The sequence below is a fragment of the Papio anubis genome, chromosome 2, assembly GCF_008728515.1.
Source record: "Papio anubis isolate 15944 chromosome 2, Panubis1.0, whole genome shotgun sequence".
Lineage (NCBI taxonomy): Eukaryota > Metazoa > Chordata > Mammalia > Primates > Cercopithecidae > Papio > Papio anubis.
Window position 1 is genome coordinate 143,188,925 of NC_044977.1, and position 72,089 is coordinate 143,261,013.

The window sequence follows — 72,089 nt, forward strand, 5'->3', positions numbered from 1 at the left end:
TGAATGTCCTGGCTCTTGCCATCTCATAAGGAGACATATGGAAGTGGGGTAGCACTTGTGACCCGTTATTAAGATAGGGACCAATAAGTTTTGGGATGTAGACGGTATCACTCCTGCTGGGTAGCCAATGGATGATGCGCTGGCCCCTACAAAAGGGAAATTCTTATCAATCATAAGCGGGAAGAAACACTTGTAAATCTTAGCTATAGATCACTGTATTGTGGTCCCTTGATTAGAGAGGAGTGGGCAGGGATATAGCTGGACATAAGACGCAGGTAGAATCAAGGACTCAAGTATCTCCAGGGCTCTCTTGCCTTTTCTGTTTACTTCACTCTGCATGCAGACTAGCTTCTTCCACATGGTGAGAGATGTGGCTGGTTTTGGTATCAACCTTACATCTCAGGAATGCCAACACTGGGGCCAACTCTTCATTAGCGTCTGTTTGAAAAATCCTCATGAAAAGCTATGATTGGTCCACTTCAAGCCTGGACCAATTAACTGTGGCCTGGGGATGGAGTTAGGTAGGAAAATGGTTCATTCTGAGGTGGTGCTGTCCCTGAGTGGGGCAGAACATTCATGTGATGAGGGGAAAATGGACACTGTTCAGATGGTTCCATGGGTGTTCACTACACAAGTAGAGAAGACTGGATATAGTTACAGATGTCATATGTTAACTGACTCAGTTAAAATTTTGAATTTGGAAAATTTGACTCTCTGATCATTAGCTCCAATATACAGTCATACAGCCTGAACTCTACAAAATCCATATGGTTAGGGCTTGGCCCGTACCATTCCATCTACTGTTTATGGCTTCTTCCCACCCTAATATTTGGGTTCCCTCTTCCTCTGGTTAGTCTGAGTCTAGTGGATCCAACATGGTCCTGGGGCCCTGAACATCTGTGTCAGCTCTCCTGTGAGGTCTGAACCCTGGCCTTGTGGGCAGTGTGTGGCTGCTTCCAGCCTCCTGTCCACTCAGTCTCTCTGTATCTCTCTTGCTCTTGATTTACTTTCTTTACCCTCAGAGATCTCACTTTTCATACCAAGTATCTGAAATTCCTTGAAACTTGTTTTCTTCACTCACTACTTTTGTGACCTGCTTCAACCTATTTTGTCTTCTTGGGCTTCCTAGAATGGCACATATTGTTGGAAAAAAATGCACCAGTATACAGAGTTATGAAACTGAAAAATCTGTGGTATCAAAACTCTGAGAGCCTTTCCATGATTTGCAATCAAGCTGCTTCTCACTTGGCTCTCCTTCATACTGCTCACAGCAACTGAGCAACACGTTTATCCTACATGCTAAGCTGCTATATGTTACACAACACTTGTTAACCAGCACAGAGCAGGGAAACAATACAACACTTATTAAATCCATGAATGAGTGAATTATTAACTAAATAAAAGTCTTCAGGCTGGGTGCGGTGGCTCACACCTGTAATCCTAGCACTTTGGGAGGCTGAGGCAGATGGATCACCTGAGGTCAGGAATTCGAGACCAGCCTGGCCAACATGATGAAACGCTGACTCTACTAAAAATACAAAAAGTTAGCTGGGCATGGTGACGGGCACCTGTAGCTACTCGGGAGGCTGAAGCAGGAGAATTACTTGAACCCAGGAGGTGGAGGTTGCAGTGAGCCTAGATCATGCCATTGCACTCCAGTCTGGGCAACAAGAGTGAAACTCCATCTCAAAAGTAAAATAAAACAAAACAAAACAAAACAAAATAAAATAAAATAAAGTAAAATAAAATAAAATAGAATAGCCCTCATTCACCAAGCCAACTCACCGTACTTGAAAAATGATGTCACTGAAGTCCAAAAAGATGAATTTCCACAGTGAGAAAGAGCCAGCATTAAAAATCTGACTAGACTTTTTTTCCCCCAAAAGCTTAGAATGAGGTAAACTTTAATATTACGTATATTGAAATTTACACCTCAGAAATGGGTGTAAATGGGTGTATATTGAAATAAATATTTCAATATAAATGTAGCTTTTGCATTCTGTTGGGCACCTAGATCTCTATGGTAAATATTCTTTTCTGTATGTATTTTTTAAATGCACCAAAAATAAGGAGTCTACCTAACTTGTAAATATGTTCATGAAGAATACATAATGGCATCCTATCCTAACATTTTGGTCAGTAGGGTCTCAACTCCAATATTAGGTTGATTTCACTGAAAACGGAAGAATAATCATCAAGGTTAGTAACATCTATTTCACAAGTAAGATGGGATAAAATCCCAATATAATTTGATGAAATTAAAATGAAAATGAGGCATGGAACATGTTATTAACACCATTAATAAATACATGATATAGGGGATATCTAAATACAATTATTTATCAGAAATTTTGTCAACTATAAACTATGAAATAGTTCAGCAAGTTTAAGATGATTACAATCACTTGGATTAAAATGACTATTGAGCAGGGCACGGTGGCTTACACCTGTAATCCCAGCATTTTGGGAGGCTGAGGCGGGCAGATCACCTGAAGTCAGGAGTTTGAGAGCAGCCTGACCAACCTAGTAAAACCCCATCTCTACTAAAAATACAAAAATTTGCCAGGCGTGGTGGTACGTGTCTGTAATCCCAGTTGCTTGGGAGGCTGAGGCAGGAGAATTGCTTGAACCTGGGAGCTGGAGGTTACAGTGGGCTGAGATCATGCTACTGCACTCCAGCCTGGGCAACAGAGCGAGACTCTCTCAAAAGACAAAACAAAACAAAACAAAAAACAAACAACAAAAACAAACACACAAAAAAATCCTCAACTATTGAAAAAGAAAGAAAGAAAAAAAAGAACAGTTATAAAGCTGACCTGGAGGGATTTCCTATAGGATGTTTATGCTATAATTTAGGATAAGGTAAAATTTATTTTTTTGAGGTGATCGTTTGTGAAAATAGTAAAGGACCTTTGGGATGAGTGGCTGGCATTACATTAATGAAATTAAAAATAATATAAATTATATAAGGCATATGGAACCATATTTATTCACAAAAACTTTATATTTAGGAATGTGAGAGTAATATAGTCTGCTTTGTGAAAATTCTGCGCAGTGGCCAAGGCCTCTCTCTGAGGCGACACCCCCTTGCCCACAGCAACCATCAATTATTTTATGCATAACTCCAACCATTTGGCCACAGTTTATTGAGCCATTCAGTCTGCCCTGTATGAACTTCAGGAACATTGACATCCTTTAAATAGAAGAATGAAGCAACTGTCCAATGGGAGCAGAAATGTTAAAGTACACTTTTCAGGCACAATTGCATCCTGGCCCTTGCATACGGCAACTGGATCCTTATAGTAAATCTCTCTTTTCTGTTAAATTTAAGCTGGGTGTGGTGGCTCATGCCTGTAATTCCAGCACTTTAGGAGGCCAAGGTGGGAGGAACACTTGAGGCCAGGAGTTTTGAGACCAGCTTGGGGAGTATAGTGAGACTTCCATCTCTACAAAAAAAATCAAAAATATTAGCCAAAAGTGGTGGAGCAGGCCTGTAGTCCCAGCTATTCAGGAGGCTGAGGTGGGAGGATTGCCTGAATCTAGCAGTGGGAGGTCGCAGTGAGCCGAGATCACACCACTGCACTCCAGCCTGGGGGACAGAGTGAGACCCTGTCTCAAAAAAAAAAAAAAAAATTTAGAAAATACCCCATGCTGACAACAGGTAGTTAGAATATTAAAAAATGTTCATATGTGTATTTTAGTTGCACCACTTCTAGGAGTATGGGAAATTTCTCAGATTCACATACTTGAATGCTCATCTCAGTGTAATTTATAACACTGAAAAATCAGAAAAAAGCTCAATTTTCCAATTTGGTGACTAGTTAACTGTATCAGGGTATGTCCATATTTTGTAGTATTATACAAATATTAAAATGTTTTAGAAAAATATTCAATTGGGTAAGAAACTACTATGCCATGACATTAAGGGAAAAATCTGTATACAAAGTACTATACACATCATGACTTCAATATCAGGATTGACACATGTATGTGTGTATAATGAATGAAAAAAGTAGAAAAAAAAGTTCCCAAATGTTAAAATAATGATTTTTGACTGGGGAAGCTAAACATGACTTTTATTTTTATGTTATTCTATATCTTCTAAATTTCCTGCAATGATAATGTATACAACTAGAAAAATTCTGTTATTAAATTACTAGTAAAATAATGTATTGTTGTAGCATTATAGCAAGAGTTAAATTTTTTTCTTTGTTATGTGAAAAGCTGAAAAATTCAAAACGATGTGTTTATTCCATGTCATGCAGTAGAACAAAATGTTTTTATCTTTTCAATGGCAGGATAAAAAATCTATAACCAATAGTATTAAACTATCAGTTGTATCAAAATTTAAACAAAAATATATTCATATCATTCAAGGTAGTCTTATGTTAAAATAAATTAGTATCTATTTTAAGTAATGAAGATAAATACATTGCAATAAAATTATTTTATTTTAAAGTAAATATAACTTTGCCAAATTTTAATCAATTAACAGCAGTTCAGATATAGATATACATATACATATATGTGTAGAATATATACTTTTTTAAAACAAGAAGGCATACTTTATGATATATAATCTTTTTACCACAAACTATATACACTTCTCAGATATTAAATCAAACTAATATACTAGGAAGACACTACTACTTGGGACCCGCGCAGCACCTTTACAAGTAGTTTAACTTTTATATGTGACTTTAGTAACACCATTATACAAATAAGCCATCTGACGGGCATTGTTTTGGCAGTGTAAACCTATAAGACACAGGTTGAATTTCACAAAAAGATCTGAAACTTGACAACTACTGCTTAGCAAATCTTTGTACAAAATGTGCAGTAATAGGTGCAAGTGTGGCACAGTTGCTAATAGCTAAAAACAGGCACAAAAGCTTTACTGCCCTTTGGAAATTGGACAGAACAATCTTGAACTCTCATTTCCTGTTGCTCCTCTAACAATATAATATGTTCTAAATACCTTTATGTGGAAATAAAAAAATAACAGGACAAAAGCAGACTAGGGAGATTGCATTTCTGTCAGTAAAATTTCTCAAATCAACACATTCAATGAGTTTCTGACATTGTTCTTCGAGCAGCCGTCATCTGTCTAATGCAAAATGTGGCTTTGCTGTGTCTTGTTGCAAAGGGAAAGAAAAGCTTTTGTTCAGAGCTTTAGAAAAGTCAGTTCAGTCCACATAATCCATTTTCTCCTTCAGTTCTGAAAAGCAGCTAATGCTCATTTGGTAGTGAAGTGCTGCTGAGGAATGTTCTCTTGCTCCTTCTATCACAAAATTACTTTATGGACAGGTTTCGAACATGTCACTCAACCTCAAAACATGGTGCAGGCTTCTTGGTGGATGAGCTTGCATTATCTGAGGGGCGGTAGGAAAGCGTGCTCATTTTTGTTGAAAGGTTTGAGTGGGATTTGGCTTTTGGGGGAATGTATTTTAGAAGCTGGAGAAAATATTTTTTAAATTTTTTCCCCAGAAAGCCATAAAAAAGAGGATTCAGGCAATTGTTAAAATAAGCTATACAAATGGTGATGGGCATGGCTGTGTCCACAATATCTGAAATTCTACAGTCACATATGATGCCTAGTTGAATCAATACATCCAGAAAGGTGAATATTTGGTGGGGAATCCAGGAAAAGAAAAAGAAAAGCACAATTGCCATAATTATCTTAAAAATATCATCATTTCTTGGTTTGTTCTTCTGAATTTCATAAGCCTTCTTTAGGGCCTTCCAAATAAGAGTATAACTTGTAAGAATGATCAGAAAAGGAAACAGGAAACCCAGTATATTTTTGGTCAGGCCCAGTCCTATCGGAAGGGTTGAATTTTGGGACTCATAATGGAAAGCACAAACTGTAATATTGGTGTTCTCAATGAAAAATACATTTCGATGGATTATAGCTGGCAAACTGGCCAAGCCTGCCAGCAGCCAAATGACGATGCAGGTGACTTTGGCTACAAGCATTGTGCGTCGAAGGCGGGACTTCATTGGGTGAACAATAGCCAGGTATCGATCAATGCTGAGACACGTGAGTAGGAACACACTAGCATACAGGTTGAAACTGACGCTGGCTGAAGCAATCTTACATAGGTAATTGCCAAAGGGCCAGCGGTATTCCATAGCTGTGTAGACAGCCCATAGTGGCAAAGTCAGTAAAAAGCATAAGTCAGCCAGTGCTAAATTCAAAAGAAAAACACTGGCCACAGTCTTCAGCTTCATGTAAAAGTAAATGACTATCACCACCAAGCTGTTTCCAAATATTCCCACCACAAAGATGATACTGTATAAAGTAGGAATCATGACAAATATGTAATTATGCCTTCCAGCTTTGGGACAATCGTCTTGGATTCTTTTAATACCGTCTTCGGTAGAAGAGTTGAGAATCATTTTGATCTCCTGGGTCGAATTTGTCACAAACACTATATCAAATGCACCTGGGGAAAATAAAAATAAAAAGTTAAAAATAATTCTTGTTGTAAACAAACAAATGAACATTCATGTCTCAGTCATAAACGTAGTAACTCAACTTTTGTCTTAGGAAAAAATACTAGATCATATTTCCTAAGGAAACTCTGTGAACTGATAAAGCCTAAGAATGCACATTTAAATTTTAGAACATAATTGCTTTTGTAGAAAATGGTAAATACCATCCAGAGAAGTGAAATTGGAGTTCTATGTGAATAAACCTATCCTTTTCCTTTTTTTATAAGTAAATCTTAGTTTCCAAATTGATTAAAAACATAACCTACATCTTAGAAAATACTACTGAATTAAATTAGTTTTTCAGAAAGACTTGAAAGTTTTTCCTGAGGTAAGCAGGACCCATTCTTTTATCATTAACCTCAGAAGTGTGACACATTCATATCGTATTCTTTAAATCATTTCTTTCCTCTCACAATCTTTACTTAGGTATAAAGATTATAAGTATTCTCCCTTAAGTGGTCAGAATAGTTGCCTTTAGGTGACTGACAAATTGGTCACTGTGGCAATTGATTTAAGAGGGGTAGGAGGTAGGGCTCAACTTTGAGGAACAGGATTTTTTCCATTGTTTTCCAGGCCTCTGCAGTCAGTAACTATGTATTCTTTAACTTCCAACTCAGTCTAGCAAAAGTGCATGAATCTTCTAACCTTCATATCTGCCAGCCATTTCTGAAGTTAACCCTGTGGTTAACCATTTGTGTAACAAAGATGTCAAATGAATAGGTTTGGCCAGGATTATCAAGAAAGCATGTCTTTACTGAGGGCTTGAGAAAGCAGCAGGTTTTCTGGAATTCTGGGAAGAATCAGATGCTCAGGAATGAACTGCACGACGCCATGCAAATATTTGCTCTGATTTTCTACATCATCAACAGTCAAGCTATTCATTTATGTGATTTAGAAAATCAACACATTCTGCCCTGGATAAGAGTCCCTCAGGAAGTCCCAGGAAGGAGGCTGAAAGTTCAGTGAGAGTGACGTCACTAAATGTAGTACAGCCACACTCTGAGGTGAAGGTTAGCATTGGGCACAGGCCAGGACAGCTAGGTGAGCAGTGGTGCTGGGCACACAGATCCTATTGCTCTACCAGGAGCAGGTCCCCAGATGAACATGGCTGAGCATTCTCTTGTAACAGCATGCCCTGGGGAAAAAGAGCAGCAGAAATAGGACACCACTGCCATGCCAAGCATGGTTTGCTTGGCATTCAGGAGAGCTGAACACATGTTTTTAAAGTAGTGTTCACTTTGGTGCAAAGGGATGCTGTGCAGGGGATACAACTCCAGTAGTCAGCTTTTAAGACAGAACATATGTGTGGGAGTTCTTAAGTGGCCTCTTCGCCTTCGCTGAGTAAGTGAAGTTGTTCTCCCTATGTAAGTTTTTGGTTGCATGTCCTCATTATTGTTCCTTTTTGGTATCCAGCTTATATAATGTACATCTTTTTCTTCTTTGACTCATGGGGACATTGGTACCCACAAACAGGTGCTATCTACCCTAAATGTCACATCTTTGGTAAAGCCTTCCCAACTTTTCTGAGCCCTTTGACACTTTGGATGTAGGCTTGACACTTTTTTTTTTTTTTTTTTTTTTTTTTTGAGACAGAGTCTCACTCTATTGCCCAGGCTGGAGTGCAGAGGTGTGATCTTGGCTCACTGTGACCTCTGCCTCCCAGGTTCAAGTGATTCTTATGCCTCAGCTTCCCTAGTAGCTGGGACTACCAGTGCATCCCACTATGCCCAGTTAATTTTTGTATTTTTAGTAGAGATGGGGTTTTGCCATGTTGGCCAGACTGCTCTTGAACTCCTGACCTCAGGTGATCCACCCGCCTCGGCCTCCCAAAATGCTAGAATTACAGGCATGATCCACCGCACCCGTCCTTGACACTTTATTGTAATCATCTGTTGACATATCTGTCTTCTCCACTGGTCTGTCAGTTGCTTGTGCGGAGAGCCTGTTTAAAATTTACTAGTGTTTACTTGTTTCCTTGTTTACTGGTGTAGGCCCTGACACATTCCAGGAGGCAGATGATAAATGTCTCATGAATGAGTGACTGAATGGACAAATGAATGGGTGAGCAGCATAGAACTTACAGCTAGGAATGCAGCGTATCGAGACTAATTTCTGTGAAATCACGTGTTGCTCCTTGAAGAGTTTCACAGAGAATACTCAGTGTCAACCTGGGCCTTACCTTGGGAAAAAAACAGAAACAAAAACAAAACAAAATAAACAGGTAGAAAATTCCTTGGTGCTTTTAGAAACTTGTGGTTTAGAAAACAGAAGATGAAAGAAGAAATAATGTAACAGAAACTAGGGCTAGGCTTTTAGGGAGGTATGACTAGTTCTTCCTCACCCAGAGGATTTCCCTATAGCTTGTAGATTTTCTAGTTCATCTTATTATTGTTTCGGAACTTATGCCAACTTAGAAGTATACATTCATTTATATAAACACATATTCTTTATTAAAAATTAATTAGTCATTAAAGGGTTATGGCTAGCAGTCATTTGTGCCTTAATGTGGATTAATTTACCTATTTGCTATCCTTTTAACCATCTAGTAGAGATCAGCTGGATTTTGCTTAGAAAAAGAATTAGTAATGTAAAGGTTAAGGAACCTCGAAGGTTGAAAAGGGCCTGGGTGAACTCCATAACTGAAAATGAGGGCAGAGGTAAATATTTGGTTCAGCTTGGGAATAAGGGCAGTAAAAAATAGAAGGGAGTACATTTTATGCTGTAGAAGCCCTTGGGTGCCCTGTGCTGTGAGAACAGGGAGGAAATTTTCTTCTCTTTCTTCTGTCTCCTCTTGACTCTACTTTGACAGCACACAACTCATGTGGGTTCCATTAATCCGATGTTTGGAGTGAGTAGAATTTTATTAACTAGTCTCAAACTATAACTAGTATTCATAATACAATTTCTGTGGGAAAAAGTCTGCCTTTGTGAGGATCAATTTATAAGCATAGTTCTGTACTCCAACTCCTTCACAAGCTATCAACCTTTTTTTCAGTTACCATCGATTCATATTGACTGGTATTTAATATATAAAAGGTTGCTTTGAACAGCTAGGGGATCATCCCTGGAAACTTCGGTGAGTTATTATTACCTTAATGAGAATTCACTTGAAAGAATCTGGACATAGCATGGAATATACCAATTAGAAGAACATTTTACATAAATGTTTGTATAATTACCAGGACTCCCTACCCAATAAGGAAACACATTTTTTTCATACTCGAGGCTAGAGGAAAAAGGGAGAAGAATTTCAGGCGATAGAAACAGTGGAAGGAAGCACAAGGAAGAAGCAAGGCAAACAGCACATTCAGTGGGTATTCATCAACTCATCATATATTCACTGAACACCTACTATGTGTGGGTGTCCAGGATGCAAGGGGAATAAAGTCACAGTTCTCCTCTAGGAGTCTAGCCGGGGGGACAGGAGCCTTAAAGGCAGTATTATCTTTAGTGTGTTGAATGTTATATCAGAGGCATGTGGAATACTCTGTGTTTATCACTGACACAGATTGGTGGGGAGTGTGGGGTTTGGGGGAAGGATGGTGAGAGGGCAGTGGGAGTGGGGAGAGGGATCAGGAGATGGCACCTGGAAACCAGCCAAGGTGGAGTAGAGATGGTGTCATTGCTGGAACTTTCCCCTCCTTACTAATGCCTGCAGCATCATCTATGGGAAACAGCTCTCATAAATTAATAGATATTGCACAACCCTCTTGGGGGTGTGGGATCTGGATGTGCACTGGGTATTTCTAGATGGGAGGGTGACACAGGTCATTTCCCAGTCTGCATTTCTGCTACTGATAAGCTTCCCTCGAGAAATTTGTTTCTAAGGAAAGAAATAAAGATGGGACTTTTGTGATTGGCAGTTACTTTAGACTGATGATAAATAACTGGGAAACAGTGGGGCTCTTTTTTCTTTGAAGCTGAACAGATGCTGGTTTGGTGGGAAGTCGAAGGAGAGAGAGATGTGATTGACTAGAAAAACCAAATTTGTGAGATCTAGAAAGCAGCTATGTTTCAGTCACATCCTGCTTCTTTTCCCAGAAGAGTTATAGGCAGGTAGAACACTGATTAAAAACAAAGGAGGATCCACCTCTTCCTATTTTTCCTATGTTTGGTCTTACTATGCCTTTTATCCAAGCTCTGTGGCTTGCATGGATTCCATAGCACCATTTCCCCTTAGGGAAAGGAAGATGAATTTGGGGTTGGAAGACTTGAAATGGAATCTTCCTTTGCCATGTACACATCTGTGTGGCTCTGGGTAAGTCATCCAATTTCTCTGAAAATGACCCTCAGTTTTTTTTTTTTTCATCTGTAGGAAACAAGAACAGTGATATTTATTGCACATGATCTTTGTAGGAATAAAGTGACATAATGTGAAAGCACTTGGTATATCTTTCAAATAGTGCTTAATGAATATGTTTTACTCGAATCTTTACTATTATTTTTTGAATGCAAGGCAAACATTGACTCAGAACAGCCATGGGTCAAGAAAGCATGAGAGTAAAGAAAAATGTTTATCATAGGTAAGTTCCTTCCGTTGCCATTAAAAGTCTAAAAATTCCAGGCTGCTGTTCTTTTGAAGTATGAGTAAAATATAATCTTAAGCAGCTGAATAAATTTGCCGTGAGTCAGGTGGGAACCTAAGTCTGTGGCAAACATAGGTGTTGGCTCATTGTGGCCAAACCACATTTATTTAACAATTGCTTTTGTAAGAGTTACCTTACATCCTTCGACAGCTTTCCTGGTTCTTAAAGCATAAGAACGAAGATTTTCTTTCCTTTTTTTATTGTAAGAATGCTTTCCCAAGACTTTTGATTAGAATATTAATACCTTCTTAAGCTTTTAGGCAAGCCAAAACCAATCTAATTAAATTGTTCATTACAAGCTCTTTTTAAAACTAGTTTGCAATCTAAAGAAAAAAAAATTCCTCATAGTGTCCTATGATAATAAAGAGAGAACTAAAAGACCAAGTAATTATATTTTGGAATAATCTTCTATCAAAGTATCTCTCTCAAGCATCAAAAAGAGTAGGCCAATGTTTGTAAGCCATTTGCTTACAGTGCTGGACAGCTCAGTAAACCATCCTGTTCAATAAACCATTGTCTTTATTGTTCCTATTTTGTAATTCAGACGTAGAAAACAACTGTTTCTGCTCTTATATCGCTTCCCCTGCCCCCAGCCACAGGAAATAACTGTTAGGTATTCACTTGTGAATTCATTGACTCATAGAAATTGGCACTAATATTTTTAGGGTTTTTACTCGTTTCTTTTTCAGATCTGCTTGTTCTTATTTCTTAGCCCTCTGTTCCTATTTTATGAAGTCTACTTCTTCTTTTATTTTCCTTAACATTTTCAATATCTGTCTGTTAAGAGCCCCTACCCAATTGCTTTACTATTTATAGTTCCTCCGGTATAAATTCTATTTATTGCACCTATGGACACTGTTTCTTGATAATGGACTTCCGCTTAGGTTTTGTAATCTTTGACTGTGTTCATTTTTGGTGGGAATTAACTTGCTTGGGAAGACTGAGTGTTGGGATGATGGTGGCCTATGAAACTTCAGCTTGGGGGTACAGCACTCCCTTGATCTGGAAGAGTTTATAATGCTCATTTCTGAGCTTAGTTTTCAACCTTATATATATATATATTTGCAGATACTATACATTTGTAGTATTTAGTAGCTTAGTATCTATACCACTCTCAAATTCTGTCTGGTCTTCAGAAGTTTTCTAGTCTTTCATCATGAATAGGCAGTGATTTTTCAGTTCCTGGCTTTAATCGGGAAACACAGCTTAAATTGCTTTCAGTACATGTGCCTGGTGGTCCTGACTTTCACACTGCCAAAGTCACTGGAACTTTATGTCAGCTGTGTATCTAGTGTTAGTCCTGATCTGGCCCAATGTGGTCTTAACTTTTATTCAGAGCTGTGATCTGGTATTTTGTATTTAAGGCAGGAAGGGCAGTTTCCATGCCTGCTTCATCCATTTCATCTCTACTGAGGTTGCCCTACATGTTATTTGAAGGTGATAATTTCCAAATAAGTTGCTTAAACCTAATAGCTTTGGATTATAGTCATGGCTTTTGATGAAGTATTTGAGCCTTTACAGGTTATATTTACCTCCATGCGGGAATCCTGGCAGCCACGAAGAGGGAAGCATGGCAGACCACCTGGCACCATGGGGCAAGAGACAAGTATTGCTTTTAAGTCAGATGCATAGGAGAATGCCATGCTCTTGGTTGGTAATCCTAGCCTAACTTCATGTTAAATGATTTATTTGGAGATGATTTTGTCCACCCCTGCAATTTCTGAGTGAATAGTTCTCAATGCAAAATATTTTATTAAAATTACTAATATCATTCTAATTAAGTATTTAAGATCCAATCTCCTCAAACTTAATAAATGACTCTCTGATATGTGTACACAGTAAATAGTGACTTCTGGTCCTCTTCCCAAGTCATTATCATCCACTGTTGTCTGACCTCACAAGAAATAAAAACAAGGCAAGCTGCTTTATTAATTCTGCATGTACCAATTGTGACTAACTGTAGAGACAGTGGTTAAATGTTCCATCATTTCCAACCAGCCCTCCCCTTTGTTTCATCCAAAATAACTAAGAACCCAAAGAACCCAGTTTTATGAAAGGAAATTCAGAAACTTTATAATTTATAATAAAATTTATATTCAGGATATGAATTAAAATGAGAGTAAAATGTTAATCCCACATTTTAGCTTCTTGGGAATTATTCAAGACTACCGTCTGATAATGAAACTCTAAACTACAATTAAACTTCTCTAAATTCTAAAAGTTCCTACTTACTATAAATTAAACAACTCAGTTGTGATGAATGTCCCAATCCCTCCCACCCACATCACTATCCCAAATTCTTAGCTGTTTTTGTTGTTTTTATTTTATTCCAAAAAGTAAAGAGAAACAGGTACCAATGAAAGATACACGATCAAGTCTAATTCACATGCTTTAAACATCTTTCTTTGACATGTTGGTGTTAGTAGAAAATACTCTCATGTTAAATATGAAAGGCCATGAATGGCTTTCCAGGGTGTCTGGAGAGAGGAGACTCCAGAGACTAGGAGAAAAGGAAAATAAAACCTAACTTGGAAGAAGGCCTGTAAGTAAATGAACCCCTGTCCTCTTACACTTCTAAATTCTTCAAACTTATAGACTCAGAATTTTCTCACAAGAATTATCGCCACATTTCAATGGATTAGTATCTCAGCCATCATGGGGAGGAAACATCATTTTTAATAATATGGCTCTTGGAGACTACTCACAAGCTTTTCTTTTCAACAGAGAAAAGGGCAGCACCAATGTGGGCTTAGTCAATAACAGTTGCTTCATCCAACTTCTGAACAAAACCACAGATTTTGTATATGAAGCCACCTCACTTTTATTTCTCTGAAACTTCAATTCAGCAGCAGCAACTGTTTTTCTCATTTCAAATTCCATTTTAAGGGGTGTGAGGAAAGTTATTGGGCAGGAAAAGAGGTACTAATTAATTTGCACCCTTAAGAAATTATGATAATATTAGAGAATTTATATGTATTATGAGTTTTATGTTAGGGTTATTGGCCACATGACAATTCATTTTAGATTAAAGCTTTTAACATGATACAAGCCACATAACATAAATTTTAAATGAAGCTAGAATATCGATATACTGTACGTTTCTCCAAATTGCTCAATGTTCTGATTGCAGAAGAAATATTCTTTAATGATAGTCTGCAAATTGGTGGAAAATGTGGGAGCAGACTGAGGTTCTAATTTTAGCTTTCCCACTCACTAGCTGGGTGACCCTGAAGCTGTCATTTAGCTTCGCTAGACCCCTGTATCCTCAGGGAGTTGGTTATACTCTTAAAAAAAATTTCTGAAGCATGAACTTTTATAATCCTTCCTTTGAACAGGTATGCATCTTTTGAAGAGAAGGGCAAAATTGCTTGACAAGTAGAATAACAACAATTTCAAGAATTATAACAAGGCAGTTGATTAATGCTGTCATATATTGTTAAATCAGCTATCTATATAGATATTTTTAATCCCACTCTGATTTAATAATATTCTATATTAAACACCAGAACTTTTTGTATTAAAACAACAAGGTGAAAAAAATTTACTGTTTACTCAAGATGAATAAAGAAACTCAACATAAGATGATCATAGTCACAGGTTTTTTTTTTCTTTCTTTTAAAAAATTAACTATTACTCAAAGAAATATTTTCCAGGCACATTTGGATAGCTGGTTGTGGTCCTAGACTAATGAGGTCAATGTTAAGAGTTTGGGCCCTATCTGGACTAGTTTGTTTCATTCCATTTATGGCCAAAAGCTGTAAGCCTTTCAGACATCCCTTGTGTTATTTATTGACACTACCAGGTCAAACAATACAGTTTGGAACGTGGCTGAAAATCAAAACTAAAAGCTTGCCATGAAGTTAGAGAGTTAAGATTACATGGTCCTGTGAAGAGGGGAGCACAATGTGACACTGTTAAAATACCATAGAAAATCAACCTATTCTCAAATTCTTTGTAAGAAAATACAACTTTTTAAAGTTTAGCAATTAGTTAATGTGGTCTAATTGCCTAGATAAAAACACAGAGGTGAGGGCAGAGTATTATAAGAGAACTTCAAGAGAAGGTTTCAACATTCTGGAGAGTTAAAGGGCCTCTGTTCTAAGAAAACTAAAGCTGTAAGGGTCATGTTTATTTGATTTTATCACATAGTTTCCTTTTCTTCAAACACAGTTTTGTATGCATTATAGTTCTTTACTTTTTATTTATTTATTTATTTTTTAACATAAAAATGCTGTAAAAATTGAGGAATAGCAGAACAGCCTGGAAAAGAAAGCACTGGACTGCTGTCCTGGCAAAGAGTCTGCTCTGCCATAACTGGTAACACAATCTAATATTTCACTTTGTTTTCCTTTAAATAGTGCAAGATATTTAGAATGGGAATACCAACACCTGTTCTCACCTCTATTTCATGGACTGCTAAAAAAAAAAAGTAAGTTCTTTGGAAGACATAAAAGCATTTTTAAAATGTAATTGTTCTATAATACAAGGGTAAGTAAAACAAATTAAATAAAGCTCAGACTTTCAAAATATTACTAAATTTTTTTATTCGGAAGTTCAGCAGAAATATTTTTCATTATTATAATAATGCTTTTATTTGAAGAATTATAACAAGGCACTTGATTAACCCTGAAAGAAAAGTAAAATAGTAGATATTGGATTGCTTCTACATTTAATACTTGTGGCAGCAAATGTTTGGGTACAAACTGACCCCTTAGGGCAAATCTGATCAACGTATATATTTTCTTTAGTCCTCAGAGTATTACAGCTTTTGGGACTTGAATTTTCTGTAGTTCACTAATACTCCCCTATTTTATGGTTCTGTACTTCAGTGCTGTCCAAAAGACACAGAAAGTGAGACACATATATAATTGTAATTTTTCTATTAAAAACATTTAAAATGTAAAAAGAAACAGGTAAAATTAATTTTGATAAAATATGTAATCCAATATATCCAAACTATTGTCATTTCAACATGTAATCCATATAAAATTATTAAGATATTTCACAGTTTTTGTACTATGTCTTCAAAGCCCAGGGTATAATGTATGCTTCCAGGACACCTCAGTTACACTAGCCACGTTTCAAGTGCTCATCACTCTGGGGCTGGCTGCTGTATTGGAAGCACGGTGTAGGTGCTTTTACTCACAGAAGTCCCCTGGTTGGCCCCCTAGCAATGGTTCTGAAAGTGTGGTCCCTGAAACAACAACATCAGCATCACCCAGGAATTTGTTAGAGATGCAAATCTCTGGCCCCACCACAGACCTACTGAATGAGAAACTCTGTGGGTGGGGTTCAGCAAGCTGTGTTTAATGAGCCCTCCAGGTAATTCTGATACACACTAATATTTGAAAAGCACTGCCCTGTAGGCAACTTCATTTGCAACGCTGGCTTAAATGCTGATAATCCTGATTAACAGGCAAAACCAAATCCAACAAACAACAAAAGAACTCTCAGCTAAAATGTTTTCATTTAACGTTTATGAAGCATCAAAAACTGAATATGAGAAACTTACTCATTAAACTGCATATTTCTATTACACATTCAGGACTGGCATAAAGTGTGTCCAGCAGGATGTCATCTAGTAAAATCCCCTTTGCACCTGCTCACAGATATCTGAAATTCCTATAATTCAGGTAGGGTGGAATACCCACCTTCATACCTTCTCAGGCAGAACTAAGATCTACCTGAGATGAAACACAATGGCTCAGGTGAGAACCAGAGTTAAGACAGTGGGAAGAGCATAGTGATGGGAGCCAAAAGTTCTCAATCAAGCACATGATTTACCTCCTATGACCTGTGGAGCCTTTGGCCTGTCACTTGACTTGTGATTCACTTTCTTCATCTGGAAAATGATGATGACAATAATAATGTTCAGGATGAGCATGATGAAGTAGCAAGCATGTGTCCAGTTTGGCGCAAAACGCTGCTGGAAACACCGAATGAGATCATGGGTCTGGAGGTGCTCTGAGACTCTAGAACTTTGGGACTTTTGTTGGTGTTACTAGGTTCACACTGTGGTGTAAATGACTAATTTAATTTTTTTTTCCCTGTGAGTAAATTTGGATAAGAGAAATTGGGAAACTGCACGTGGTGCTAGAAGTGGAAGAAACTAAAGTAGGAGCAAGGGGTGGAAAGCCTCAGAGAGGGGAGGCTGAAAGGCACTGCTGAGAGGCTGCTTGGACCAGACTGTTTTGCCAGCTCTGAGAATTCCTTTTGAGTATGACATAATTTTTAAACATAAATTACAGTGATATTACATCACTGTAATAAAAAATACTTAGACCGTTCTATCTACTATTATCTACCACTCCATTTCTTTTCTATGTTAGGCTACTTGCGTTTTCTAACTAAATAGCCTGTGATAAGAGACACGGATGCCAGGCCAATAAAAGGTAAACAACACTTTGCCAACTGAAAAATAAGATGAGCTACTGGTGACTGCTGCTTCCTGTGAAAACTTCATTAGCAATAAATGAGTTACCAGATGTCACACATCAGATTTGAAATTAAAATATATTCCCAGTAGTTGTGTGCTGTCTGAGCAGAAGCTAAAAATGAACTCTTTCCAAGAGAATTACATAAAATAATGCACCAGTTTTTGCCTTCTGATTGTTTGTTCCTCCTCTAAATGTAAAATAAAATGCACCTCCTGGGTTGTGAAGTGGAAATATAGCATTTCTGCATAGAAGGCTATGTAGGGAAGTGGCACATTACTCATATAGCAGTAACTCCTTAAGGACAGGAGAATTTTTTTAACATCCTGTGCCATACCAAGACCATCATCTCCTCTTGTTTTTAACTTTGCCATTGCAAATTCTCCTTTTCTTACCTTCACATTCAGCATGTGACTTCTGCTTTTATTACCAGCAACAAAACTGTTCGAGTCAGAAACTGTCAAACATGTTGACTCCACTCGTCCCGAATGCTGCTACAACCCTGTTAATGCTTTTCTTTCTTCAGGAGATACTAAAACTCTCCTCTGGTTCTTCCAGCTAGCTAAGCTGAGACTCTCCTTGTTCTCAAAGTTACAAGTCTGCCATCCAAAAGTAATTGTGGTTAGGGAAGGAACCCCACAGCAGGAAATAGAAGAATACAATTTCATTTGAGCCAGCAGAAATTTCAGATAAGCCAGTGTGATAGAAATATCTAACACTCTCTAGTTTTTATAAACAAATAATTTTGGCTGAACTTCTTCAGCCCAGTTCCTCTGCAGTTCCAAAATTTTTGCGGTTACTAGTTCCAGCTGAAGATCATGGTCACTTGAAATCATTTGTTTATTTTTTTCTCCTCGGTTAATTTTGGTTCTTATCTCCTGCCAGATAGGTGAAGCTTATAAATCAAATTAAGAGGGTAAAGGTGAATTATCATTCTCAATCCACCTCTTGGAGAAATATTTACATGGAACTTCTCTATACGTAGAAATTCCCTGAAGCATCTAACAGTTTATTTCTGGATCATTAACTACTCATCAGATGCTGGGGATGTGGAAGCTGCTGGCCTTTGCCTTTCACAAGGAAGATGGAACATTTTTGAGATGATTTCTATCAATGGGGAAAATGTCAATTCAATCTTTTCAGCTTCATAACTTTAGCACAAAATGACATACAAGTGTTTAAGTTTTTTAATGTACCATTATTTTATACTTCTTTTTGTTTCTGCTGATTAATAGAAAGGACTTATAATAGTGGCTTAATATTAGCAATAGTAACACTGATCACTTATTATTAATTGGATGCTTACTATATGCCAATTGTTGCATTAATTGCTTTCATTTCTACGAGAGATTTACGAGGGAAGGCATCATTATTCCCATTTCTCAGGTGAAGAAACAGGAATAGAGAGCAGGTCCTTACATTTTTGACATTCTGTAAGTAATGGTTTAAGGCTGTATTATTATTATTTTTATTTTTTGGTATGGTCATCTCTTCACACTCCAGTCTAGTGCATCTCAATCAGAGTGATTTTGTACTCCAGGGATATTTGGCAATGACTGGAGACATTTTTGATTTTCCCAGTGTGGGAGAGGGAGGTGTGGGGGTATTACTAGCATCTAGCAGGCAGACAAGTGATACTGCTAACCATTTTACAATGCATGAGACAGGCTCCCACACCAAAGAATTATCTAATCCAAAATGTCAATAGTGTTGCTACTGAAAAACCCTGCTCTGGTCCCTACTTTTTGTTTTAACCTTTGATAATTTGTATCTCTCACCTTTTATGGAATACATTAACTGTATACAGAATTTTATTGAAGGCTTTTATTTCATGCATTGTATCTTCCCAGGAAAACTACAGATCCCTCACAAAAGATAACATCCTATTGGGTAACCAAAGTCTAAAGCTGTGTTGGGTGCTTAGTGAGAGCTCTCAAACAGGGAGTTTACTAAATATCTTCTGTGTTAGATCATTCTAGAAATTACCCTCTGTAAGCATTTTTCATAACTTCAGGATTCTGCACAGATAGAGCCAACGAGGGAATTTGAGCTCAGATTCATCATTAGAGTTTCAGGAGATTGATGGATATTGTGGTGGCCCCAAGGTCCACACTGAAGGGAGGAAGCCACCTAGTCCAGAAGTCAAACCCTGCCCTCTTGTGGTATCACTGCCATAGACACTTCAGGGAATCTGGCGGAGGGTCAAAGGGCATTGATCTGTATCCTTCCGGTCTGAACTGACTGCAATATTTAAGTGTAAATTCAGCTGTACATTCACATTAGGCCTGTTCTTCTTTGTGGAACAGTACATTAAATATAACATGTAATCAAGGCTTTCATTAGAAACCAAGTAGAGAGCAGCGAGAAAGACAGAGGACAAACATACCATACCTAGTTACAAACGTTACTTTCTGGAAGTTTGACAATCAGAGAGTTTCACTTACTTAGCTTGATTCTCTGTTACTTGCCTTCTCTACAAAACTGCTTTTCTGACTAATAAAGGCATGGAGTAGTTTTTGTAAGCAAGGAGAAACAATTCAGCGAAACAGCTTTGTAAGGAGCAACATTAATAGACATCTATGCCCAAAATTTGATGCCTGTGGTATTTTCCCTACAAATGTCTTATAGGCTAGTTCAAGGAGAAAAGTACCATAAAGTTTGAAAGACCAGCTAAATCAGTGGAAATTATACTCTCCCCATTTCCCATTAAGAACTCTATTCTCTTGCTATGAAAACACTACTGTTCTTTCTTATCTCAGAGTGCAGGCTTTTCTGTATACTGATGCCAAATGGGTAACATTTTAGTGAGACATTTGAAGTTGTGATATGCAACTCGGTGGGGGACAAACAAGGTCATTTAAAAGGTCTCTTCATTGAGAACATCAGAGTTTTCAAAAGATGCACACAGCCTTTCCTGGATAATTGGGGGTAAATGAAGAAAAAGCCCATAAACTACAAAAATTAAAAAAACATTCAGACGGAAACACTCAGAATTAAGAGTGAAAAAATATTATGAATGCTGATGCTAAATCTTAATACACAAAACCAAAGGCAATGAGTAAAAGAGCAAAGTAACTTAAGAAGTTGATGAACATAAATCAGTTGACTGCAGGCCAGGCACTCTGGCTCATGCCTGTAATCTCAACACTTTCAGAGGCCAACATGGGCAGATCTCAAGGTCAGGAGCTCGAGACCAGCCTGGCCAGCATGGTTAAACCCCGTCTCTACTAAAAATACAAAAATTAGCCAGGCATGGTGGCGTGCACTTGTAATCCCAGCTACTCGGGAGGCTGATGTAGGAGAATCGCTTGAACCCAGGAGGTGGAAGTTGCAGTGAGTTGAGATCACACCACTGCACTCCAGCCTGGGCAACAGAGCGAGACTCCGTCTAAAAAAAAAAAAAAAAAAAAAAAAATCAGTTGACTGCAGGATTTAGGATTTAGCAAGGGAAAAAATAAACTTAGAACTAGAATTTGGGGATTCTTCTTTGCTTCTCTAGAAATTGAGGTCTTGGACAAATCATTAAATCTTCATTGAACTTTGATCTGACAAATGGAAATGATATTAATACTATGAAGCCTCTACCTTGCCCTTGGAAGAGTGTTTTAAGATTATGTGTACAAAATAATTTCTTCAAAAGACAGTATATTATACCCATTCGGTAAGAATACACTAGATACAATAAAAAACAAGTGTACTAAATAGCTGAAGTGCAAAGCTAATTTATAGACCAAGAGATATATATTCAGCACCTAGAATCTTAAAAAGGACATTAATTTAATTAATGTTAGCAGAGTCTATTATCTGGCTGGCCTCACAGGAAACAAACCAACGTTTGCAGTCTCACAGGTCAGGGTTAAGGACCTGTCTCTGGCCGGGTGTGGTGGCTCACGCCCGTAATCCCAGCACTTTGGGAGGCCAAGACGGGTGGATCACTTGAGGTCAAGAGTTTGAGGCCAGTCTGGCCAACATGGTGAAACCCTGTCTCTACTAAAAATACAAAAATTAGCTGGGCATGGTGGCGGATGTCTGTAATCCCAGCTACTTGGGAGGCTGAGGCAGGAGAATTGCTTGAACCTGGTAGGAGGTGAAGGTTGCAGTGAGCCAAGATCACGCCACTGCACTCCAGCCTGGGCAACAGAATGAGATTCTGTCACAAAAACAATACAAAACAAAAAGAACCTGTCTCCATCTCTAAACTAACTTGTAACTGTCCAATTTTCTCACCTTCTTTAAGCCTTAGTCTCCTCATCTTTAAAATGGGATAAAAACAGACTCTATGCTGTTAACATAAGGTTTAAATAAAAGTTGGGTGGGGGAATTGCCATATATTACATAATAAATATTGTTACTATCATTATAAGTATTTTCAATATATATTCATATGTCCTCATACATATACTAAGTAAATTGCTTCATAAAATTTTACTTTACAGATGCAATTTGTTGCATTATTATATATGGCCAAGAAATTGATTAGAATGAGGTTGGAAGCCCTAATAATACAATAATATATAATGATATAATTTGTTATTAATCCCATAAAGCAATTTAAAGAATTACTTTTGGGGAAGAAGTGAAAGAATAAATACATAAAGTACAGATGACTTTAAGTTAACTTTATGATGGAGGAAGAAAACATATCACACTATAGACCTTTGGTTGGTGAATCAAATCTCAACTAATTAAATGACAGAAACTTTTTTCAAAATGCAGGATTCAGAGAAAAATTTTGTTGCCTACAGCTCCCCTAGTATTCATATAAGTCTCTTCTGTGAATTATCTGACTTAACATGTGGTAATTGTTGTTTTTTAATAGGATTTCATGAGTTTACTTTCTAATAATTATACAACACTATGTTGTTTCTGGTAATAACATTTTTGGTATTACTTCATTACTATATAAAATAATGGAAAAACAAATTAGGCTAAGTGTTTTTTGTACTCAGTATAGAGCAGGCAGATTTGTGAAGTTCATTAGGACTTTGTGAGAATAACATAATATGCTAATAATTTTGGATATTTTGATATGAAAAATATTCCAATTCAGAGAAAATACATTTTTGGAATCAGTCTATTCCAGTAGCTATAGATGTATAAATAAGTCAATGATCAGCTTAGAACCATTCCCTAAATAAATTACATGGTGTCTTTATATCTTATCAGAAACCAGTGTGTTCTCTTTACATAAAAAGTCATTCTTCAACTTGCGGACTTTTGGTTTAGGTTTGGAGGGTAGCTTTATCTCCTGTGAGTCAGGAAGTCACAAAAATGTCTGCTATAGAAAGAAATTTATGGGTCGAATTTATTGATTTTCTTCTTCAGAGAAATACAAGACTATATATGTATGCCCTTTGTCCGGTAAATATACACAATTACTATATTATCAAAGATGTTTTGGTTGTCAGGTTATCCAAGTAAAGTCTATTTTAACCTAAAATGTGGTTGAACTACTATTCTCTACAGTCTTTTGTTTTCCTTGTAAGTCAGAGATTCATAGCATTGTATTGTTGTTATGGTCTCTAGACATTATACATTCCAGGGTTCACATATTCAAATACATATATAGGCTGGGAGAAATAGGTGAAGTGGACATGGTGGTGAATGGAGGGCCCTCCCCCTTTCTTGGAGGGGGACCAAGGGGTCACTTCTCGGCTATAGTCAATTGTGCCAATTGTAATGAGGTGGGGGAAAACAGCTAACTTTAAAATATAAACTTAAAATTTCAAATTTCAGGTGAAATATCCTATTTTAAAATGTTTTCTCTCTCTCTCCATATATATACCCAACACTGTGGAACCTAACAGAACTCTTCTGCAGATTAGATTTAGTTAAAAAGGCTGCCAATTTTGAAACTTAGGATCCAGGCCAACCATCTCATTTTAGAACTAAGAAGAGACTCCAAGCCCCAGAAAGCTGGTGCAGATCCTCGTTCCAATGTTTTAACTAGACTGAAGACTTGAAGTATGTCTCTGTTTATTAGACATTCCCCCTTCCATTCTACATTTAGCAATTCATGGCTGAATAGTTGGAGGTTATGGGAAAACACAGAGATGTGATGAGACGAGGCTACTGTCTACCTTGATCTCACACAGCCAGCCTGCACAGTCTGCACTGCGTGAGATGAACCTAACCCAGTCTGAGAAAGCTTTCAGAACGGCAGCCTGAACTTCACCCCCACCCCTCATTGTTCTTGCTAGCAACTTATTTTTCCCTTTTCATTTTTCTAGCCTGTGAAGCATACTGTTACGTCTCTTAGAGCTGTTGCTGCTCTAAAGTGCTCCAAAGTGATGTCTCTAGGTGAGTGAATGCAGAACAGAGTCCATGATTTGGTTCTTCCTGCATACTCTTTTGACATTTACTTGACAAATATTATCTAGTGTTCAAAAGGTCATCAGTAGTGAAAGGAACTGAAGCTATTTCACAGAGCCACACTCATTCAACGGCCCTGGCTATATGACTGGTAAGGAGTTTACATTTTAAAATATTTCAAATAAATACTGAAAATATTTATTTTTAAATAGTTCTTGTGAAGTGTTTCTGAAGTGAACACTGCTACAAGTATGAAATTATCTGTACATTTATGTTTTAAGGCTACATTTGTATTTTCGATACTAATGTATTTTCTAAATACATTCACTGCAGATTTGGGAACACACACACACACACACACACACAAAGTGCATGAAGAGAACATATTGCTACACTGACTGAGGGAGTTACACAGGATTAATCCTGGATGAATATGGAGTGTTTCTGATTAATAGTAACACTTGGCTAGCGCATTCATTGTTTGGGATTCTATCCCGAATAAAACTTTCTGGACAAGCAAGTTGATTTTTCAGATTTATTGAAAAATAGTTTAATTCTCATGAGCATATTTCAAACTCTGTACAAGGACAACATGGACATGTATACTTTGCTTAATTGCTTGGCTGGTTGGAAGAACATAGTTCATGATTTCATACACAGCTCCTTAGATATGAAGCGTTGGGAGCTGCAAAAAGGCTGACTTCCTTATTAACTGTATTTCATGTGAAGAGATAACATGTCATGATTTTTAACTAGAGTTTTGGGGTGAGCCAGAAAACAGAGATGGAGAATGGTGGTCTGATGAGGCAAACTCTTGTAACTGACTCAGAAGGTGCCATGTTGAGGACTGCTGATGGCTTGATGGCTACCTCGTGAGGAGGTTCAGTCTAGAGTGGAGTATCAGTGCATGAAGGGAGTGGAATCTGCTCCAGGCCAGCAGGGACCAGAGTGAGATGAGAGAGGGGCTACAGAGTGGCACCCTCCCACCACTTCTTAGAATGAAGGACTTTTTCTGAGAGTTCAGCATTAAGAAAGTATTAAGCATGAAGTATTCTGCTGCTGGGAGGAAACTCAGTGTCCAGGGAAGAATGTTGTGGGGGATGTGAAACAAATGTAGTCTTAGCATCTGAAGTCCCAGTTTAAGTTTTCATCTCAGACATTGTAGTTTTCATCTCTAGAAGTTCAATTTCAGTCTTTTTTAAAATAATATCTCCCATGTCTTTAATATGTTCAAACTTCCATCAAGCATTTTGAACATATGAAATAGTCATAATAACCATTTAATGTCATAGTGTAATAATCCTATCATCTGTGTCATTACTGACTGGGTCTGTTTCTATTCATTTTTTTTCTTTTTATGGGTTGTACTTTCTAGGTTCTTTGCATGCCTGGTGATTTTATAATGGATGCTAAACAGTGTGAATTTTACTTTGTTGGATATTGGATGCTTTTGTATTCCTACAAAAATTCTCCATCTGTTTTCTGAAAAGCAGTTGAGTTACTTGCAAATAATTTAATTCTTGTGAGTCTGACTTTTATGGTTTCTTAGGTGGGACCAGAGCAGCAATTAGTCTAGGGCTAAATTTTTCCCATTCCTGAGGCAAGAACCTAATGAGTATGCTACCCTGATGCTCCATGAATTATGAGACTTTCCACTGTGGCTGGTGGAAATAGGAACTATTTTCTAGCTCTTGATGACCTCTGGGGCTTGTTCTCTCTAATATGTTTGGGTGATTATTTACCCACATGCACTGAAGCACAAGGGGTACCCGTTGCAGATCTCTGGGTTCTCTGTGCAGCTCTAAACTCTCTGGTACTCTGAACTCTAGCCTCCTTGGCTTCTCTGGACTCCCAGCTCCATTTCCTCAACTCAGGAAGGACCCCGAGTTCCACCTGGGTGTACCATCCCTGTATCATGCCTGCAAACTCCCTCCAGGCAGTGGGCTGGGACAGTCCCAGGTCATTTGTTTCCTATCCTCCAGCGATCACTGCCCTTTGTTATCGGATGTCCACTCTCTTGAAAACCAGTTTCATATGTATGTCCAGTTTTTAAAATTGTTTTAGATGGGGAGGTAAATCTAGTCCCCGTTATTCCATCTTGGCTGGAAGCAGGAAGTCTCTGGGTTTGAGTTTTGCTACTACATCTTACATGCTACTTGATTTTGGAAGAACTACTCAGCCTCATCCTCTCTGCCCATTTATGAAGTGGGGATAATACTGCAACAATTAATCGATGGAGTCATATAGGGGAAAACATGTTATAATCTAGATGATTAGGCAAAGGAACACTCATACACTGAGAGTGGGCTTTTACCAAAAGAACTGAAGCTGAATGAACCTACTCTCTCCTGGGCAAGATCACCTGAGCCCTTTTTTCTTGACCACACACACAGGGATAACTACCTTCTTTGTTGCCCTCTAGCCAATTAATGACCTTGCCCTTTTACCTTTCTGAACCTGCTGGCAAAGACCTTATAGGACAAATAGACAACTCACCTCCTCCCAGAACCCATGAGGCAAAAAACAAGCTTATCTGAAATGTTTTGCCAAAGCTATACCTACACAGGATTATAGTACCACCAACAAATTCTGTGTGATTTATAGTAATCAAAAGCTCATTTTTTCTTATTTACACCTTAATTTAAAATAATCATTTTCACTAAACTGTGAAGTAGAATGAATAAAACTATTAATTGAGAACATCTGCCCACAATTATAAATATATGGAATTCACTTAGTGATAATCAGTACATTAACATTTGAAAAGAAAATGATTTTTTAATGCAAAGATATCTTTCTTCTGACATATTAAAATTCCAACATACTAAAGTGGTAACGTGAGTAAAAAAATAATAAAATCCTATGGCTTTTTTATTGCATGTTTATTTAGGCCAAACCAGTATGAGGCAGCTAGATTAATTACTTTTATATTGTTAAGTACTGTACATAGTTAATTATTTCATCTAAGTTGTGGCTGAGCCAAACCTGTGAATTACTATTCATGCAGGGCAACGATGATAATTTATGTACTCCCTCTATGCTACAGCTTGTTAACATATTATTTTTGATTTGAAACTAGATGTTAAAAGTTTGCAAGAGCCTTTTAAAGACTACCCCATGACATAAGTTCTAAAATTACGGATTTGAAAAATAAGGTTGACCACATGCTATGATGGGAAGTTATTTAGATGATAGAATTTTAATAGATTTGGTATGAAAAATACATTCTCCCATGTTTTCCTCTGATCTGTTGACACTTATGCTTTGAGCCTGTGTGTGTGTGTGTGTATGTGTGTGTGTGTGTTATTCTGCTTGATTTTATGATGTGGTTGTTTTTTGGGCCCTTAGCTTCCTACACATCTACCACATGCACAAAACCTCTTTTAACCCACTCTCCCAATATGGCTAATCAGATATTTAATTGTAGCTACAAGTGCCCAATAGCTTCAAGCAGTTAGAGAGATGCTCACAACTATCAAGAACTTTTCAAGATAAAGAGATGACACTGCATCTATATTTAAAATGTGAGATCAACTTCTCAAAACTTCAATAACAGATTGCCAGAGATACTTGTGCATAGTGAAGTGAAAGAGAACTTTATATCTTTTACAGATCCAAATATTAAAAATTTAAGAGATGTCATTAAAGTAAAAGGGCAAACAAAGAAGAAATGAGTAAAAACAAAAAATGTAACTAAAAAATAAAGAGAGCTGTCATGGAACCGGCTTGCTGCTCCGGGTTGCCCTGGATGGGCAGCGTTAGCATCAAGTGGGAGTTTACGAACAAGATAACCTCAGGCCTCACCCCAGACCGGGACAGAATCTGCATTTTAAGCAAATTCCTCAGGTGACTTGGGTGTTCATTAGGGTTTGAGAAGCACTAGTCTAGAGGCACATGGAGTTTCCCTCTCATATAGACTAAAGAGCCATCCAATCGCTGAGCCCACTGAAGTGTGGCTGCCCATGGACAGAACCTGAGAACAGGACAGGCAAGTTGAGGTGGCTGGAGATTCTGTTTTCATGGGGAGCCCCTGGAGTATAAAGGAAGCAAAGCTCCAGTGAGGCAAAACTGTGTACAAAAATATATGTTTCACACAATACAGAGATCTAGCAGCTCTGTTCACAGTATCTTTTAGAGAAAAATAATATAGATCCAGACTTCTTGCTGTGACTTTGGCCAGAGTTTTTTTTTTATTATTTAGAGGAATTGAGGAACATCTAAAAGGATAGGAAGCATGCCACCTTCCCTTGAAGCGCATTCTGGCTTTTTTTTTTTCTATGAAATATGTGAATTTTGTCATCTGAATAATTTTAACTAAATTTTCCCCTTAAAATGCAGGCACTTTCTGTACAATTTCCTTTTCTTGCAGAGGCTTTCAAACTGTTCAACCACTAGAGGTCTGTATTACCTATTTTAAAAAACCATTACTAGCTGGCTGAGACTTTCAGCTTTCAACTTCAATACCTAATTGCATGTTTTAAGATTTAAAATCTCAAGACATAACACCAGGGAATAAAAAATCACAACACTTTAAGAAATGAAGGAGAAAACCGAATAGGAGCCCTTCCATTTGGAACAAGACTGAGTCTCCCCTGTTATTTCTAGTAGACAGCTGAGCACACCTTCATACTCTCAAACACGGAAATCAATGGCCAATCACAAATCATGGGAACAAAATTTATTTTCTTCAAAATGCCTACACAAAACAGTTTTTATCTCAATATATTTAAAACCCGTGTTTTAACTTCAAATTTTAAAGCATTTATTTTCCTATTGGAACAAAAGGAAAAATTAAAGTGGTTGAATTCCCATTTGGTTTACTTAAAACACCAATTTTACTGCTTTTATGAGGATTTTAAAATAAAATTTCATTTAATTAGTCATACTATATAGGTTTAAAAACTCATGTCCTTTCAGTCTTATTTTATAAGGCTCTGTTGCAATTTTATAAACTAATACATGAGACTGAGCTTGCCCGGTTAAAGTTATAATAGAGGTGACACTTGCTGGTGGCCTCAACTGCAAGTTGGATACCCCAGGTTTTCACTGCGTTCCACGTTCACCTGGAGATTTTCACTAGAGTAGTCCATTTGGGTCTATCCTCTGCCAGTAGCAGCCCAGGCTCTGAGGCTTCCAGAAACTTGAACATGAGGTGTCCCATTTACAGGGTCATCCTGATTAGAAATGACGAAACCTTTCCCTAGCATATGGGCAGGCCTCCTAAAGAACTCTACACTCATATATTCACATATTTAAGTAGAATGGTTGAAAATATTAGACATAAAAGCTGTAATTTACTGAGTATTGCATAGAGGTTTGGGATTCTGATGCTAGATTTTCATAGATTCTAATTACGCCCGCATTTCACTAAGTGGTTACATTTGTTGCCAGGCAAGGTGTAATACTAGGAAGCTCACTTCTTTTAAAAGGAATTATTGCATAATGTTCCTGCCCTGTAACGCCTCTAAAAGCATAAGGACGTTTAGTGTGGCTTTCCTCTCAGTCTGTCACTTTATTAAAACACAACAATTTCCAAGTGTTATTTGGCAGATCAGCTGGGTTCATTTCAAAGGCTAATATTTAACAGAGGGGAAAATAACTCATCCCAATCCTTTTAAAAATTGTTTTCTATGTATTTGCAGGCAAATTGCCTAGTGTTTTATATAGATCTCAAAGCTAGGATTCAAGAATAATTTTAGTAATGTCTTGCACTGCTTGTCTACATAATCAAAATGATCAATTCTACAGCAGAAGGAAACTAATTCACGGCACAATAATTTGTACTACAGACCACCGTATTTAAAGTAGTTAAGTTTTTCTTCATTTCCTGTTACATTTCTGCTGATGGCTGGTGGCATATGAATTAACAATTTTCCTCACTGAAATGTGACAGAAAAATATCTGCTTTATTCTGTCCTGAACATTCCTCTCAGAGCTGCTGACTCTTCTACTATAATTCAAAATGATGTTAGCTTATACTTGTACCCAGTATCAGTATAAACCTATAATTAAATACTAGCCCTGTGCTCATTTATATTTTTTTTAAAATGCTGCAATTGTAGCAGTTAATTAAGATCTTAGCCTCTGGTGAATTTGGTGGGTTATTTCTGGGAGAAAATGGTTGGAACCAAGGTGTCAGAATTACTCCCAAATTTGAGTTGCTGGCCCTGGCATTGGTTAGCCATTTGGGAAATTTAGGCTCAGTTTCTGTAAAGAAAATGGAGTCAATAAGATAATTTAGCCTATTTTTTTTTGTTGGATTAAATAAGAAAATGCAGATGGAGTGATTGACACAGTGCCTGACACCAGTAAGTGTCCAATGAATAGAAATTCACTACTATTTTCTCTGATCCTTTCTGTCTTCCTTTATAAAATGGCAACACAATATAAAGGCAACAATTCCAGTTATGTCTGAGTGTTGTGAGCAATAGATAAGAAAGGCCACATGTGTGAAACAGTACCAGGCACCAGTTGCTCTCCCAACAGTTTCCCCAAAGTTTTTTGCCCTTAAAACTAGATCACATGTTGGGAGAATCTCAAAGATGATTCATTCTTGGATTTGAGATTTATTTTTATTTTTATTTTTTGAATAAGGAGACTGTGCCATTGAGATTAATTCGTCTCTCTCTCTCTCTCTTTTTTTTTTTTTCCTCATCTGAATGATGGCTTAACTCTGTGACTCTACCAGACAAAATACTGCATTGAAATAAGAGTCCACCAGGGACAGAAACCATTTTCAGAGCAGTTAAAAAAAATAAGGTTAAGAAACTATTCAAATTCAGAGAACTCGAAGAAAAAAACATAATCTTGCTTAAAATGCAATTTTCAAACCTTTGATTATTCCACTCCTTGTGACTTAGAGATGTTTGTTTTCTCTAAAATGCTGTATAATATCTCTTTTCAGGAGAGAAATCAGTGGCAGAAGGATTTGAAGGAAGTTGTGATGAACTAGGGTTTTTTTTTTTTTTTTTAATTAGGAATGAAAACTTCTTGTTTAAGGTTATGTATTGCATATTCTCAAAATGTTCTAGATCCTTCCATGGCTGGTTTTATGGGATGTTAGTAATATAAAAGGTACTGGGAAATAAATTCCTGTATAGTTATAAATAACTGTATTTGTACTAGTTATAAATAAATAACTGTCTTTGTACTATTAACCAGCCTTGGGACCTGAAATTTAACCAGCCTTAGGACCTAAATTCTACTAGATCTTGTTCTCTTTGGATTATATTTCAATTTAAAGAGCCCCACATCTCCGTCAACTCAACACAACCCCATTTCTAGGAGCCTCCTTTTTAGTTCTGTGAGACCAGGGCTTCTAAGAGAGAAGTAAGGTTCCCTTGTGGGATAGGGGAGACTAGGAAAGGGAGTATGGCTGAGGGGCTCTGCTGAGGAGGACAAGGGCACTGGTGGAGTGCTCTGAAAAGGGCCTTGCTGAGGACCACCTTACTCCTTCCCTAATGTTGCTTAGACCTGCAGATCCCTGAACACAATTCAGCTTAATTTGCGAAAAAGGCATTTTGACAGGATACAGTTTGGGGGTAAGTGCCACTGTTGCATAGTGTTTAAGTATGCAGCTGTGATCTGGGTTAACAAAATTCTGGATTTCCATCAGGGTACTAGTTGTTTGAAAGTTATCCAAGTCACAAACTCGCTAACCGTCAGAGAAATATGAAGATTAAATTAAATTAATTAATACAGTCACAGGTTCTCACTAAATGAAAACTATTTTAACTATTTTTAGCACAAAGCACATGTATATATGAATACAAGGGTAAACTAACTTTCTTATGGTCCAATTTTTCTGATATTAAAATACTTTCTAATGATAGTGTTTAATTACCAATTTACTTAGATTTATAACAATTTGAAATACGCTTGCTAAAATCTTATTTGACTAAAACAGTGACAATAAGCAAGAATAATGGCATTTATTTTTATCAGACATTGCATTACTTTCCAAGTCCTTTAGGACACAGAACTTCCCAGCATCGAGCTACTATTGTTTTTCTCAAATAAAGGAAGCTGCATTTTTTTCCTCATTCTACTCATGATTATTTCTTATTTCTTACTCTGGGGGATGTCTCTAATGGAGGCTGGTGAGGCAGCTACCCATCTGGGGGAGGCATGACATCACAGATGCTTGTCTTTTCCTTGACTCCCATCTGTTGGAAATAGTAACTAAGTCCTCTGCCTAAGCTGGTAGGAGAGGAGCTGTAGAAAATCAAATTAGCAGGAGAGAAACTATTAGTCTTCATTTTCTTGTTTCCAACCTGTGAACACAGATTGTTAAATACGCCTATTCCCTAATCCTCATTAGGAAATCTTAAAGAATAGCAGGACATGAAAAAAGCATGGGGATTATGAGAAAATGTTACCACTGAAAAATAACACAAAGTGAGAATAGTTTTCTCTCATTCAGATTATTTGTACATTTTTAGAGTTAGCCTATTTGAAATTTTCCATTAAGTAATTTTATTCCTACTTACATGTGGATGGATGACACACACACAATTCCAAATACATAATTTTATTTAGAATTTTCTTATTAGACTTGAAGATAAAATAATTTAAATGGAAAAATAAGTACATGACATTTTGCATTCAGTGGTATCCCTAGGACTTGTTTGAATACATTGCTGTATTTATCTAAAAGGGCAAAGCTTTTATTAAAAATAATCTAGTGGCAATGTTGTACAGCTCTAACTCTCTACTAAATGAAAAGCTGTATTTTCAGGCCCAGAGGCACAGGATTACAGGTCAGTGATAGGCAATGCGTATTTGAAGTATACCAAAAGCACCAAATAAGGTAGTTGAGTGTCCAGAAGGAAGTGATATAAAATGCAGGTGTCTAATTACTGGAGTCATTGCCACAGTACCAGTCATTGATGACTAAATTATGCACTTGGTTTCTTGCGAAAATCTGCAGTTTTGGGAATATTTCACTACATTTCAGAGCATTTTAAGTATTTAAATCATTTAGCTTTTAAAATTCCACCCATTTCTCCTGTGCTGGCATCCATTCTAAATATGGCTCTAGTTCCTGTCAGTTCATACTCGTCAATACTTGATTTCACTTTTGTTATCCACTCTTCTCTGTGGTTTCTGAAGACCCTGGCATACTCGCTGTGCCTTGACTATGCCAGCATGTTGCTGCCTCAGGGAATTTGCATTTGCTGTACCCTCTGTCTGGAGCGATCTTCTCCCAGATGTCCACATAGCTTCCTTCTTCCTAAAGAGAATTTCCCTAAACACTCTTTTAAACCTGAAGCCTCCCTTCCACTTTCTTTCCATTTACCATGCCATCCAACATATTATAAATTTTACTTGATTGTTGTCATCTTTATGCACCGGAATGTAAGTTCTATGAGGCCAAGCATTTTTGTCTACCTTGCTCACGACTTTGTGCTCAATGCTGAGAACAGTGTCTGGCATGTAGATGTCCAAAAACGCATATTGACTGAAACACAATAGAATCTGCTGCAAACTGCAGCCCTAAGTAGGAATACCTAGTGTTTAATATCCTCTCTCAAAAGTATTCCTATCATCATGACATTTCTTTGATATTCCTATTCTAGTGGCAAAGGGAAGAAACTTTAAGGTACCTCACAACTGTTCAACATCTAACTTCTAGGTCATGATAGTTGCAAACTAAAGTGTCATTGGGATTTTGGCAGCTAAATAACTGTGTGAAACACCCAGTATAAGGCATTAAAGAGTGCTAGAATCTGTGACAAATAGGAAGGTTTATATTTTGCTCTACGTAAAACCATTCAGATTTGAAAGAGAAATTTAAAACATAGCCCTGTCTGAACAAAACTTGTCTACCTGTGGTTTCAAAGCCCTTTTTGGCTGCCAGTTGTGGCCAATATGACCACAAGGACATTTTCTAAGTCATATTGGGTTTTTTCCTACCTCCTTTCAAGTATATTCTCAGGTTTGGGTATGTGACTGACTCCATATCAGGACAAGAATACTCAGTTGATCAAATCTAATTACATTTGCTTCCCAACTAAATTGTATATCACCTTCCCCTCTTGTGAGCGGAATGGTTCCTCTCGGGTCCTTGGCATCTGATTATTGCAAACCTAATTGATTTGCGACATTTCATTAATAAAGTTAACTAAAACTAATTATACATATTGAGTAAAAGTTTCCTGTGAAATGAATTTTTCTATTTAGCTTAAGGGTTCTTAATTGTTAGACTGAACTGCTGAGGAAGACTGCAGAATTACTTTCTCTTGGGAGACATATATATATTCCCCCCCTCCAACCAATATGGATTGATGGATGGTGATACCATAGAAACCAAAAAAGAAAAAGAAATGATTAAATATGAAAGTTAAAGATACTGAAGCATTGTCCTAAGAAAATAAAACTGCAAAATAGGTCACATAGATCTATTTAAGATGCTAAATTAGGTCTGTTGTATTTGTTACATTATCTTAAGGAGTTTAAAATTCAAATTTTCAAATTTACTCACATTTATCGTTTTATTCACAGTGTAGATTTTTCCTTCAGTTAATTAGTGAATATTGTATTTCTCACTCTTTCAGAGAATATGTTTTGTCTAATTCATCCACCTATTTAAATCTAAATTCTAGCAGAAGTCCAGGGGGAGCCTCCTACTACCTCAGTTGCCTCAAACTCAGCTGATAGACTGTGAGCCAGTATTTTTCACAGGACCATTTCCAGTGTTCCCTCTTTGTTTAGTCATGTATAGATAAACATTCTGTAAGTGAAAGGAAGACTCGCATTCATTAATGGTTCAGTGTTGAATAAAATATGGCTGACCCATTACTGCTATACAATAATTTTGCACATCACATGAGATGCTCTTATGATTAATGATCTGAATTTGCATTGCTTTCACTTTCCCAAAGCAGACTGGATTTCTTGCTTTGCATTGTTAAGGAAGATACTTAGCTGTTTTATCTTCCCACTCTGTTCACTGACCAGGCTGGAGGGACCAGGAGGCAGCAAACTGCCCATCTTATTTTTCCTCTTCGATCTGGGAGTATTACTGAGGCGCAAAGGTGCAAGCTCTAGATCAAAAGACAGCTCTTACCCCTGACTGGTTTCATCTACAGTGGCTCTGTTTTTTTATGGTGTCTATACTGTGTGCAGAAGTATTTTGGCCTTGGCTAGAGGTGGGGAGGAAGAATGCTGCTTTGGATTGGATTTTGGACTTGCAATACCACATTGTTCCTGTTGTCCCAGTTCTCTGGGTGAGTTGAACATTTGTTTAGACTCAGGAAAGGCATTAAGGCCCGGTTTCAGATAAATAATTATTTTCCACTGGGTCTGCACTGTATTATTACATTTCTGAGATATACTAGATCTTTCTGGAATTTAAAAAATGACTCATACATTTAAATCTTAAAAGTCTTAAAAGGAATGACTAATTGAAGGGAAAAGACAACAGCACTCTTGATTCCAGCTAAAAGCTTTTCCTGTCAGCAAAACAGGGCCTCTAAATTTAAAAGCTATTTCTTTAAGTTCTTCCAATTGTTAAAAATATTAACATTGATTGGGTGCAGTGCAGTGGTTCATGCCTGTAATCTTAGCACTTCGGGAGGCTGAGGCAGGAGGATCACTTGAGGCTGGGGGTTCATGAGCAACCTAGACAATGTAGCAAGATCCCATCTCTGCCAAAAATTAAAAAAATAATTAGCTGGGCATGATGCATGTGCCTGTAGTCCTAGATACCTGGGAAGATGAGATAGGAGGATGGCTTGAGCCCAGGAGTTTAAGCCTGCAGTGAGCTATGATCACGTCACTGCACTCCAGCCTAGAGGACAAAGTGAAACTTTGTCTCAAAAAAATCTGTCTGTCTGTCTATCATCTATCTATCTATCTATCTATCTATCTATCTATCTATCTATCTGTCTATATCTATCTAAATCTAATTTAAATTATTATTTTCTATAGAGTTATGTGCTAAGCACATCTGGCTATATTATTTAAGCAAAGAAAGAATGTTACTGAGAATTGTGTGAATAGTAGGTTATTTGGAGTAAACATGTTTCATAAAGCAAGCTTCATTTCTGTTTATTGGAAAAAAAAAAAAACCCAGACACAAATGAGTAGCATTTATCTTGCTTTCGTTTTCTGTTAGTAAGATTCTGAGATTAATATTTAAAAATTCCAAACTGGTTCCAAACTTATCTTATTTATGCTTTCATTGAAAAATGATACTATTAAATGTGTAAAGGAAATATCAGCTGGATATGCATATCCCTTTTTCACAGCTAGTTATATAGCTATTTCAAACCCTTGATGCTTTGATGACTCAAAGACAAATTTGTTTTTAATTTTTTGCCTTGTGTAACACATGATCATTAGTCCAGGAACTAAACGTAATTGAACTGCTAGGTATAAGTGACTGGAAAGTAATTGAGACTCACATTTTATTAATGTTATCACATTAGTGACAAATAGTGACTAAGAACTTTAAGAATATAGCAGGATCATTATATTGATGAAAAATGAAAAACTACTGTTATCTGTGACTGTGTTAGTCTATTCTTGTGTTGCTATAAAGGAATACCTGAAATTGGGTAATTTATAAAGAAAAGAGCTTTAACTGACTCCTGGTTCTGCAGGCTTACAAGGAAGCATGGTGTTAGCTTCTGCTTCTAGTGAGGCCACAGGATGCTTACAATCATGGGGAAGGTGATAGGGAACCAGCATGTCACAGAGCGAGAGCAGGAGCAAGAGACAGAGGGGGAGGCATCACAGTTTCAGAGCGAGAACTCATTCATTAACATGGGGAGGGCACCAAGCCATTCATGAGAGATCCACCCGCAGGATCCAAACACCTCCCACCAGGCCCCACTCCAACACAGGGGATCACATTTCAACATGAGATTTGGAGGGGACAAATATCCAAACCTTATCAGTGACATACAATTTAATTAAAAATAAAGGCTTCTAATATGTATATTTTTATTAAAAAATAAAATAAGAAGTATTCTAGCTCTTATTGTGTTTGACTTTCCAACTGCTTAAAAAATCAATTAATTATGTCTATGCGATGGAGAAATGTTTATCATTATTAGAAAACTCAAGAAAATCTTACAGAATTTTACAGAAGGTAATGAGTAAGGAAGAAAGTATTGGCCTTTAAAAATGATCCTACATCTTTTTTACTTTTGCTTACTTGGAGCTGTCAGCAATGTCAGTAACCAAGCCAATAGCCATACATTTTAGTTCTTAATATAACTGTGGGTACTTCTTTTCATAATTTTAAGAAATCAATAACTGCAACTTTAGAAAAGCACATGAAACATTTAATCCTATATATATTTTAATATGCAAACAAACAGGAAAAACAAAAAGTGGTCTGTGAGAGCTGTATATTAGATAATCTAATACCGAGGAAATCGGAATTTCAAAAGTATTAAAAATTTCCCAAATAAGTTTAAAAGAGCAGAAAACTTTCTCACCAAGTGGCCATGAAAGTCTGCTGCATTATTAATAAATGTGTTTACAGCAGTACTGTCCAGTAGTACTTCCTATGATAGAAATGTTCTAAATCTGTGCTGTCCACTAACCACACGTGTCTACTGAGCACTTGAGATGGGGGTAATGCAACAGAGGGGCTGAATTTTTAGTTTTATTTAATTTTAATAAATTTATATTTAAATATAAATAGCCACATATAGTAAATGGCTACCATATTGGATGATGCAGGTCTATAAATTTTAAGCCATTGAATATGGTTCTTTATTTATTCGTTTAAATGTACTAATCAGGTTTTTCCCATTTGTCATGAGTAGATTTCAGCATACATTTTTTGGTCCTGTAAAACAAGCTCTGAAGTGCTGTTTACACATCACTGGTGTAAATCAATAAGAGATCAGAGTTCTGTAGTTTTAAGTTGGTAAAAGTTTTAAAGGGAGACTGCAAAGTTCAGAAGGTCCTTTTGCGAACACTTTTTGTATTTCAGTATACTGCCCATGGATTGAGATAGGGCCTTGGAGATTATTTCACAGGAAAACCAGGGAAAGGTTGATAATTAATATTAGAACTGGTATAACATCAGTTCTTTGATGAACAAAAAATAGCTTCTTAGAATTAAGTATGTTTTGCTTATTAATCTGAAACTTAACGGTTTGAAAAAGTTTAAAATTTCACAGAATGTTTTCTTCCATGTTTTGTTATTCCTAAGTAAAACATCATAGTTATTTGGGAAGCTTTGCTACCAATGCGTGAATGTTAGAAACCAAAGACTTCCCAAACACAGTAGAAGGAAGGCTGATTCCAAGAATCATTTCCAGTAAGAATCCCCTGGGTAAGTGTCCTGCTTTTCCTGCCATTGGGCTGATGGGGTATCATGGACAAAACTCCTTATGTTCAATACTTTTAGGATGTAAAATAAAGTATACTGTCTTTGTGTCATCCTAGTATATGTATCTTAATACACTCTTTCCAGAGTGGATTTTTTGCGGAAAATCTGCACAGTCCAGATTCCCAAGCTTCACTAGACCTGAAAAAAACAAAATTAGAAAAAACCTCCCAAAACAAAACATCCCTAAAGATATCCATTGACAGAACTCTGTAAAGCATTACTATTTTTATCTCCAAGATTAAAGGCATTCTAAATAGTTTTCTAACACCACCACTGTGGAGTACCTTCCAGAAAATGATTCCTACTTGCTCATCTATTACAGCAAAGAAGCAGCATCACCTCTAATATTTATCTACCCACTCAGCACCTACGTATCTATCCTCTACTTTGATAAAATGGGAGCACAACATATTCAGAATAGGACAAGCTACTCTTCATTTTCCCTGGAGGGGACTAGGAGAAGCCGAGGGCTTGTTCTTTGAACTGAGTTTTTGTAAGGCGGGTGGGGGGAAGTCTTATTAGTTAGGTAAATCCCAGACTCTTGTTATGAAAAGTATCACACAGGTCCAGGTAACAAGAGTTAGATAGACAAAGCAGTCCTGGCTAACCCTGCTGTGCTCCACACCAGGTTGCAAGAGAGTTTAATGCCCTGCCGTGTGACTCATGCTTGTAAAGAGGCTGAGAGGGCACCTCCATCTCCAATTTCATATTGTCTTTTTTCCTATATCTCATCATTGGAGGAAGGTAGAAGTTTGTGAGAATGAAATTCTGAGACATTTGGGTTTTCTGAAGGTGACAAGGTCAACGGTTAAGGTTTATGGTCTTAAGACTTCTGAAAGTGAGCACTGGGGTATCAAAGAACCGAAATGGCCCAGGAAGTAGCTGACAAGAGAGTACAGTCATTTCCCTCCTGGTCCTCTCAAGCCCTACACAGGAAGAACACTGCTCAAAGCAATCACCTGTGGCCACGTGGAGTCCTTGCCAAAGGACTTTCTCGCATGATTCATTATCAGTACATGAATGGAAATAACTTAGTAATTCTGATGTTATTTATGTTTAAAACCATATAAATACATATGTTCTTAATATGTATATTGGAGGGGATGTGGTAAGACTGGGATTTCATTATTTTCTGCTTCCTCTACTTCTTTCACAAGATAATGGTGTGTGTGGGTTCTTGTACTCTCCCCACTGCTAACACATTAGAGAAAACTGCTGACAGGCCCACTGCTGTAGATGTAAGGCATTTACCTGGTGCTGACTTTCTGGGATGGCATCAGTGAGTTATTCAGATAAAAACCCAGCCATTTTAGATCAATTTGTCAAATATCAACCTAAAAAGAAAAAAATGATTAAAGCATTTCACTGAATAGAGTCAAGTTTTTATTTTTTAATTTACAGAGTAAGCTTCAACACTGCATCTTAAGAATGTTTTTGAAGGGAATGAAACCATCTGGTTCACATCAAGAACATATTTTTCCTTATATAGAGCTAGATTGCATTAAGTGGTGGGCACAGGATCTCATCATCTTCCTGCCTGTGGTCAACATCTTCCCCAATGCCCTTGTAGATATACATTAGGCAAAGAGAAAAAGAATGTTTTAGGGTAAAATAGTGCAGTCTCATTCCTAGCCATTTCTTTCTATAGACATGGCTACTAAATGTAAGAATATGAAAATAGATTGGATTTTTACTTGTGAATCTATAGCTAAACTTGGTTAAATGATTCTACTACTTAGTATAAAGCTTATGCAAATTTTATTTTACCATAATTTTAAAAATACCTTTTTAAAAGATTACCTTTTCTGTTTTCTTTTTCACAGAAGTAATGCTAACGTGTTGTATAAATGTCAAGTTACAGGAGGATGTAAAATAAAAGTAAACATATCCTTACCCTCTATTACTTTTCTCTGCATCTACTTCCCAGAGGTACTACTAATAGTTACCTATGTCTCCTTCTAGGACTTGCATACACATGCATATAAATATGTATAATCATAAAAAATGCATACACATGCATATAAATATGTATATCTATAATTTTTTCTTTTTGTACATCATAGTGTTTTCTTCTCTGCTTTATTTATTTTACTTATTATGGCTAGCAGATTTTCTACATCAGCATATATAAATCTACCTCATTCATTTTGATGGCTGTACAATATTTCATTCATTGTACTGACACATAGTTTATTTAACCAGTCTGCTATTAATGACCCTTAATCTGTTTTTTCAGTTTTCCTTTTGGCTGCTACAAAAATGTCTCAATAATAATATTTATATATATATATATGCATTTTTGTACTTATATGAATGTATCAGTATAATAAATTCTAAACAGACTGTTGAACCAAATTGTTTGTATATGCTACGTTTTTGATAGATATTTACAAAACGTCCTCTGTTAAGGTTATACCAAGTTATAATACCAAGAATCTGGATTTTATCAAATCATTTTTTTCTTTATCTGATAAGTAAAAGGGCATATCTTTGTTTTGACGTGCATTTTGTTAATTATGAATGAGGTTGAACTTCTTTTCATTTTCTCACTGTTTCCATAGTAATTCTTCTACTAGTTTGCTCAGCCATGGCTCTTGCTGATGTTTCAATTAGGTTGATTATTGCTTCTCACATTAAAGAGCCCATGTTATGATAAGGAAACAGGAATTTTACATGTAATGGCTGGCAAAGAGCGTTCCCAGGTTTCTTGTTTAGATTATAACTTTGTTTATGGTACTTTTTACTGTATAAGCATTTATTTTTATGTAGTCAAATTCATCAATATTTTTCATTATATATAGGAGGATTTTTAAAATAAGAACTTTTATTTAAAGTTGAAGAGTTATTCAAGAAGATTGTATATAGGTTAATTTTTAGACCAACTTTAGCATACCAACTTTAGCATACCAACTTTAGCATTTAGGCATACTACCTTTAGCATTGTTATACAGAATAATGTTAGCATTGGAAGGATCTATTAACAAAATAAATTTCCCATAAAATGATTTCTCCTATAAAATATCATGACAGTGTGAATTCTGTGGACTCTTTGTGAGACACTAGTGTACTATAGAAAAAAAAAAATTACAGAAAGGGTCAGATTTATAATACCAGTCTCCAGAGAGTTAATAATAGTTGTCTAGTACCTAAAATCTAGAGTGAATTATAAATAAATAGAAATTCCAAGACAAATAGAAAGTAAAAAATATAAAATCAATAGAGATCCATTATAGAAAATTTTGTAGGTACATACAAAAGAAAGAAAAAAAATCAACCTCAAAAGCTCTTAAGATTTGTTGTATATTCTTCCTAATTTTTCTTATTGACTCCACAGATATGCATGCATTTAAAAAATATGTAAGTGATTTTACTAACAAATCAATCCTAACAAAATTAAATGAATTTCATTAAGATGCCAATAACCCAAGACCTTAATGGCACCTTGACAAGCATCTACCAGGTATACACATATATGGGATCACACTTATGATTCATGTGTTATACACTGATGTTTTCACTTACTATTATCTTTCCTTGCCACTAAATATTTTAAAATATATAAATTATATATTACATTTTATATTCATATAAAATATATAACAACTGTAATGTTCTATCATATGGCTTAAGTTAATGGAAATTAAAAGGAATGGGAATAATTGTGTGTTCTCTCAAAAATCCATTCTGGTAACTCAGTAGATAATAGGCCAGGACATACTCAAGAAATCATTACCCAAGAATCACATCAAATTCTTTTTCATTCATGATAAAGTGGCAGCAATTAACTGTGTAACTGAGGGCTGGGAGACATCATGATACAATGTGTTTTATATGAAGTGACATCATTTGAATGGGAAAGAGAGTGAGATTATTAAAGCTGGGTTAATGGAAAATTCTCATTCTAAGGGCAGGAGCATTTGAATTGATGGCAAGAAGAATTTGAGTTAAAAAGTAAAGTATATGTGCTGATAAAATTGTAAGTGTGAAGGAAAGTATACGTGCTGATAAAGTTGTTAAGTATATGAAATTTACTAGAAAAAATGCTATGCTATGAGATTTTTTCCAACTGTTAAAAAGGAAACCTTGTGCAGATTGCATTCAGCCACAGTCACAAATATTGGGGCTCATTGAAACCAGGGGACTCTTAAGGGCTATAGAGGGTGATCACTGGTACTTTACATTTTATTAGTACTAAGAAACTCTGCCTGCTATGTGTAAGATAGCTTTTGGATATTTCTCCTTCTCTCCAACTTCCACTACTTGTCATGATGGCAGCCTGGATTGATTTTGCCCTAACCCATAACTTACAGATTAGATCTTGTAATGTCAGTGGTACCTGAATATCCACAGTTCTAGATTCAAGCAGCTGGTGAAATTTTATCTCCTACAAATTTTCTCAATACCATTGAAAAAGTGGCTGCTTAGTCCTGTTGGCACAGGTTTCCCCTCAAACATGATCCCAGAGAACTCATACACACCTGTCTTGACCAACATCAATAAGCTCCTGTCAAAACAGGAGATATCTGGACAGATCCAACTGATGGCTGCCAGAGAATCTACCTGCACTAGGTGAAGTAGTTCGGGGACTGAATCATGTGGGGAGTCACTGGCTTAAAATACATCACCACTTGCTTGAGCATTGACTGGTTAGTAACTATATTCTACCACATTTTTGTAAACCATGCTTGTAGTAAGTAAACATTTATATTAAAAGCTGAAAAAGTAGTATGTAATTTGAGTTGGAATGCTGAACAGTCTATGTATATGTAGAAAACAGAAAATAACTACTTGTTCAATCCAAGAGAGAGATAATTTACTTTATAGCATGAGAGTACCAAAAGGTAAACAGAAAATTTTGGATTTTTTATGAGAAAAAATAGAGATATCAAAAGTTATTATTGCTATCACTATTATTCGAGACAGGGTCTTTCTTTGTTGCCCAGGCTGGAGTGCAATGGTGTGATCATGGCTCACTGCCGCCTTCACCTCCCAGGCTCCAGCGATCCTCCCAACTCAGCCTCCTGAGTAGTTGAGACTACAGGTCCCAACTACCACATGGTGTGTGCCATCATGCTCAGGTAATTTTTGTTATTTTTTGTAGAGATGGGGGTCTCAGTTTGTTGCCTCAGCTGGTCTCAAACTCCTGGCCTCAAGTGATCCTGCCTCCTTGGCTTCCCAAAGTGCTGGGATTACAGGTGCAAGCCACCACACCTGGGCTCAAAAGTTTATTTTTAAAAGTATGTCATCTACTATTCTTTTTAAAAAAAGCTTTATTGAAGTATAATTGATATACAAAAAGTATGCATATAAAAATATATTTTAGGGCCAGGCGCGGTGGCTCAAGCCTGTAATCCCAGCACTTTGGGAGGCCAAGATGGGCGGATCACGAGGTCAGGAGATCGAGACCATCCTGGCTAACACGGGGAAACCCCGTCTCTACTAAAAAATACAAAAAGCTAGCCGGGCGAGGTGGCGGGCGCCTGTAGACCCAGCTACTTCGGAGGCTGAGGCAGGAGAATGGCGTAAACCCGGGAGGTGGAGCTTGCAGTGAGCTGAGATCCGGCCACTGCACTCCAGCCTGGGCGACAGAGCGAGACTCCGTCTCAAAAAAAAAAAAAAAAAAAAAAAGTTAGTTAAAAGTCAAGAAAACACCTCTTCATAATTATTCTAAACAAGCCACAGGTACTGTATACTGTGTTTCTTTTCCCTTAATGTGCATCTGAATCACCTGTGGATCTTGCTAAAATGCAGATTCTTATGCAATCAATGGGTCTGGACAGTGTCTGAGATTCTGCAGTTCCAACAAACTCTCAGGTAATGCCCATGAGGCTAATATGGAAACGGACACATGAGATGTTTTCCTCCTAATTTGTAATACAATGTGTCTCTAAAGGGGGAATGAGAACCGGGAGAAAAGAAGGTGTGGATGAAATGTACAGATTTCATATGCCCCTTGGGTGATTCCAATATTCTTGTCGTCTTAAGAACCACCGGTTTGATATTTCAACCTTTTATTCTTTTAAATTTTTCTTTCCTTAGTCTTTTCTCCACTGTACCCTTGCCACTGCTGCTGTAGACTGAAATACTGTATTCATGCTTAGCTCTTCAATTAGCCAGACAAAAGCATCAAATTCGTCATTGTGTGTAATAGGATAGTATACCTAAATTAGATTAGAATTATTTATTTCTTAACTTTTTTTTTTTAAATATAAGGGTCTGAAAATGTATTTAACATTTTCTATAGTTTTAGCCAAAAACAAACAGGCAAGCAAGTGACTTCGTGGAACACTTAGTAAAAGGAAACAAGGATGCGTTAGGTGCCGTCTATACTATCAAAGGAGTTATAATCTCACGAGGAGGGGAAAGGAGCAGTGGTTATTACAGAAGTGGCCAGAACCAAACAGTATGACCACTTTAGACATTCTGTCTGGTCTGAAAGGCAGGACAGAAGGAGGGGCCATTTTTAAATGGCTTCCCACCCTACTAGCATTAGACTATTAGAGACCCATGCCAAAATATGTGCTCAGTTTGACTACTCTATCTCTACGGCAAAGACCATTTTTATACTTTGGCGTGTGTCCTCAGGGCCTAATATCACTCAGATCCACAGTATTTCCTCTGTAAATATCTGCAACTGTTGTTGATATATTTTATAGACATAATTCTTCATTTTCCAAAGTAGATAAGAGAAGCTTTGACTAATATAGAATGAGAAAATAACTAAATAAACGTAGCAAATTGGCAACAACAAATTCTCTTTAAAAGTACACAATCAGGCCGGGTGCCGTGGCTCATGTCTGTAATCCAGCACTTTCGGAAGCCGAGGCAGGGAGATCACTTGAGGTCAGAAGTTTGAGACCAGCCTGGCCAACATGACGAAACCTCTTCTTTACTAAAAATACAAAAATTAGCTGGGCGTGGTGGCATGCACCTGTAATCTCAGCTACTAGGGAGGCTGGGGCAGGCAAATCACTTGAATCTGGGAGGCAGAGGTTGCAGTGAGCTGACATCATGCCACTGCACTCCAGCCTAACAGAACAAGACTCTGTCTCAAAAAACCAAAAAAAAAAAAAAAAAAACAACAACAAAAGTACACAATCATATGTGTATTTCTCAATATTCTTATTTCGTAGTTAAGCATACAGAATACTTAAATCCATTGATCTAAATAAAATTTCTACATTATTTGGTGAAGATGAAGGCATCTATGTGTGTCTAAGTGGATGAGAAATCACATAAAAGTTGACTTAAACTGAAGGATTATTAATTCTATGATTTTAAGTTTGAAGAACATCTAGAATTGGGACTTGATATAGGAAGGCACATTGTAATAATAGGAAACAAGGCACACTCATTTTTTTACCCATTTTCCAAACTTTTAAATGTTAAAAAAATAATTAAACGTGAGACTAACAACACAATAAAAATATTCTTGGTAATAGGAAGGAGACTGATAATCACTGACAGATTGTAGACGTTTGTTTCTACTTAAGACAGTTAGAGAACGCACCTATTGAGGAAACAAATATAAACAAAACAGAAACAATTCAAACCCTTCTAAATTAACTATAAGAATAATGTAAAGGAATGTAATCATACAGCATTTACACTACATAATGAATTTTTCTGTTACTTAAATGTTTTGGAAGACAATTTTGATTTTCATATGCAAGAAATTTTTTCGAAGCATCTGCTATGATAAGAAAGAAGAAAAATCAGAAAGTAAATATTTTAATGTTAACACAACCACAGCTAGCAGCAATAGTCACTAGTCCTTTTATGACTGTTCTAAACATATACTCTGTTTTCTATTTCCAGTTGTCTAATTTGTCACTAATGTAATAACTAGGGAAACATCCGGCAATTTATAGTTCTTTAAATTATAAGACTTTTTTTTTCTGTGATTAAAATATTGTATTTTAGAGTTTTAATAGGATTATGGTAGTCACTTTCCAATTCAGTGGAATACTACCTTAAGTCATATAGATATTCCTTGATTTAAGATGGCTTTATATATTAAACTATTAAAAAGTTGATTTTTAGAAGCTAAAGTTCATATTATGAATAAAACAAAATGTAAAGTGATAGATAAATTTAGGATACAAATCGATCAAATTTACTGTTGCTTATCAGAGACCTGAGTATACTGCTTTAACAAGCACCTACGTGAAAAGAAACACAAACCACATAATCCAATGATCTTAGACAATTTTGAAAAAGAAACATTAAGACTATTTTGAAGAAAAATAATAGCATTTTCCAATCATTATGAGTTGGAAAGCTGATTTGTCAGTTTGCTAGATAACATGGGAGAAAAGTGTTCCTAAGCTAGGCTTGGACACTTGGTCACATTTTGTTGCTCTGGCTCCATATTTGTTTATTGCCACAGCATATCTTCAAAACAGCATTTTAATCTTTACAACACTTGGGCTTACTGCAAACTTCTAAACACCATTCTTAATTTGGTAGCCTACTTGGGAGACTCTTTGGCATTCTCCAGTTACGACCGAGCAGAAAAAGAGCTAGGTAAACTAATAAGCATGGGGCTAGAGGGCAAGAGCTTGCATTAAGCAGCCAAAACACATAAATGTGAGGGGTCACTATTTTTGTCCCTGTAACAAATTCAAAGGCAAAATACAGCAACTCTCAGTTATCTGCTTGAAAGGACACTGTGGCAGCACAGATAAAATGACAGCAGACATGCATCATGCATTTAAACTATGAGTTTTAAATTCCTTCTCAGCTAAGTATTTCACCTGGGCTTTGGGTAAGTAGCAGATTAAACTTTTCTTCCTTAATTTTCCCTCTAGCATAGGGGAAAATGAATCATTAGTATTAATTAGTCGTAATCGAAATAACAACAGCAGTCATAAGTAGCAGCAGGAACAAAAAACCAAAACAAAATTATATACACAAATACACAACTCTGACCCCAAACTAGAAAGAAGGAAAAGAAAAGTGAGAAACCTGAGCAACCCACAAATCTGCCCTTTTTTGAATACTGACCCAGGGTAAGAGAGAGAAAGATTTAAGCTTAGAATGCTGTGGGACAGCAGCGTTGCCGCAGCACCAGTGACTGAAAGACATTTTGCAAATCGCAAGGAATATGACAAGTCTTCCATTGGCATCAGTGGAACCGGTGGAAGGAAAACCATTTTCTTCTGAGTTGGATGATGGAACAGTTGATTCAGTTTAAGGTCAAAGAAGAGCAGAACCAGAAATCAAGGTCTCAGGATGGGAACAAAGAACAATGAAGTCAGGGAAAAAAAAGGTGGCGGGGATAGAGAGTGGATAACAGACGTGAAACTAAGAATCACAGAACTTAAGCAAATGTTGAGACCTAGCAATTATGATGGGCAGTTTCTATAACCTAGCCTTAAGCTTAGACTTTTATTTTAAAGCAATAACCAAAAAACAAAAGGAAGGAAGGAATTATATCACTGTAGGGGACCTTATGGGCAGAGACTTCAGGTTCAGAGTTGTGAAATAATGCTCCTACTATCACACAGCAAGTTAAGTGGGAGTCTCCATTTCCCTTCTCCCCATGCTTTCCTGCTCCTACACTGTCAGGAAGGGTGGTGAAGAGGAAGCAGAAGGTACCAGGGCACCCGGGAATACATCACAGCCTGAGAATAGGTTATGCAGGTGGGGCCTTTATAGCTGGGGAGACACCAGAGAAGACAAGGGAAGTATGGCAGTTCCTTTCTTAGAGAAGACTTATAAGAGGGTTAAAGCATATGCTATGTGAAATAAACACCTGGAGATCCAAGAACCTCAGGTGGTAACTAACAAGAGAATCATGTTGGGATGCAGCAGCTTCAAGGGGAAGCACAAGTTGCTCAACCAAGTAATAAAATAGATCAATAGGGTGCCAAATTGCTTGCCTCTACACAGGAAATAAATGTCGCCAAGTCCCAAATTTGATCCCAGGGGAAAGTGAGTACCCAAACTTTCGTTAGGAGAGGGTTCTTGAGTGGGGGGAAGTAAGTTTTTAATACTTAACGAGGCTATTAGTAAACAAAGAGAAGGGGGCCCAGGTGAGCTCAATAGCCAGGTCACAAATGGTTGCCCCAAAAAACAGTGCAGAAGGAGACACTTTGGCGAAGAATTTCTGAGGTCTTCAGGAGACTATAACAGGCTGGCACTGTGGAGATGTTTACCTGGACATTTAACAAAATCGGAGGATGGAGTTGGGTGCCGGGGAGTGGCCCGCCAGAGGCTCTGTTTAGTCCTGTGAAACAGAAGACCTTTTGCTAAAATCCTGTCTCAGTTACACAAATGCATTGGCTAAGGCTGTAGGGATTGGGGTGTGGAGACATCTTGCTTCTCCTTCCTCAGTTTGATCATTCAAAGAGCATCTAGGAACCCTGAGGGTGGGAGAGTTTGGCCCAGGTTGAAGGACGTCCGGTGTCTAGGACCCACCGCTATAGTTTGCAGGGAGAGAGCTAAGCGGAGGTGAGCAGCGCAGGGACATCGTCTGGGAAGCAGAGAGCGTGGATGGGGGCACTCTTAACTTCACCTCAAAAGTAGCACAACTTTTAAACTAACGCCTTGCAGAGTCGTATGGGCTTCCGACTCAGATGATGGCTAAAAGACAAGAGTTAACTAAAAGCCTCAGGAAGAAAGTTTATTGAGTTGCATCTTATTTCTGTAAATTTCTTGCTTACACTCGGAAGAGTTTGGTCAAAATGGATTGAGAATTTCGGGGCACGTGGTAAACAAACCTACCTTGTTCCCTCCCGTTCCAGAAGCCCCTCACCTGATCTGGTGAAGTGTGGCCAGCTCCAGGGGCAGGCGTTGACCAGAACTACGGTCGCTCTTTCCTTGGTCCCAGAGAGCTTCCCAGTATAGAGCCAGCAGTTAGGACACCGTGACATGAAACTTAGCACCCCAACCCTGAAGTCCCCCAAGCGTGCCTGGCGGTCCGCGCGGACTCACCCGCGCCCCGGGCGCTGCGTCACGTCCCGCCGAGGGCCGGCTGCGCTGGTGCGGTCTCCCGCCCGCCGCCTCGGCGTCCCGGCTGTGCGCCCTCACTCGCTGGGTCCGCTCCAGCAGCTCCCCATCGATCACCGCCGCGGCCCGGCGGAGTTGCTAGCGGCGCGCCGGTCCAGACGTCCTGTCACTCGCTGCTGCCTGGGGTCCTGGCTGTCAGGCGCTGGAATCATCGGCGAGGAGGCACCTCCGAATTTATAGTGAGGGGCGTTGCTGCTTCTTGGGTTCCGGGGACGAGGCTCTGTTTTGCATTCCCTCCTCCTTCGCCCCGCCCCGGGAGACCCTCCCGGCCCAACCTCCTCCCTCCCAGGATACTGACGGCAGCAAGGATGATGCCACAGTCGTCCCCTGTCAACTATCAGATTAGCGTTCACCTGGCCTCGAACCCCGCCTAGCGAGGGGTCATGAGGGGCAGCGAGCTGCGGGTACAGGAGTATCATTTCCTGCGGAGATTCATGTTCTTCAACATTTTTTTTTTTTCCCTGAACTTGGAAAACTTTTAAGGACGAATTAGAGAACTTCTTTCTCTTTCCTATGAGTAACTTGAACTTTGGTAATACTGTTGTGGATCATAGATTACATGGATTAATTCCAGGGTTATGAAATTAAAGGGTGGACACTCATTTCTTCCTATTGGACATGCTACCCAAGTTGCGTTTAAAAAAATGTATTGAAAAACCCCAATAAATATTTAAAGAAGATGTAATATCAATTCTTCACAAACTCTTCCAAAAAATAGAAGAGTAAGGATGATTTCCCAACTCATGCTATGAGGCCAGTATCACCCTGATAACGAAACCAGATAAAGACATCACGAGAAGACTACAGATCAATATTTCTCATGGGTATAGATAAAAATTCTCAACAAAATGCTGGCAAATTGAATCCAATAACATATGAAAGTAAGATTAGATTAGTTTACCAAAAATCAATTAATGTTTGATAGGTGAGTAGGGTGACTATAGTTTACAGTAATCTATTGTATATGTCAGAGTAGCTAGGAGAAAATAATTTGAATGTTTCTAGCATAAAGAAAAGACAAATATTTAAGGTGATGGATATCCCAATTGCACTGATTTGATCTTTACAAATTTTATGAATGCATTAAATTATTGCATGTACCTAAAATATGTACATCTATTGTGTATCAATAAAAATGAAATTAAAGAAGTAAAAAACAAGAATAAAGGACAAAGCCTACATGGTTGTCTAAAATTTTTTTAAAAAACTATTGGATAAAATTCAACACTTTTTCATGCTAACACTCAACAAACTAGGAATAGAAACTTCCTCAAACTATAAAGTTTATTTATGAAAAACTTAACTAATATCACACATAATATTGAAAAACAACGTTTTTATGTCTAAGATCAGGAACAAGACAATATGTCTAGTCTTCCCATTTCTATTTAACTTTGTACTAAAGGTTCTAGTGAGGGCAACTGGACAAGAAAAAAAGATAAATGGCATCTAGATTAGAAAGAAAGTAAAATAATTTCTATTTGTAGATGACGTGATTTTGTTTTAAAAAGCCCTAAGAAATCAATTAATTAACTATTAGAACTAAGAAACAAGTTGAGCAAGTTTTTAGAATACAAGATCAATATACAAAAATCAGTTGTATTTCTATACACTAGCAATAAACAATCAACAAATGGAATTAAGAAAACAATTTCACTGTTTGCTTCTCACCACTTGCTGTGTGGGTCTGTGTCCTCTCCCGCCCGACATGCTGCCATGCCTCAAAAAGTTAAGGAAATCAAGGACTTTCTGCTTATAGCCAGGTGAAAGGATGCCAGATCTGTCAAAGTCAAGAAAAATAAGGATAATGTGAAGTTTAAAGTTTGATGCAGCAGATACCTTCATACATTAATCATCACAGACAAAGAGAAGGCAGAGAAACTGAAGCAGTTCTGGTACCCTGGTTTGTTAGAGAAGAAGACAGGAAACCACAATTGATTTTGAACTGTGGCAAAACTCTAAAATTCAAAGATAAAGTTCAAATTTTGCTTACTATAGATCAAAAAGAAAATAAGAAATGTAATGGTGCAGTGGCTCACCCTGTAATCTCAGCACTTTGGGGAGGCTGAGGCGGGTGAATCACGGTGGTCAGGAATTCGAGACCAGCCTGGGCCAACATGGTGAACCCCGCCTCTACAAAAAAAAAGTAAATAGCTGGGCTGGTGGCGCTTGGTCAGTCCCAGCCATCAGGAGGAGGAGGCTGAGGCAGAAGAACCGGGCTGAACCTGGGGAAGCGAGGTTTGGTGAGCTGAGATTTGTGCCACTGCACCTGAACTCAAGTGACAGAGGAGACTCATTAAAAAAAACAACCTGCAGCCAACAAACGGAAGCAAAGAAAACCTACTAGGCAAACAAAACAAATGCACTAAGAAGTTAATGATTCGAAGAATGACATTCCATGTTCTTGGATTGGAAGATTTAATATTGTTACAATGGCATTAATCTTCAAATGATCTACAGGTTAAACAAAATCTCTATCAAAACCCAGCAAGCTTTTATTGCAGACATGAACGGAGTTATCCTAAAAACATGTGGCAGTGCGAGGGACCCAGAATAGTCAAGACAATTCTGAAAAAGAACAAACTTACCAATTTCAAAATTTACTATAAAATTACAATAAACAAGACAGTGTGGAACTGGCATAGGAATACATAGAAAGATCAATGGAACAGAATTGTGTCCACAAACTAAACCCTTACATGTATGAGCCACTAATTTTTTTGAAAAGGGTTGAAAAAATGTAGATGGGTAATCTTTTTAACAAATGGTACTGGAATAATTGGCTATCTATATGCAGAAGAATGAAGTTGGACTCCTTATAATACCACACATAAAAATTAAGTCAAAATGGATCATAGACCCAAGCTTAAGAGAAAAATTATAAAACTCTAAATAGAAAACATAGGAGTAAACCTTTGTGACCTTGGGTTATGCAAAGCCATCTTAGATACAACTCCAAAGGCATAAGAAATACAAAAAAAAAAAGTAGGTAAATTGGATTTCATCAATGTTAACAGCATCTGTACTTCCAAGGGTATCAAGAAAGTGAAAAGAAAAAGCCAAGAATGTGTGAAGATATTTGCAAATTATATATCTGATAAGGACTTGTGTTGAGAACATATAAAGATAATAAAACACATATAAAGATAATTTTAAAAACTGTTAAAATGGGCAAAGGATCTAAATATACATTTCTCTAAAGAAGGTAGACAAGCACATAAAAAACCTCAACATTATTAGCCAGCAGGAAAATGCAACTGAAAGGAACAACTAGATATGATTTTATGCCTACTAGGACAGCTATAATCAAAAAGTCAAATAGTAACAAGTGTTGTCCAGAATGTGGAGAAATTGGATCCCTCATACATTGTTGGTGGGAATATAAAATAGTACAGCCACTTTGGAAAACAGTGGCAATTCTTCAAAATGTTAAGCATAGAGTTACCAGATGGCTCAGCAATTCCATTCCTAGGTATATACTCATGAGAAATGAAAACATAAGTCCACACAAAAATGTAGACATGAAAATTCATATCAGCATTATTCATAATAGCCCCAAAGCAGAAATAAGTCAAAGATCTATCAACTGATGAATAGATAAAATGTGATATCTCCATACCATGAGATATTGTTTGGCAATAAAAGGGAATAAAGTATATGTTACACATGGAAGTACCTTGAAAACCTTGTACTAAGTGAAAGAAGCCAGTCACAAAAGAACACATATTATATGATTCCATTTATATGAAATATTCAGAAGTGACATAACTGTAGAGAATTTTGGTTGCCTAGGCTGAGAGTGGAGTGGTAGGAAGGAATGGTAGTGTCTGCTAATTGGAAGGTGATAAAAAATTGTACATTTGATTATGGTGATCATTACGCAACTTTGAAAACATGCAAAAAATAATTGAACTGTACATCTTTGTTAAAAGACAAACCTAGTCAAATTAAATTTAACAGTGTTTAATTGAGCAAAGAATGATGTGCAAATTGGGTAGCCCCTCAACTGCAATAGGTTCAGAGAGACTCCAGCGCTACCTCGTGGTTGAAAAAGATTTATGGGCAGGAAAAGAAAAGTGATGTACAGAAGACAAAAATGAGGTACAGAAATAGAATTGGTTACAATTTGGCATTTGCCTTATTTGAACACAGTTTGAACAACTGGCCACTTTAGGTATGCTGAAACTCTGTGATTGGCATAAGAGTAGGTTACAGTCTTTTCAACATACAGTTAGGTTACAGTTCACTACATACTGAAAAACTTTTAGGCCAAATTTAAAATATGTAAAGAAGCAGCTTTAGGATAGACTTAATTTAATTCTTTAAATGGGTGATTTATATGTAGATTTATATGTAGATGATATATAAATAAAGCTATTTTAAAAAGGTAAAATATGAAATTTGTGTAGATGAGTAAAGACATTAATGTATGATTTTTGTTTCTTGCTTCTAAGTTTCTGAAGAAAGAAGAGGGGCTCAGTTCCTATCTTTCATGCCCTCCTCTGCAATGGCTAACACCTCTGTGCTAGACAACATTGTGGATCAGGAACATAATATAAATTATTATTAATTAAAACCTATTTTTAAATTAAAGGTTTTTATTTAGCAGCATACCATATGTTGAAATGACTTATATGTTTTGAATTTTCATAAAATTAAAAATGGCAAATTTACTCAAATCTAATCAAGCATGTAGTAAGCATAGGTTTCTGCAGGGGAACTTTCTCAGAATGCAAACCTGAGGAAGACATGGCTCCTGAGTCCTGAGTGTGGTGACCCAGGAGGGTTAGCATCCCCTTCTCCACTAGATTGTGCCTCTGCGACAGGGCTCTGTCTTATCAGTTCACTGTATTCCTGGGCTAAGAATCCCCACAAATGCAAACAAATTTCTCTGATATAAGACTGACTTTTAGCTCATATGAGAACTCTGTCTTGGAGGAAATGTTATTTGAAATGGGTCCTGAAGGATAGATAGCATTATTTGAACTGAGGAACAAGGAAACAGCCTATGTAAAAGTACCATGGCAACAAAGTGTCATTTGTGTGGGAACAGATTGTTACTGAATTTTTCTAGAGTACATAATTAATAATGACTTATCATTTACTGGATGCTTACTATATACATCAGGCATCTTATTAAGCCCTTCATATCTATTAACCTAATTAATCATTATAGCAAATCTGTATATAGAAGTTACAGATTTTACAGATGAGGAAGGTAAGGTACAGAAATTAAGCTACCCAAGGTTACATGGTTTGTAAGAGGCAGAGACAAGAGTCCAGGTTCTCTGGCATAAAAGGCCATGCATTTGCTATAAGAGGGAGTGGTAGAAAGAGCTAGAAAGATGGATTATCATGAATGCGGAGCTCAGAAGTTTGTAGAGAGGTTTGAACTTAATTTGGTTCTTGACGAATGGCTGAGGCTTATGAGTGAGGACAGGCATGATGTATAGGGTGGATTAGAGTGTGGAGATGTTAGAAGTAGGAACACTGTTAAGTGGACCAGGCTAGAGTGAACACACACAAAAAAACCCATGCCAGTGAAATTAGGACGAGAGACAGTGTCAAGACAGAATACAGAGAATTTACAAAAATAACTGGGGGTTTGGGGTAGGGGTTCATTGAGCTTGTAAGATGCAGCTGATCGGCTTCATCTACTAAAGAACGTTGCACAGATGTCACACTGGCCATATTGGAAGAGAGATGGGCCTCCTTTGGAGAGCATCAAGGTATTTACTTTGTTGTTGATTTTTTTTCTTGGTGAGAATGCTTGGTTTTTAGTTTAAATGGCTAGAAAAGATATACACAGGTTTTGGTGGCTTTTAAAGATTTGCATTTATATTCAAGACCAGGGTAACCAGAAATTAGATGTGAAAGTCTCCTGTTAGGGGAGAGAGCACTGGAATCAAGAGATGAGTGGCGTGGTAGGGAACTGACAAGGAGGCAAGGGTGGCTGCAGGAATGAACCTTCCAAGAAGCTTGGCAGTGAAGAGATGGAATCAGAAAATAGAGAAAGGGTGAAGCTACAGCGAGATTCTCTGAACTTTTTATAGGATTCTGGCGATTTTTCCTGCCTTTCAGCATTGATGTCCACGCCTTGTAATATTCCATTTTAAATAGACAACACTTTCTTGGATGTGACATCTCCCTTTGTAACATGCCTGCTAGAAGTCAAGAACCTACAGTGTTAGTGTTTCTTTTGGTTTTATGTAACATCTTCCTGTTTATTAAGTTTTCAGTCGTCTCTCCTGGGTTATTTACTTAGCAGATGTTTATTGAGCTTCTTTGTATTTCATGCTATGCTAAGTGATGAGGGAACAGAGATAAAAGTCACTGCTGGTCTGCACTGACAGGAGACTCACAACATCCAACTCTCCTATATGGTGTAAAGCTTGTCCTACGCATTCATTTATTTCTCTGATCAGTTTTGAAATTGGACTCTTTGTGAGACTTACCTCATACCATCCAGATATTTGGAACCATTTATCACAAGTCCTTTGTAGAAAAGCCAGAAGTGAGTGACAACCAAAATCTAGAATCTGTGACTGAAAATAGAAAATGCTCCTCTGAGTATTAAGATTCAGGGGATCTTTATATTTCTGAACCTATTTACTGCTGAAAATTCCTAACCATAGTTACTTCTATACTAAATTCAAACTTGGTTTTAGAAATAACCATAGTACGCCAGGCACGGTGCCTCATGCCTGTAATCCCAGCACTTTGGGAGGTTGAGGCAGGCAGATCACGAGGTCAGGAGATCGAGACCATCTTGACCAACATGGTGAAACCCTGTGTCTACTAAAATACAAAAAAATTTAGCTTGTCGTGGTTTTGCACACCTGTAGTCCCAGCTACTCGGTAGGCTGAGGGAGGGGAATCACTTGAACTTGAGAGGTGGAGGTTGCAGTTAGCTGAAATCGCGCCACTGCACTCCAGCCTGGATGACAGAGCGAGACTCCATCTCAACTTAAAAAAAAAAAAAAAATTACCACAGTGGAGTTTTGAAGACTGTAAATTTCTTAGAGAGTCAACCGTGTTGGTAAAACTTCTTGAAAGGGCAGGGTTTGATCTCAGAGATATTATCAGAAACAAGCAGATGAGAAGAAAACGATGGTATCATTACTATTGTAATGAATTGGCTGAGTAATGGTATGTTTTAAACCCTGGGCTTTTCTACTGCGGTTACACGTTGGTCCTACACAAAAAGGTGTACCTTAGAATTGTGACTAGAGGCAGGGATTCGAAATTCAACTTTGCTGTTGTTCACCCAGTACACTTAGACAAGTTACCCCTGTGATAATGGATTTTAATATAAAAGGCAAAAACGTTCCCTAAACATTTGTCAGGGCTAAGGAAAAGAGTATATGTGAGAGCTTCAGACACTGTCTGGCACATAGTAAGTGCTTAATGGATACTAGCTGGTTTTATTGAGAAGCAGGCAATTTTGCAGCCAGGTCAGGAATATACTGGCTTTTTGATACTTTTTAAAAAGGGATAAAACATCTTGGTATCTTTCTGATTATTTTGTTTCTACTATCAAAATTATTAAATTTTGACATAATTGCAGTCCTGATGGTATGGACTCAAGTACAGGCTTTTTCTTTCACTCTCTCCCCTCTGTATGTGCCACGTGAGGCAGAATTGGATGGTGCTGTCACTGTGTAGCTGGAAGTGTGAACACACAGCTCAAGGGAAGCCAGGCTGTTGAAATGCTAGATGAGCAAAGACAGTACCCCAGAACCCCAGTTCTGCTGAGGCCAGGGCTTGGCTGGTATCAGATTCTAGATCACCTACCAAAGGCTCGACTCAAAATATCATTCTGGAAAAAAACTCGACAGGACATGCAAAAGAAATGCAGTGTATAATAAACATGAAAAAAGTTTACTCTTTCTAATAATGAAAATGTAATTTAAAGTAACAAGGTACAATTACTCATCTATAAAATTGACAAAGATGAAAAAGAAATGATGATCATACCAGAATTCAGTTTTTGCAAGAATGTGGGGAAGTTCGTACTTTCATGCACACACACACACGTATATATGTGTGTGTATATATATGTATATACATGCACATATATACCCACATACACGTATATGTGTGTGTGTATTTGTAGGATTGTTGCATATCCTCATCAACCAGGAACTTATTCTAAATAATAATAATGGATATGAGCAAAGATTTATATACAAGGATGTTATTTACATTGCCATGTATAATAGCACATAATTGGAAACAAACTTAATATCTCTCAAGTAGAGGGTTGGTTATGATACATCTAGAATGGAACTTAACCACTAAAAGTAATGCAACAGATATTTAAGTATATGGGAAGTGTTCATGATATGAGAATTAGTGAAAAATCAGTTTATAGAACAATATGTAAACTGCTATCCAAATTATGTAAAACGTCACAAAAACACATACACGTAGAAAAAGACCGGCTGTCTATTTCCTAAAATCTTTACAGTGGTTATTCCTGAATATAGGTACTATGGCTAATTTGAAATTACATTTTCTTTTTTCTGCTTGGTTATATTGTCTAAGTTTTATATAATAATTTTATCACTATAAAAAATAAGCCGAATGAACAAGAGGGCAGGGAACTTCAGACAGATCTGTTTGGAAAGCAAGGACCATTGAGGGGAATTTTTGTTGACAGCTTTTGCTGACACTAAACTTGAAGGCCCAATGGCTTTAACCTTGTAAGTGTGCCTGTATCTGTATTTTAGGGCATTCCTCTGGTTTTGAATATGCAACTGGTTCTCCCAAATTTTATGTCATTTCATAAAATTTCAGCTGGTATTTATGTGAGAAAGGGTATTATATACATATGTAAATACTTTGGGAGGCTGAGATGGGCAGATCACGAGGTCAGGAGATCGAGACCATCCTGGCTAACACGGTGAAACCCCGTCTCTACTAAGAAATACAAAAACTAGCCGGGCGAGGTGGCGGGCGCCTGTAGTCCCAGCTACTCAGGAGGCTGAGGCCGGATTATGGCGTGAACCCGGGAGGCGGAGCTTGCAGTGAGCTGAGATCCGGCCACTGCACTCTAGCCTGGGCTACAGAGTGAGACTCCGCCTCAAAAAAAAAAAAAAAAAAAAACAAAACAAAAAACAAAAAACAAAAAACATATGTAAATATTCATCATGTTCAGGTTTCTTTCTAAGTGGAGTCCATCATAGTCAAGAGATGCTGAGAGAATTGAGCCAGGCTTTTGAGATGGATACTGTGGCAGACAGCAATGTTAAGCTAGTCTATCACTATGTGTTTTATGGCTTTTTCTTGGTCTCAGAGAAAGCAGAGGGTTAGACTGATCATATTTTATTATTGTATGTAATATTGTATTATAAGCTACTATGTAGCTTACAAATGAATTCATTACACAGCCACTGGAGATTATAAATGGGAACTCATGCAAATGTCTACTTATATTACTTATGATGAAGAAAAGAACATTTTCTATATTTCTGTTGTTTTATTTTTTTCTAAGAATATCATTAAGCTTTATGAATTTAAATTTACAAGGAGAGCTTTATTTTTGATTCCAATTTCCATCACTCTTCCCTGCTTTAAAAATTTTTACCCATACTACTAAATTCTCTCAGAGATACCTTTCACATCTTTTCAATTTTTTTCTTTCATCCTTTTTCCCAGGCTGACCCATCGTTGAGATTATCTTCCAGCTTTTGCTGTTTGAAAAACTTGCCTATCCTCAAAGACTCAGATCAAATGCCAGTTTCCTAATTTTCCTAATCACATCTGCCAGAAGTCACTACTTTCTCCTTTGAACTTATGTCTTGTTTTTGAAAATAAAAATGTAGCATTATTTTATGGGAAAAAATGTTAACAAGAAATTCAGAGACCTAGGATCCTTTTTCCTTTCTTTCAAGAGGCATCAATGGAGCTTGGTCAAGATATGAAAATTGCCAAAGATACGAAAATATCTTTACATCTAGATATCTCCTGGAACTTAAAATAAGGGATTTCCAATATCCTGTTTTCTAGTTGTGTGAACTTGGGCAAGTTATTTGACACCTCTGTGCTTCAGTTTAATCATCAGTAAAATGTGGGTAGTAATAGCACCTAACTCAATGTGAATGAGGATTAAATGAAGTAAAGCAAATAGAATTGTGCTTGGCTTGTAGTTAGAGATCAATACATGTTAGCCATTTTTATTAACTCCGATAATTCTACATGTGTGTTATCCAAATATTTAAATTCAGTCACTAAGAAATCCTTTTGATAAGATAGGAATCTATCTTACTCAATACACTTTATCAAAATTTATATCCCTGCTTTTAGTAGTTTTACAAGGATATAAAGAGATGAATATGACAAAAACAAACAAAAAACAAACAAACAAAACAAACAGTATTGTTGAACATTCTTTACTGGGGCATGTTTATAATGTTTATAGCCTCACTAGTATAACTGTGTTTTACAGTTCTGTGTATTATAATGAATGCCTACTTCTTGGGTGATTTAGTTCAATGTCCGTATAGTATACTGTTAGAAATGAATATGTAGGGTGAGTAAACAATGACTTTATCCCTCTTATTTTCTACCTCTTACAGATATAACCTCTTAAAAAACTAAATTATAAACTTCACAGATCATTAATCAGGCAGGATTTCTACTATTTCTTATTACCTTTATTTATAGAAATAGAGAGTGAACATTAGCAAGGTTCTGTAAACTTATTAGGACAGAAGGCTATTTTAAATATTATCCAATAAGCTGGTAGATATGATAAAATTGGTAGAGGATTAGAATAATCTAAAAGGGTAAAATGTATTATTTTAAATTATGTTTTGCTTTAACTATGAGTTAAAAATTTTTTAAATTACGTAAATGTTCATGAGGAAAGAGGAGAAAACTAACAGAAAAAAGCTATTTTTAACATTAGAGATGAAGGCAGATATAGTAAATAAAGATGTATCACTTTTGTATTAAATTAATTTCACTTTCTAAAAAAGGCAAGTTTACTATATTCACCAATAAAAATGTTGATAGATGATAGGAAAAGAATTACAAAATAAAATTCTCAACAGGACAGTTTTTATATTGAGTATTTTAAATTTATGAACATCATTGTTGATAACCATCAAATACATATATCATACTCTGTATAAAGGAACTAATGTACCTAAGAGTTGTACCAATTAGTTAAATATTTAACTTTAAGAGAAGAAAGCTTTATATAATAAATGAAGGTGCTGAATAATGAAGTATCAGGGAAGAAAAAGGGAGATATTTAAGATGATAAAGAGTATATATTTTGGCCCATATAAAGGATCAACAGACCTTGAAATTAAACATTTTAGAAAATGGCTGGCATTTGAAAAATTATGTTTGAATTTAACTGACTGAGGAACAATAAGAAAGGCAGGCTGTCCCAATTATACTTATATTTCCATTGTGTCATTACAGGAAAACCCAAATATTTTCCACCATATTTTTTATTGTGCTTCAGTTTTGGTGGGTGGCCCCTTCTTTATTGTCAAACAAATTAGTCATACAATTATGCTGGCTGTCCTTTACCCACTACAGAGGTCATGATAGCAGACTGTCCACTTGGCCAACACTTCTTTGGCACCCAGCCACCTTGAGAATGCCCCTGTTGCCCAGGGCTCACTCCCGCCTCTGCTGATTGAGCTGCATGATTCCTGATCCAAGCAGAAGTTTCCTCTCTCGTAAGTAAGTGATAGGCATATATTTCTAGAGAGGAGATGCTTATAGGTGACCTCAGCTCCATTATGTTAGAGACAGCCCTTAATGAGTGAAGCTTCCTCTGGCCTGTTTAGACAATCTTTAACTTCCCTTTGTAGTCCAAATACTTTTAAAGACTTTGGTTTGAGTTCTTACACATAATCAAATTATCTTTAGAAAAGCAAAACTTGTTTTTCTATAGCCCCTGGATTGCTAATAACTGTCATCTTTTTAGGACTTGATTTATACTAGTTTTCATGCTGGAGGCACTCACAAAGACAGTCATATCTGGCTGGCTTGAAAAGCATGTATTAGCAAGATTTATGCAACTATTTTTTGGGAAGTGGGCTAAGATTATTTAAGTAATATCAGTGGCACTCATATGCACCACTCAGAGTCCAGTGGTGGAGGCATCATGGGATTGGAAGGTATCTTCTGAATAGGAAGGTTTTTAAATAAAATAATGTCTTTTGTAGTATATGAGCCAAAAGTTAATTTTATATAAATGAACCTCACAGGATTATTTTAATTTATGATGCTTTTTCACATGGCTATTGATGTAATTTAAAATAGACAAATTCAGGTTCCTTGGGCTGACTCTGCTTGTTCTCACAGTTTCTGTCTGGTTTGTATTCCATAATCTTTCTACATGAACTCATGCTGCTAGTTGCTCATTAAATTGTTCTTGCCTAAGTACTTCCTGATCAATTCTATTACTATTTGTTCTTATTCTTTCTTCGTATTGATGTTAACTGCTTGGTAATTTCCTGGATCTCCCCTTTGGCACATCTTAAAAATTAGACTACTTATTATTACAATTATTTTCTTGACTCTGCAGCCCATTCATCATTCTCTATTTCTGCATTGTTTATGACTTGAATATCTACAAAATGTAAACATATTATTTTTATAAAACAAATATCTTATCGTGAGGATAATATTCTCAAAGATTTCTTAGCAAAGAGATTTATAGTTCACTAAAATGTACTTTGAACATACTAAAATAAGAAACAAAATTAGTGGATAAAAAGTAAGCATTAACAGCTAATATGCCTTTTTTGGGAAATCATTTGGCTTTTTCTGAATGAAATAAATGTAAAAGTTATGTTATTAAAATTAATTACTTAAAAATTCAAAAAGTACTACTTTTTATTATTCATCTATGAGCAACATATGTTATCTCTTTAAATATTTTTTATTATTTTATCAAATATTGCTTTTTATTAATTACAGCATAGATCTAACCTGGTTTTTAGCCTTTAATCACAGAAGAGACATGATTCATTAATTAAATAAACTATAATGATTACTGAGTTAATCATGGGACATCAATAAGTCATAGCCCCTGAGTATAAGAAGTTCACAACCCAGTGAAGTAAGAGCAGTAAGAATGTATAATACTGTGTTTAAATAATTAAGATATTCTTACAGAATACAAAGAAGGCCAGAATTAACTCTGACAGCCACAAGTTGAGAAAAGTTTCCATACTAGAGGAGTAAATATTTGAGTCTTGCTTTGAAGGTTAGGGTATTCCAGACAGAGGTCACAGCACATGCAGATGACACTATAAAAGTATACCTTTTCCCATATGGGTAGATGGAAAATGCAACGGTTCTTTGTTTAATATTGGTCTCTTCTGCAGGATTGGAATCTCCCTGTAAGCAGATAATATGCTGATTTTGTTCACTGCCCTAGCAGTCTGGCATAGAGCTTGGCATATAGTAAATAATATTTGTTGAATGAATGAATGCATTGTGAAGAGCTAGGTTCAAGTATATGAACTATATTCTTTCTGTGGGCAGTGTGAGTCATAGAGATGATTAAGCATTGAGTCCTATGATCCCATTTGTTATATAGGAAGATGAAAGGCAATCCTATTGAAAATGTAGAGGATAGATACAAATAGGACCAGACTATGGAAGATAGATGAGTTAGTCATTCCAGAAGCAAAATGAAGTAAACTTACAGTGGTGAATTTGTGGATGATAGCACAAGCTTCTAAAATGTGGTAGAAAGGATTCATGGACTGGTTGGATGTGGAGGGTGAAAGAGAGGCAGAAAGGAAGAGGTCTTTGGGTTAAGAGTTTGGGAAGATAGCAGTACTAAAAACTGAGAACAGGGATTGTTTTTTGAGGAGCAAATTTTATGGGGAAGGATGGGTTTAAATTTGAATGCTCTTAGTTTGTTTTCTTAAAAAGACATCCAGGTAAGGCAAAATCTGGGTTGAATATGTAGCTGTGGAATTCATCAGCATGGAGTTGATGCTTGAGGTTACTGGAGGAAATAAGGTTAACAAGAAGAGTGTAAGGAATAAAGAGAGAACAAAAAAATGAAATGGAACCTTTGGGGGAACACAGACATAGGAAGGGGAGAAGGAGTCAACAGACAAAAGAGGTAATATGGATTCAAACATAAGCTTTGGGACAATACTGTCTTAGGTACTTTGTATATGTTAGATTATTTAATTTTTACAACATGTCAGGGAGGACTTATCAGAGGAGAAGGAACTTTTCCAGGAAATGAATCCCGAAACCTTGACTGGAGGGAGTTTAAGTTTACAGTGGCAAACTTAATCTGTAAAAGACTAGGTAGTAAATGCTTCAGGCTATCCTGTCTCTACAGCAACTAGAGTGCAACTAGGCAACTCTGCTTCTGTAGTACAGAAGCTGTAGACAAGTAAACAGGTACAGCAGGGTTCCAAAAAAACTTAGTTTGTGGGCACTGAAATTTCAATATCATATACTTTTTACATGTTGTAAAATACTATTCTTCTTAGTTTTAAAACTATTTAAAATTGTGAAAACTGTTCTAAGATCACGGGCCATACAAAAACAACGAGTGGGCTGTGGTTGGCTAATCTGTGGATTAAAGAGAAAGAAGGGTGCAAACTGTTAAATGCAAGCATTTGAGTCCGAATAATATCACTTGAATGTTGCAAGTAGGAGGCAGTTGATAACCTAGCAAAAGTGGTTTCAGTAGAGTGCAGGGGCAGAAACGCCTTTTTATTGTTAGGTTTGGGAATAATTAGGAAGTTGATAGAATAAATGTAGGGATTTTAAAAAGTTTAACAGGAGAGAAAAAGACAAATGTGACAGTTTAAGGGAAAAGTAATGCTCAGGAAGGTTTTTTTGTTTCATTTGTTTGTTTCAGCATGTAGGTAATTTGGCCTTTTATTTTTTATTTTTTTTAATTTTTATTTTTGTAGATAAAAGAGCCATGTGAAAAAGAAGAGAGATTACAGGTTTAGGAGAGAAGAGATCATTGGCAGAACAAGATCCTGTGGAAGGTAGGAGGACATAGGGTTCTGTATTCAGGTGGACAGATTACCTTTGGTTCTCCTTGTCTTTTGATTGAGGTTGGCCTATGCCATCTTGTTCTTTCCTGTGGTCTCTATTCTGAATTGTGCTTCTAAGATAGCTTCTAAGATGGCTGAAAGGAACTCAGTTTCATTCTTGAAATAATTCGGTTTGACAGATAAGTCTGGTGTTACTATCAACAATTTACGGATAAAAAAATGAGGATGAAGAGTTCAATATATTCAAAGACACCTAGTTAACAGATGGTAGATTAGTAACCCAGATACTGCAATTCTAGCTCAAATTCCCTTTTTATTGTATTCTTCTTTTTTCCCTACTTCTAAGTTTGTAACATGCAAAAGAGTTTATTTTAAATAAGTTCTGAATTAAATATTCATCTATGTACTTGTATTTAGAGATCTTTTGATTTAAAGGCTATGTTACAGTGGAGTCATATCCCTGTAGTTTTTTATTTCTGAAGTTTGACATAAATGCGTATTGATTTTTTTTTATAATTAGATGGGCTTTTTGGCTTCTAATGGTTAAGATCTCAGGAAAATTGAATTGCAACCTTGCTATGTCACTGTATTTAGGTAATTCCTCCTCACGTGCACAGAGACCTGCTCAAATGATGTCATTTGAAGGATAATTGTCTTGTCATGATCAGCCCTTTCTAGGGAGTAGGCAAACGGAATATTCCAAGGGTGAAAAAAACTTGCCGAGAACCTAGAGATGTTTGTAAATAGTTGAAACATAATGGAGAGGGTTTATTTAATCCATGCTGAGGAAATTTTAATATTAACTGTATCTAAGTTCCATCTCTTTTCCCCTCTATTTTCAAAACTATTGAAGATTGTTGTAGAGATGTAATCTAAAAATAATAAGGGAGTACAAGTAGTAGTGTTTCAAAACTAAATTCTATCTGCAGCTTGAATTCAACTAGAGCTTCCATCTATCCAGAGGGGTTTGGAGACAATGGTACCCAACCTGATGGAGGAGAAGTAATTGTTTCCTTTGTGTCTTGGCCACTCTACCTGCCTAATGCAACAATTACTAAAGGCCTTAAGGCTAGAGCCTTTAGTGTGTACCAGCAAGGAAAGGCAAGGGGACTCTAGGGAAAGTCATTTTAAAAAAAACATAAATGAGCATACAAGCGTAACTAATGCATATAGAAACATTTTAGGTTATGAGAAAACTATGTTGGGAAAGGAGTTTGACAGGAGAAGGAAGCCATAGTACAGTTCCAGAACACACTTTGTATAAAACTAGAAAGCAATTTGGAATAAATTGGTGGAAAAGGATGGTATTCAACACGCCAAATTATTAAATATTTCTTACTACCTGTAAGTCACATCTCCGACATGCTTGTTTATTAAAGAAAAAAACAAAGCCAAGATATGACGGCACTTTTCTAAATGTCAAGGTATAGGAGTCAAAATGTTACATGAAGATGAAATTATTCTGTGAATAAATCATTTCAGAGCTCTAATTAAGACCCTAACTTAATTTCCATTTAATTTCAGTTGGTTTTTTTCCCTCCTGCCCTAGACTCACTCTCTCTCCACAGAGATCCCTGGGGATATCAGTCTCTCATCACTAACTTGACCCCTTACCCTTACATCTCTGAGTCCAAAGTCACCCAGAAGCCAATTATATATGTGTAATTTTGGCACACTGATGCTATTTTGATTGTTATTTAATGATTTTTCTGTACTACAAGTCTTTGCTTCTGAGATAAAGCCATGCAGTTATATTTTCTATGCTGTATCTTCTTCTGAAAACAAATGCTTGACACATGTGTTTCTGGAACAAATTGTCTTCCTCAATGGAGATACAGCTAAGATGTCCTTTCCAAAGAGATTACAGAAACAAAATGTTTTGAACTTTCCTTCTAATTTATTGTATCTGGTGAGTGCTGTAATTAAAGATTAGAAACCACAGGAAATTATTTCAAAGCGTAAAGTTCCCTGGAAAGAGATTATCTATTTAATTACCAAGAAGGTTCCTTATTGTAAAATTCAAATTTTTCAAATAACAGAAACTCAGGTAATAATTTAAAAAATATTTCATTGTGAAATATGACACAGATATAGAAGAGTACACAAAATAAGCATACATTGTATTGAAAAATTATAAAGCAAACATCCATGTAAAGACCATCCAAGAAAGAAAAAAAATTAATATTGCCAAAGTCTCAGAAGCCCTCCATATGTCAGTTTTCTGTCAAATTCCCCTCCATTCCCCTTAGATGTTACCATTATTCTAACTTGTATGGTAATCATTTCCTTGTTTTACTTTATAGTTTTTCTGCATATGAATATATTCCAAACAAACTTTGTATATAGAGAACCATACTGTTAATGTATTTGCTTCCATATTACTTCTTTTGGTCAATGTAATGTTGGTAATGTTTTTCCATGTTGCTGTGTATAGTTCTAGGCTGTTCATTTTTATTATGATAGGTTATTTTGTTGAATGAGCATACCTACCTCATGCATTTATTCCATTGTGGAGAAACATTTGGGTTGGAAGGCAGGTATGATCACCACTGTACAACCAATGCTCCATGACATTTGGGTTGACATTTTAGATATTACAAATGTTATTGGAATGAATATCCTTGTATATGTGTCCACTTTATACACATTTTTTAAGTGACATTGGGAGTATAGGCTTTAAATTGACCAACTGTGTAGCAGTCACTCTTTTAGGGAATAAATGTTTTTTCTTTCCATTCTGTTGTCACTCAATGAACTCCAAAAAAACACTCTGTTTATATTCTCAATTTCTATCGTAAAGTTAAAGGGTGCTTAGGTATACTGGTATGCTGATTAACCACCATTTGTACTCCAACACCTCCCAAACTATTGTCTATCCTTCCGTGTTCTGCTTTATTTATTCCTTGGCAGGTTAATGACTACTGAGGGTTGTCCTCTGGTTGTGTTTGGCCAATGGGAGATTGGGTTTGGCTTCTAATTCTAGTGCATTTGGCTAATAGGATGCACAGGGAGGATATCTGATGGGAGAGCAGTTGGGGTATTTTTCAATGACTTCCTCCCTGTTTTCTAACTGAGGCTCTGACAGTAGATCCATTGCTTCATGACTCTAGTTCCTTCTGAGAGGTCCATTCTCCATGGATTCAGTTTTTGCTGGATTCCAGGACCACTATTTTTTCTCTTGTCCTTTCAATTCCGAGAGTGGCAATGGCTTTCCAATATTGCTAGTCTCTAAGTACTTACTGTCACTTATTTGTTTCCCTGTTAAAGTCTTCTTTAATTCATTTCAAGTAAATTCTGTTTCTTGATGAGACCCTGACTGATATCTGGTTTTTGAATTTTCTTTAAATAGAAGTTGCAGATGTTTTTTTCAAGTACAATAACTATTCAAATTTTCAGAATGGTTGTCAGATTTGATTTTAGGTTTAAGTAAAAAGGCATTGCTAAAAATGAAAACATCCATCCAAATATAAAAAGAGGTACACAAGACTGGTCAGTGTAATTGAATATTAGGTGATGTGCATGAAAGTGAATTGAAATATGCATTATACGAATTAATCTAGGATCATAAAATTGAGCCCATATTCCTTGTATGCAAGCTGGTGACTAGTCAAATAATTCATGATTTTCTAAATCTTGAATGTTCCACAGTTTTTTAGTTTACTCCACTTTTATAAATATGTTTAAAAGGCTCTTCTTCAAGGCCAATGAAACTTCCCCTGCATTTTATCTGACTTTCTCTTGTTCTGGTTTCTGCAGAGAGTGCACCACACCAATAACTGCAATAACAAGGCCAAATAAATACAGAGTCTTCATATCTGAAATAGCCAGGAATTTCAGCATTTCAATTGGCCACAGGTTCTACCCTTATTTTCAAATTTTTAAGCTTGGAGGAAAAAGTATACACAACCTCTCAGAATTCCTGCTCTACTGAGCTCAGAAAAATGCGTAATTCTAGCGTAGCTTTTATAAGCATTGTTTTTGATGACCCTAAGCTTGGTATGAACTCCTAAATCTACATTGAGGAAACACCTATTTTTGATAAACTATTTTTGTCTTGGGTATTTTGATTTCGTCATAGTCCAGCCCAGATGACTAAAGGATAATTAACAAGGACAGCTTTAGTTTAATTTGATAATAATGTAACAAAGTCTCTCCCTGGGACCATTTGTATTACTTCTAAATGTACATACCCACCAAGTATTTAAGCATGAGCATAAACAACCTAAAGTTCACCTATGCAGGGAAGAAAAACAAAAACTAAATATCTGTGTATTGAATTTACCTTAGAGATACTACTCTTGGATAGATATAGGTAGTGAAGATTTTGTCAAAATATTTATTTGGCTTTCTTTGAAAATGTAAACCTTAATATATATCTAGAATAATATAACAAATCTTAGTCTTGCCATGTTATTTCTAAGGTAAAGGGCATTGTGATGTTCACATTTCTCAGAACAATGCCTGACACATAGTAGGTACTCAATAAAAACCATATATTGTTGTTGAGTAAGCCAAATGCTATTCATTCATTGAAGAGATCCATTATAATTCTTCATAATGGCTAAGTATTTATTATCATATAAGCTTCATTTAATATTCTAACAATTCTGTTGCTTTTGGTTTTAGTGTTTTGCATGCAGTATGAAACAGATTGTAAAGATGGACTCCTGTGGAATATGCTGTGTTTGGTGCTAATTCTCAATCAAGATGTGTGTATTGCTTAATAGCCTCTGAAATCTGTATGAAACTAATGTACGGTTAACAATTTTACAACTGTCCTCTCTTAACACAAAACATAAGGCTTTTAAATAAAGAAAACAGATTTAAATACAATTTGTATCAACACATGGCAGTAACATTTTTACCTGGGGAAATGAAAAAGAATGTAATGGATTTTAATGCATACCACAGTACCAATAGATGCTCAGCATTACTTTGACATTACAGTATCTTTTACATTTTCAAAAATAATTATTTTTGTCTTTTCTAGTTCTACTAACTAGTTGCTTAAAGTTTTTAAATCTATAATTTCTGACAATTTGAAATGAGTCTATTGTGTGTGTACATACATGTATACACACTCATACATATATACATATTTAATTTATACACATACTTTTTAAAAAGTTACATAATTGCTGACTCTGACATCTTTGCTACTACTCTCTCTTCTGAGTCTTGGTTATATTTTAATTGAATGTGTTCAGTACTTGGAAAAATACAAGTTGGAAACCAGTTAACATCATGGAAAAAAAACAGTGCTAAGATGCAATGCCAAAGACAAAAATGGAATATAAGTAAGGTTGGCAATATAAGGAACAGGTTTAGTAGTACCCAATATACATTTCCAGATAAATTTATTAATGTTCTTGGGGTGCCTTTGAGCTGTGTAACATGAAAGTGTGGATACAAAAACATTTTGCACAGAATCTGGCACATGGAAAGAGCTCAATGCATTATTAGCAACATGCATCTCCTTCTTTTGGGGGAGGCAAATGCCCCTCATCTATGTGACAGTCTGTAATTCATCAGTACATTATTCAAAGCTTCTTTGTTGTGTAAAATTTGTATAGTTTTCTCTCTTTACTTGTCACAGACTCAGTGAAGCAAATGATTAGTGTCCTAGACTATTGGGCTGTAACTTGGAGGTCCTTTTTATTGCATACCTGAGGAAATTGAAGACCAGAGCAGTTAAATAACTCACTCGATTCACCTGTTACTGACAAAACAGGACCGAAGTCACATCACTTTACTCCTCATCCTGTGCTCCCTTACTCAGCTCATATTCAAATGACGAACTAAGTTGACAAAGAATTATGATAAATCAGAAAATAAACACTGTTTTTTATAATATAGATTATAATTTCCAAACTGATATTCATATGTATTATTAAAGTACAGACATCTTTCACACACAAAGAGGAGGTGAATGTAACAAATAAATTCTGGATATTTTAAAGGAAACTGTGATTTGACAGAAACAGAAGAATTTTTATTATTGCCATACATTTCACAGGTTGATATTTTAACATTTTATAGGAATCAAAGTACATAAACATAAGAATACGGATTAGGAGAAAACTGGGGTTCTTGTCCTGTATTGATCATGTCTCGGCTGTTTGACTTTGGCAAGATTAAGTTCTTTGAGTCGTACCAGTTAGGTTTGAAAATGAATATATTTGTTTCTTGGTTTTGGTGTGAAGATCATGTGATAGTGTTTTGTAAACTGTAAAGCAGTGTATATTGCAAAGTGTTATCATTACATAGTAGAATACAGTAGTTAAGAACAACTCTTGAATTATCCTGTCTGTGTTGTAACATTGTTTCTGCCTCTTATTGGCAAGTTACTTTTTAGGCCTCAATTTCCTCATCTATAAAATGGATAAATTAACAGCACTTTCCTCAGAGTTTTAAATTCATTTAAACTGATTAATTTGAATAAATAACACCACTATATTTTTAACACTACTGATAACATTGAAGTATTTTATGTTATAAAATCAATATGTTTTACATTGCATAATTAATAATATGATGTAATAAGTATAATCATTAAGAAAAAGAAAAAATGTCAAATCATTCTTGAATATTCCATTTATTAAAATGTATAAAAGACTAGTAAAAGTAAGTGGGGAGGAAGTCTATTAAACAAATTCACATGAAATGACCTGAGAATGAACACAGCTAATTAAAAAAGCAGGCTAAGAACTATCTTTACTTAGAATTCTTCTCATGTCTTGGCTCAACTGACCATTATAACCTTATTTGTCTTAATGATAATTCCTCATTTTATTCCCAGCTGTGCACCATGTCCAGAATCATAGAGAAAAAAATTGACATATTTTGGCCTGAGTTCTGTGTTCAGAGAGTGCAATTACACATATCAAGATTAATAGAATAGTTTTACTTTGGAATGTGAAAGAGAAAGAAATAAGAATCAATAACAAACAGATAAATAGGATAATAGGACTTTAAAACATGGGTACAATTTTGGATCCCTTGGTAAATCTCTCTCTAAAGTGTAACACTGTAAGGTAAGTTTTTTTTTTTTTTTTTTTTTTCAAAAAGCATACTTGAATAGGAAGAAAGAAATTCAATTTGTAGAAAGAGGAAAATATCAGGTTTTTAAATTACAAATAGTCTTTCAGTTGATAGAAACATAGATTAATTTGGGGGAAATTATAAAATTGCTGGGTTATTTTCAGCAATCAGTCATGTAAAATGCTGTCCTAAACACAATGTTAGGAAATTTTTTTTAAATTAAATTCATACTTGACTCATTATGATTCATTAATTTTTAAAAACTACATTGTTGAGCAAACAAGAAGTGACCTGTAGCATACACAATCAGCCCTTATAGAAGAGTATTTATTTGAGAAAATTCACAGTGATAGGACACTTGCAGGGGTGTTGCCCTGACACTCTGGGGCAGCACACAGCAATAGAGCAGTATCATATGCCAATGCAGACTCTTAAGAGAGAGAGCCTTTGGGCTGGGACTTTTAAGCTGAACGATTAGGGAAAGACTAATTCTTACCCTGCCATGATCAAGTGATGAATGAACATTCCTCAAAGATGGAAAAGGAACTTTACATACCCTTTTCAGTTGCACAAGAGATGGTCATATCACTTTAGAAAGAAACATGACTTGGCTGGGTGCAGTGACTCATGCCTGTAATCCCACCCAGTTTGGGAGGCCGAGGCAGGTGGATCACCTGAGGTCAGGAGTTCGAGACCAGCCTGGCCAACATGGTGAAACCTGCTATTAAAATACAAAAATTTAGCCAGGTGTGGTGGCAGGCACCTGTAATCCCAGCTACTTGGGAGGCTGAGGCAGAAGAATCACTTGAATCCGAGAGGTCGAGATTGCAGTGAGCCAAGATCG

General features: G+C 36.6%; 1 protein-coding gene across 4 annotated transcripts; it reads right to left on the reverse strand.

The window, feature by feature from the left end:
* Nucleotides 1-4,428: 4,428 nt before the first annotated feature.
* AGTR1 (angiotensin II receptor type 1) lies at nucleotides 4,429-49,205 on the reverse strand. 4 transcript variants are annotated; one of them, XM_009201538.3, is made up of 4 exons: nucleotides 49,119-49,205; nucleotides 39,432-39,514; nucleotides 8,577-8,674; nucleotides 4,429-6,446 (listed from the first exon to the last, which is right to left on the reverse strand). In XM_009201538.3, the coding sequence occupies exon 4, from the start codon at nucleotides 6,397-6,399 to the stop codon at nucleotides 5,320-5,322; it is 1,080 nt and encodes a 359-aa protein (XP_009199802.1). In that variant the 5' UTR covers nucleotides 6,400-6,446; nucleotides 8,577-8,674; nucleotides 39,432-39,514; nucleotides 49,119-49,205; the 3' UTR covers nucleotides 4,429-5,319. The 4 variants fall into 4 exon arrangements, with proteins under 4 accessions (XP_009199802.1, XP_009199804.1, XP_009199803.1 ...); XM_009201540.3 differs by lacking the exon at nucleotides 49,119-49,205 and adding an exon at nucleotides 48,940-49,026; XM_009201539.4 differs by lacking the exon at nucleotides 49,119-49,205 and adding an exon at nucleotides 48,909-48,996.
* Between the last annotated feature and the right edge of the window lie 22,884 nt (nucleotides 49,206-72,089).

What these genes read in the sequence shown, in the direction of transcription:
- AGTR1 (XM_009201538.3), bottom strand. Translation starts at nt 6,399, where the DNA reads ATGATTCTCAACTCTTCTACCGAAGACGGTATTAAAAGAATCCAAGAC.